The 72,089-nt window shown below is 39.9% G+C and overlaps 2 protein-coding genes across 3 annotated transcripts in view; both read left to right on the top strand.

Moving 5' to 3' along the window:
• Positions 1–4,148: 4,148 nt before the first annotated feature.
• slc1a4 (solute carrier family 1 member 4) lies at positions 4,149–49,268 on the top strand. Of its 2 annotated transcripts, XR_008633393.1 has the most exons (9): positions 4,149–4,759; positions 25,265–25,307; positions 30,831–30,896; positions 36,443–36,609; positions 38,517–38,750; positions 41,433–41,627; positions 45,220–45,354; positions 46,251–47,138; positions 47,620–49,268. XR_008633393.1 is itself a non-coding variant. In XM_020927767.2 (8 exons), exons 1-8 carry the CDS (start codon positions 4,254–4,256, stop codon positions 46,495–46,497), a joined length of 1,593 nt encoding a protein of 530 aa, XP_020783426.2. In that variant the 5' UTR covers positions 4,149–4,253; the 3' UTR covers positions 46,498–47,254. The 2 variants fall into 2 exon arrangements, 1 of the variants encoding a protein (XP_020783426.2); XM_020927767.2 differs by lacking the exon at positions 47,620–49,268 and having other exon boundaries at positions 46,251–47,254.
• An 11,615-nt stretch (positions 49,269–60,883) lies between these two features.
• LOC129411595 (stromal membrane-associated protein 1-like) overlaps positions 60,884–72,089 on the top strand; it is a 287,044-nt gene continuing 275,838 nt past the window's right edge. Inside the window, exon 1 of the mRNA XM_055162925.1 lies at positions 60,884–61,166. Within this exon, the coding sequence (XP_055018900.1) occupies positions 61,049–61,166 (118 nt within the window). The 5' untranslated portion in view covers positions 60,884–61,048. The remainder of the gene's footprint in view (positions 61,167–72,089) is intronic.

Consider the following 72,089-nt stretch of genomic DNA (forward strand, 5'->3'; position numbering starts at 1 on the left):
GGTCTAGTGCCGAAACGTTGCACGGTTTGTCCTAATAAATCTCACAATTTGCAAGTAAGACGGTGTGCAGGATTTTCCTCGATGTTCTTGTTCTGCTCCCGCTCCTCCAACTCAAGTAACTGATGTGCGAAGTTCTCATTCTTTTATACCTTTTGTTCCGTGGAAATTTGTCAATTCCAGAGCTGAAATGATCCAAATGAAGGTGTGTGGAGTTTAAAAACACAGAGGAGCGCTTCCTGTATCACCAAAACCGCATTAAACTTGTGAATGAAACAAAACACAACTCCAAGTCTGTTTGTGAAGAGAAAATGACATTATAAAAGATCAGAAAATAACTTAATACAGACTCTTTAAACAGACTCTTTGTGTTTAATTGTATCTGTAAAACGACATAAACTACCAAATATTTGAGCTTTTTCAAGGACCGCTTTTGAGTTTCTGAGAGTTTGTTCTTTTCTTCCCTGTGAGAAAATTCCTCCTGTTTGACCAAAGTTCTCTAGAGTATTTTAATCCCTCTTCAAACGCCGCTGCAGAGAGCCGACTTCTGTCACAAAGAAGAAGAAGAAAACGACCGACCGAACCCACAAGATCCGGATTTGAAGTTTATTTTTGAGTACGTCCTCCAAAAAAATACCAAAACTAGAGTGAAAAACTAAACACTTTTATAAAATTCACAATTATTGACAGAAATTTGATGAGACTTTGATATAAAAAGGCAACTCTACATTTTGTTGACCTCTTCGTAGTAAAAAGTGATTTTATATGACTTATTTTTGCTTTTAAATCTTCTTCCGTATCATAAAAATAAAGATATTAACATAAAAAATTACAAAAACATCACTTTTTTGTTGGAAACCAGAGAATTTTCCAAAAGCTTTCCTGTTTAAACGTCTCATATTATGTTATTTTCCTCGTCACAAACAGACCTGGAGTTGAGTTTTGTTTCATTCACACATGTTTAATTAACACACAAACACTCCGATCCACCTTGTGATGTCATGTGGTGATACAGGAACAAATTCCACTGTGTTTTTAAGCTCCACACACCTTTACTAGAATCATATTTGATCATGTCATATGGAGTAAGAAGCTTTCAGAAATATTCATGCACATAGAAAACAAATCCGGGCATATTTGTCTGTAGTTGAGCATAAAATAAACATTCGTAAACTCTCAAATTAATCCAGTCGTACATAAAATATATTGTGTGTATTTTATCCATCAGAATACGAACTGAAAACTTACGACGTCAAGAATTACAATCACCAAATGAAACTTTACGATTACACTTTCATCAGTACGAATTCACAGACGGGACTTTACTGTCAAAAATACTTCATCACTTCACAGACGTTATTTATCGAGCAGAAGAAACATCGATCGAGATCAAGACCGATCCGTGTGTCGTTCGTTCATTCGTTTTTCAATATAAAACCAAAATCAGAAAATGACAGATAATTTCACGACTTTTAAGTTATTTTCTGATCGATTTAAGTGTTTCAGTGTTTACGGTGTCGTCTTTACTCTTGTATTAAACTGTTCCGTAGACTTTGACTTCTAAAACAGGTTTGAATTTTCCCCAGGGGCTATTTCAGGATGAGTTCATACTTGAACAATCACCAAATCAAATTTATACTGAGACTGAACTCAGAACTAAACCAAGACTAGACCAGGACTGAACCGGGACTTAAACTGGACTCGAACCAGGACAAGAGAAACAAGTGGTATAAAGACATTTTTAGAGTTTTACCATGGAAAATAGAAAGGTAATGATGATTTCTTTATGGAGTTGTGTCGGTCTCGGCTTGACCACTGGATGATGTCGGTGTCACACAGAGGTCCAGGCTCAGAGTCGTGGCGAGCTGCTGGTCTGTGCGTTTGTCTGTTTGATCAGGTCGGTGTGTCTTGCTTAAATATAGTTTATGTAATATTTATGTAATGAGGAAAACTCAAACATGTGATCAGGACTCTGCTCTTTGTTTTGTGTGTTGTGTTAAAATGCTGAAAACTTAAAAGAAAAAAAAAGGGAAAAAAGACAAACAGTGAAAATGTCAAATGTGTCGCACAAACGAGTTTCCTTCCTCTGAACAAACAACAAAAACTGTAGCTGGAACAATAATGTCCGTGAGCAGTTTGTCAAAGCCTGATCCTGTCAGAGCTCAGAGGCTCTGCACGTCTCGTCTGCTCAGTGTTTGGACGGAGACACTGGGAAATCCAGGAGCCACAGGAGACGCCAGTGGCAAAAAACACCCAAAAAACTGTTGCTGTGTCCTTAGGCAAGACACTTCACCCACATTGCCTAGTATAAAACTGGTGTGTGTGTGTGTGAGTGTTGGTGGTGGATTGATTGGCAGCCTCGCTTCCGTCGGTCTGCCCCAGGGCAGCTGTGGCTACAGTAGTAGTTTACACCACTGAGTGTGGAGCGACTGAATAATGATCTGTAAAGTGCTGTGGGGATCTTGAAATGTGCTATATAAATGCAAACAATCAATCAATCAATTCATTAAAATATACCACAAAATCCTCTTAGTGATATATCGATACATCAGCCCACGATATCGATACTTTATCATCACATTAAACGATACGACAAAATGATATTTTTATATTTTTTCAAACCCCTAATGGAGATGTTATGGCTTCTCCTAGAATGTTCCACGATATAACATTAAACACATCTATAAATGAATCTATAAATCCTAGATTTATCCATTACAAGTGTTTCTTTCTGTTGCTCAAAAATACAGTCGTTCTCTTAGTGAACAGAGCTGCTTCTCCACAGATCTGACCCTAAAATGTGACACTGTTGTCTGTTTTACTCATTGTAGTTTCTCCCAACACCAAAACATTTAATCATCCTAAAAAATAAGGACTGTACTGCAAAATTTAAGATATAAAAACTTAAATGTATCAGAAAATGACTTAAAAGTAGAGAAATTATGTGTCCATGCAGCAAGAACATTTTATTTGACAAGTTCTTTTAAAATAAACGAGTTCTAGACTAGAGCGAAGCAGTGTCTGGTCAAGTAAGTCGACAATAAATCTCAAAACAAGATGAATAACCTGATATATAAGTTTTAAAATCGTGGCCAGATCAGTGAAATTTGCAGTGTGATTGGACAATTAAACGCATCTATCTCGCATTTATCCTTTGCAGGTGTTTCTGTTGCTCAAAATATACAATCATTCTCTCGGGGAATAGGGTTGCCTCTCCACAGATCTGACCCTAAAATGTTAGATATGATCATACTAATCATTTCACATTTAACTTTAAAACCACTGCAGAGATTCATAGATAAAAAACTCATCAAAATCATAATTTTCATGTTCCAAAATGTGTCACATCAAGAGTTTCAGAGGCGGGAAATTCTGGAGCAGTTTTCACGTCTATTTAACGAAGCATCAGAATATTTTTTTAAAAACAGTTTGAGGAAATGTTTGATATTTCATGATAATGTTTGATAATGATTCAATTGTGGATGTTTCATTGTGTTTTATTTAGGGATGTAACGATAACTGAAATATCGTGAAATGTGCTGTATAAATAAACTTGAATTGAATTGAAAAAAATAGTGTGCTTTTTATTGTGAAATTAAATAATTGCAGTTTCACCCAACACCAAAACATGTAATTATGCCCCCCAAAAAAACAAAAAACAAAGGCCTGATTTAATAAAATACATAAAAACAGAAAGAAAGAAAGAAAAAAACCCCTGACATTAAATAAGAAGTGGATCTTAAAGGGAGGGGGACGTGGTTTTGGCGCAGTTCTTGCATCAGTCTCTTCTGTGCACAAAAGGATGCACAAGAAAGGATGAGACAGAGACCCGGATGTTCTATTCAGGCGCATTTATCCACGCGGAATAACGACACAAAACGTAACACTGACGCACAAATAAAAATTATAATTAAAATAATAAAAAAAAACCCCGCTATGCCACGTTGATACGGGACAATTCTCCGGCGTGCCCTCCTCTCTCTTTTTTACTGAAAGTGTGTCACGGTGCCAATAAACCTTGGCAATCTCCCCCTCTCTTGCATCATGTGGGAGTACGGAACCGGCGAGTGGTCTGCGCATGCCCACCTCCGCCGTGTGGTCCCGTCCCCGCGCGTTTATTGGCTCCGCGCAAAACCTCGTCCGCGCACCGAGGCTCTCCGCTCCTCAAACGTGGGTTGAGCGTGAAAGAGAGAGCATCTGCGTCCGCGTGCACCTCCCCCGAAGAACAGACAACACACACAAAAAAATAAATAAAAATGGAGAAGAAAATGGAGTTAAACGGCCACGCGCTGCCGGAGTCCAAATCCACGGAACCGATTTTGGAGAAGATTACGCGCGGGAAAAAAGTGGGGGATTTTTTACGCAAGAACATGCTGGTGATCCTGACCGTTTCTGGGGTGCTCGTGGGCGTGGGACTGGGCATGGCGGTGCGCACGATGTCCCTCACCAAGGCGCAGATGACATACTTCGCGTTCCCCGGCGAGATGTTGCTGCGCATGCTGAAGATGATCATCCTGCCGCTGGTGGTGTGCAGCCTGGTGTCCGGAGCCGCGAGCCTGGACACGCGCTCGCTGGGGAAGCTGGGGGGCATCGCCGTGGGGTACTTCCTCGTGACCACGCTGATCGCCTCGGGGATCGGGGTGACGCTCGCCTTCATCATCAAACCCGGGGTGGGCGCCGGGGCTCTGAACACCAACCACCTGAGTCTGGAGAGCGTCAGCAGCGACAAGGAGACGGCGGACTCCTTCTTGGATTTGGCCAGGTGAGTACGCGCGAGCCTCTGCACTTTTTTATTCCCACACACGCGCCTGTGCATGTTTAGAAAATATAACTCACTCCACAGAAGCGTTTCAATCACAAAAGCTCCAGTATTACGCAAAATTGAGCTTTAAAGGTTGTATGGAGGATTTTTTTCAAATTGTCAATGAAAGTTCAAAATACCATCAGGGACGCAGCAGCTTTGTAATTATGATGACCAAAAAAAGAAAAAAAAGAATGAAAATGTATCAACTGTGGACACGTTGAGGCCAGATAAACATCAGCCAATAGAAAATGAGGCTGCCTCATTTTCTATTGGCTGTTAGGTCGTCAATCAAACTCCCTACGTTTCTAGTGTAACTAATGTTTCCAGGGTTCTTAGAGGCTTTTTCTAATTGTAGCTTTCTCGCAGTTTGCACAAAGTTTGTTGCGATGGCGAACGAGAATCCACGACCAGTTCGCCACAAAAGAAAGTCAGTTTTTGAGGTCGCTGAAAGAAGAAGAGAAGGAGAAAAGGAACGAAGATAAACCGAGGTGGTTCTTGGAGATTCCTTTCAGTGATTGTGCGACTGATTCAGACGAAGGGTCTAAAAAACTGAGGTGTTGGTCTGTAAATTATTTCTGGAGGAACGATGGTGTCGCGGACATTTGAAAAAGGACTGTTGCTGTATTTCTCTTTCCTTTAAAAAATCCTCTATACAACCTTTAATCCATGTTCTAATGTTGTTACCTCCTCAAAAACTGACCTGGAGTTGAGTTTTGTCTAGTGTGACCTAGTGGTGTGCAAAAATATTGAAATATCGATATATCGTATCACTTACTTTGATGATACAGTATCGATATCGTGGACTGCTGTATCGAGATATTACTGAGAGTACTTCTAGGTATATTTTACTAAATTATTTTGTGTAAGAGCTACGATTGTGTTGAGATTTTCGCTGTTTTGAGTAAAATGGGTGTTTTTCATATTAACTTTGCACAAATTTAGTTGACTTATTGGACTTTTAGTTTCACAGACATGATTTAGCCTTTGTTTTTCATTGAACCGTATCGAATCGATTTGAAATATATCCCATCGAATCGTATTGAATCAAAAGTGCACTGTATCGAAAAGCGTATCGTATTATGGCCTATGTATCAAGATATGTATCGTATCGACAACTTCTTAACGATACCCAGCCCTAGTGTGACCAGATTTTCAGAATAAAAAACTGGGAGATCTCCGGTTTGTGGTGGTTGGTAATAATAAAATAGTGAAAAGAGTGCGGAATTAAGGAAACATTTTCTACATTTGGCACCAACATGAGTCAGTATAGTTACATTTTCTTTGTGTTTTGGTCGTTTTTAAGCAGCTTTTTTGTATTTTATTGAAGGAAATGACAGTTTGTGTCTCTTTACTGTTGGCAGGGATCGAATTTGTCAAAAATAGAGACACTTGGGACATTTCTTGGGACAAATCAGTGGTTTTGGGTAAATCTACTGGGACTGAGGATCAGTGGTGGGACTTGCCAGTCGTGACCTGGACTCGAGTCAGACTTGAAACTATTTTTAGGACTTGGAGACTTGACTTGATAAAATGGGCTAAGACTTGGGACTCGACTTGGATTTAAAGCTCAATGACTTGAGAAGACTTGATGCTTCTCCTAAAAAATATATATATGTTTTTTTAGTAAATACTTTTCTCTTTACAGCTGATAAATGTGGAGCTGAATTTTACACGAACAAACTGGAACACGATGCTCACACTTCTGTTTGGTACTTTGGATGAAACTGAAGTACTGTGATGTTTATCCTCAAATGTACTACATGTATATATATCATCATATATAAATATACCATGACTTTTTAATACAATTTAGTTAAAAAATCATAAAAATGATGAATGATAAGCTGTATTTGATACTTTTTTGGTTTAAAGACTTGAAATGACTTGAGGCTCAAATCAGACGACTTGGACTTGACTTGGACTTATGGACCAGTGACTTGAGACTCGACTTGGACTTGCCTGTGTTTGACTTGGGACTTGACTCGGACTTTAGGTCAAAGACTTGCAAAACATCGACTCATCGACATTTGACTGTCCAGGTGAAACAGGGACGTCTGCTCATCCTAGTTTTGTTTCATTCACATGTTTGAGTAACACTTTGTTATTAGTCTGTTTACATCTCCAAAGCTCCAAATGCTCTGTTCCACCTTGTGATGTCATGTAGTGGTAGTTTTCAAGTGAACAGCTCCTTTTACCTTTAGTTCAGTAGTAGTAGTAGTAGTAGTAGTAGTAGTAGTAGTAGTAGTAGTAGTAGTAGTAGTAGTAGTAGTAGTAGTAGTAGTAGTAGTAGTAGTAGTAGTAGTAGTAGTGACAGTAGTAGTGACAGTAGTAGTAGTAGTAGTGACAGTAGTAGTAGTAGTAGTAGTAGTAGTAGTAGTAGTGACAGTAGTAGTAGTAGTAGTAGTAGTAGTAGTAGTGACAGTAGTAGTAGTAGTAGTAGTAGTAGTAGTGACAGTAGTAGTAGTAGTAGTAGTAGTGACAGTAGTGACAGTAGTAGTAGTAGTAGTAGTAGTAGTAGTGACAGTAGTAGTAGTAGTAGTAGTAGTAGTAGTAGTGACAGTAGTAGTAGTAGTAGTAGTAGTAGTAGTAGTAGTAGTAGTAGTAGTAGTAGTAGTGACAGTGACAGTAGTAGTAGTAGTAGTAGTAGTGACAGTAGTAGTAGTAGTAGTAGTAGTAGTAGTAGTGACAGTAGTAGTAGTAGTAGTGACAGTAGTAGTAGTAGTAGTGACGTAGTAGTAGTAGTGACAGTAGTAGTAGTAGTAGTAGTGACAGTAGTAGTAGTAGTAGTAGTAGTGACAGTAGTAGTAGTAGTAGTAGTAGTGACAGTAGTAGTAGTAGTAGTAGTAGTGACAGTAGTAGTAGTAGTAGTAGTGACAGTAGTAGTAGTAGTAGTAGTAGTAGTAGTAGTAGTAGTAGTAGTAGTAGTAGTAGTAGTGACAGTAGTAGTAGTAGTAGTAGTAGTGACAGTAGTAGTAGTAGTAGTAGTAGTAGTAGTAGTGACAGTAGTAGTAGTAGTAGTAGTAGTGACAGTAGTAGTAGTGACAGTAGTAGTAGTAGTAGTAGTAGTAGTAGTAGTAGTAGTAGTAGTAGTAGTAGTAGTGACAGTAGTAGTGACAGTAGTAGTGACAGTAGTAGTGACAGTAGTAGTGACTAGTAGTAGTAGTAGTAGTAGTAGTGACAGTAGTAGTAGTAGTAGTAGTAGTAGTAGTAGTAGTAGTAAGACAAAAGCTTTAACAGTAAAACTAACACTTACATCTTACACTTGTAATGAGCTTTACAGACTCGTCAAAGCCTCTTAAAGAACTTCACTCTGTCACAATTCATTCACTCCACACTCTGCTGGTAAAGTACTACAGTAGTACTACTGTAATACTACTGTAGTACTACTGTAGCCACAGCTGAGGGACTGAAAGGGACAGACTGACAGGAGCGAGTCTGTCAATCTGCACCTCTGGCCCCTTCACGGTTTTTCCTTTATGACATAATTCTACATATCTCACTTCATATATCTGATGTCTTCTGTTTGTGTATAAAATGTACAAAATTGTAAATGTAAAGAAAAAAAAACACTGAATGAGACGTTGTGTCCAAACTTTTGACTGGTCTTGTACATTTATGCTGACAAGAGTAAAACTGTGTGTGTATTTATGAAGACAGGAGTGTTAACTACAGCAGATACAGTACACAGATACACAGATACAGTACACAGATACACAGAGATACACAGATACACAGATACACAGATACAGTACACAGATACACAGATACAGTACACAGATACACAGATACACAGATACACAGATACACAGATACAGTACACAGACTGAGTATATTTTAAGAATGTGACAGTGAGAGACACGTGTCCAGGAGGATCCTCACACTCTGGAGTAACTGGAGAATCACAGCTCAGTTACATCAGTTTAACTTAAATACACAGACAGACAGACAGTTAGTTAGTTAGTGTGGCTTTTAGCCTAAGGAGAGAAGAACATTTCAGCTTCAAGACGGGTTTATAAACTCAAGTCTTGGTCTGTTATTATGTCTGCATTACAAATACTGTATTTTCCAGGCCTATTAGACGCACTCTTAAGCCTCCAACCACATCAAAAAACGACCGTGCGCCACAATCCAGAGCGCCCCATACACGAATCCACTCGAGTGTCCCTGTACGACTTCAGTAAACTATAAAGCCACAAACACACACGGAGCAGACAGCGACCGCACAGCGAAACACACCCACAGACACACTCATCACTCCACGCCGACGAGGAACGGAACGGAGGAACGAACCGAAAAAGCGACGAGCGCGACGTGCCGCTTCTAGACACGACTGAACAACTGAGTCACTGCGAACACGCCGACAATCCGCTGGTCCCAGACACACCCTCCCTACACGCCACAACTGAACAAAGCCCAGAGTCACCGTGAACGAACAAACAAACAAAACCACTCACCCATCACACTGTTGGGTTTCCTTTAAAGTCCCACGCCGTTTATTTGTGAAAAAAGCTCGAAAATAGACCATTTATAATCCAGAGCGACTAACAGCCCAAAAAATACGGTAACTAACACACATGAACATTCACACAGACAGTGGCTCACTCTTTTCTGCATCACTCGAGGAAAAACTAAAACTATAACCACATTAGAAACAGAAAATATGGTGGAGGGCTAAATTGCTTAAGTCAATTCTGCATAATATTAATTGTATTTCTTTATAAAAATCTGTAAATATCATTGTTTTGTCGAGCTGCTCAGACTGGGAAGAGTTTATGTCGTGACTAAGCAATGAAAAAGTGAGGCTGACGAACAAAAAATGTCATTAAAAAACACCTGTAAAATAAAATCAGTGCAGCTTTAGTCCGTGCATGAGGTCAAATTATAAAATATGTTTATTTTGTAATTCCAAATGAGCTTAAATGGGCCGGTCAAAGTTGATCAAAGGGTCATATTTGTCCCGGGAGCTGCACAATACCCAAGACAACACTGCCCACGTCAGTCAGTCTCTCCCACACAGTGTTGGGGAGTAACAGATTACATGTACCAGAGTTTAAGTAATCAGAGTACAAATGATGAGTAACTGTATTCAGTTACAGTTACTGTTTCAGTGAGTGGTAATTGGATTACAGTTACTTTGTTGAAATAAATGGATTACACTGTGGTATTTTCCTGTTTTCACATTTTGGGCTATATCCCTTTTTATTTTTTTATTTTTTATTTTTTTTATTTCGGTCATTCATAAACCAGGTCTGAACTAGATCTAAACCAGGACTAATACCAGGACTAAACCAGGACTAAACCAGGACTAACTAATACCAGGACTAAACCAGGACTAAACCAGGACTAAACCCAGGACTAAACCTGGACTAAACCAGGACTAAATCTGGATTTTTATTTTCTTTTATCAGACAAAACATCTTATGTTACGATTTCCTCGTCTTTGTTTCTCTACAGAAAATCAAGTAATCCAAAAGTATTCAGATTACATTACTCACTTTAAGTAATTTAATGGATTACATTACAAACTACATTTTGGTGTATGTAATCTGTAATCTGTAGGGGATTACATTTTAAAAGTCACCTTCCCAACACTGCTCCCACACGCCACAGAACATAACATGTGTGACTCCACAGAAATAAAAAGTTACTACAAAGTAAGGACGCATGTTTTTAGTCCAACACAACCAAAATGAAAAAAAAAAAAAATATTGTTTGAGTTCATTCTTTACTATTCTTTGCAGTGTTACTTTAAAGCAGCGGTGTCCAAACTTTTTTCATCAAGGGCCACATATCTAAACACAGATGAAGCAGGGGGACGATCGAGGGCCTCAGACTGATGATCAGTACAGTGAATAATTGAAATATGTGCATGTTTAACATGTTAAAATGACCCATCAGTTTTTAAATCATGCTACAATCCTTAAAACCACACACTCAATGCTAAATATTATCTTATCAAGGTAGATTTTCAAAAAACTTGCAGTAAAAAAGGTAATTTGGGCCAATTCACCTGGAAGTCTGAGGGCCAAGAAAAATTTGTCTCAGGGCCGCATTTGGCCCCCGGGCCATAGTTTGGACATGCCTGCTGTAAAGGAAAATTTCAATATTCAAAGTTAAAGTGGAAATATTATAGAAAATCAACTTGAAATAACATGAATTGAAAGTGAGTCGGGGCTGGAGTTTTCAGTTCTGCAGTTTGAAGAGGAAGTGAAAAAACCTGTTTCTAATATTAAACTCGTACAAGTGCGAAAAATGAGTATCTAATGTCAGTACTAGATTTATTATCGATTAGTGTTTGAATTTAGCAGGTATTGATACTAAAAAAGTCCCATCGACAGGATCTGGAGCTGGATCAGAACAAGTTTTTTTTTATTTTTAGTATCAGTTTTTGTGAAATAAATGGCTTATTCTAAAGTGAATTCACTGCAAGTTACAGACTGTGTAGTTCTAGTTTTATATCTTACTGTGGAACATTTGAGGCTAAGCAGTAACGTCTCCATGGAAACGAGCAGGTGACAGACTTCCCACCAGAAAGAGTTTTGTAAATTTTCTACCGTTCTGTCAATAACGAACAGCTCCAGAGTAACAGACGCTCAGAGAGTTTAGAGACGACACGTGTCAGCTCCAGAGACCCACTCTTGTTTTTAGTGTTGGTTTCTGTGATTAAAGCCCCACTGTGGAACATTTTAGCCCAAAAATGGACAAACGAAGGCATGTTTTGTTCATTTTGGATGTTCTGAATTCCACTGAAAAGCACAGACAAACATGTGTCCCTGTAGGAAAACATGAATCTCATGGAAACTCGCAGGTAATTTTCCATCCGATCTGTAAAGGCTGCAGGACTTAATGCTCAATTCAAATTTTTTTGTGAAATCCGATTTATGTTTTACGAGGTCGTTCAGTCCAGTGTGAACTTTAAACGCCCCAAAAGTGTCTCGCATGAGCACCAGACCGGGACTGAGACCGGGACTGAGACCGGGACTGAGACCGGGACTGAGGACCGGGACTGAGGCCGGACTGAGGCCGGGACTGAGGACCGGGACTGAGGACCGGGACTGAGACTGGAAACAGGACCGGGACTGAGACCGGGACTGAGACCGGGACTGAGACCGGAAACAGGACCGGGACTGAGACCGGGACTGAGACCGGAAACAGGACCGGGACTGAGACCGGACTGAGACCGGAAAGAGGACCAGGACTGAGACCGGAAAGAGGACCAGGACTGAGACCGGGACTGAGACCGGGACTGAGACCGGACTGAGACCGGACTGAGACCGGGACTGGAGACCGGGACTGAGGACCGGAAACAGGACCGGGACTGAGACCGGGACTGAGACCGGGACTGAGACCGGAAACAGGACCGGAAACAGGACCGGGACTGAGACCGGGACTGAGACCGGGGACTGAGACCGGGACTGAGACCGGGACTGAGACCGGGACTGAGACCGGGACTGAGACCGGGACTGAGACCGGGACTGAGACCGGAAACAGGACCGGGACTGAGACCGGGACTAGGACCGGAAAACAGGACCGGAAACAGGACCAGGACTGAGACCGGAAACAGGACCAGACTGAGGACCGGGAACAGAGACCAGGACTGAGACCGAGACCGGGACTGAGACTGGGACCCGACCGGAAGTGAGACCAGGACTGAGACCAGGACTTAAAACAGTGTAGTTCTGGTTCAGTCCTGTTTTAGTCCTGGTTCAGTCCTGGTTCAGTCCAGCGTCTCAGTTTAAGTCACTGAAACGGTCGTTATCTGTTTTTTTCCATTTTTCATTTAAACACAAAATCAAAAACTGAACAAATTAATCATTATATGTTTTTTTCATTTTGTTTTTTTAGTTTTCTTATTTTTGGTTTTATATTGAAAAACAAATGAACAAATGATGGATGAATGTTCAGACTGAAGTCACATGTTAAAGATCAGATATGTATCGGTTTCAGGAGCACAGATCCAAGTGTCCTGGGTCACATTTGAAAAAAACGGATCTGTGTCGTTCAGACTGACATTAAAAGTGAGAAATTCAGTGGCATTTCAAATTCAAAATCTGATGAAACAAATCATCTTCCAGAGTGACTTTTGTTTCACAGACTCACTGAGCCTTTAGTCTCAAGTAGAAATCACTTTCATTTACACAAAAACACACTCAGAGAAATCTTTCCACAGTACACATTTCCATCACACTGCAGCCGTTTATTTTTCTAGTGTCACTCTGGGAGCAGGAGAGTCGAGTTTTAGCTCCGGGCCAAAATGAACCAGGCTTATCTGAACAGCAGGTGGAAGATCAGACACACACACACACACACACACACACACACAGATATAGCAGGTTATTTGTGTTTGGAGGTGTGACCCAGTGGAGTTTAGACCATGTGAGGAGAGGAGCCAACGTTGTACTCAAATAAGATATCGTTACTTCAATGTGATATTACTCCAGTGGAAGTACAAAGTAGTGGTTGGAGTAAGAGTAAAAACGTATTTGTGAAAACTGTGTCTCAAGTAAGAGTAACGTAAAGAGTAAATGTCAGGATTTATGAAAACTGAAGGACAAAACGATGAATAATTCTCTAAATCTGTGTGTGTTTTCAAAGTCTCATGTCACTTTAGACGTCCTCACAGTGGGAAGAGAAAACACAACTTTTACTCCAGTAACAGCGATGTTTCTTCAATCAAAATATGACTCAAGTAAGACTATGTTCAGTCTGCACCTGAAGTGACCCAAATCTGATTTTTTGGCCCCTATGTTCCTGTATCTGATCTTTTAATGACAGTCTGAACCACACAGATCCGATTTTTTCAAATGCGACCCAGGACACTTGGATATGTGGTAGGACGGGCATTCGATGAAATTTTCTAAATCGATCATCGGAAGAATTAACTATCGATTAATCATTAACGTTTTTATATTAAAATGATCATCATTATTATTACTATCTGCACTAATCTGCATAAATAAATTCAACTTTACGACATATAAACATAACGACTCTAGATCCACATCAGCTGTTTGACATTATAATGTGTTTAATTCAGTTTTGTTCAAATCTCACAGAAACAAAACTTAAAACCACATCACTAATTTACATAAACTAAGTGAAGATAAAACTCCAGCTCTTGTGTCGCTGATGTGGTTCAACTTGTGTTGGATTAAAAGACATGACTCAGGTGAATACAGGTCAGTGTGACCAGATTTGTGTTTGTCAAAACCAGGACAGCGTACGGGGGGAGGGGGGCGGGGCCTCGTCATCCACATTGAGCGACTCTCACCTGGAAAAACTTTTTCCCACTGGACACAGAAACATATGTGCTGCTTTATCCACTGTGCACATGGACTCACACTTGTCCCAACGCAACGGAAAGTGTGGAATTTCTTCTACAAATCCTGGTTAAATCCACATTTGTGCTTCGGTTCGTTACAGACTGACCCACTGTTTGTGTCTCGCTCCTTCTGATGCAGAGACACATGTACACACCTGTTTGGTCACGATACACACAAACATACATTCAGTTTGTCGATTAAAGTTAACGTAATCGATGAAATTCTTAATGATCAATTATCGATTAATTGATTAGTCATGCCCATCCCTAATATGTGCTCCTGAAACCGATACATATCTGATCTTTTGACATGTGACTTCAGTCTGAACGGCCAAAGTGCATTCATCCACCTACACGTTATCAACAAGACACAAACGTACACAAACGTTCTTCTCATCACACGAAAATTGTTAATGAACTCTGTGTGACTGAAGTGAAGCACATCTCCACTCACCACTCTTGGCTCCGTCTCCACATCCACACGTTCCTTTCAACGGACTGAACCACAAAACACCACGACCAAAAACCTCGTCCTTCTCCTTCTCAATCTCCTCCTTAAAACAAGTAAGTTGTTCATGTTCTGGCTCCGGTACGAGAGGAACTTTAAAATCTCCAGGTGCTCGATGCTGCGTCCATGTTTGGACAACTTCTGTAAACACAGAGACGCTCGCTGCGGTTGACGTCGTCGTGTCTCCAGTGTCACATGTGGGACACTTTTCGGGCTGTTTAATGTTCACACTGGAGACACATACAAGTCACATTTAATTGGAAATGTGAACGACCTCGAAAAAACATCAGATTTCACAAAAAAATTCAAATTGAGCGTTAAGCCCTGCAGTCTGAACGTAGACTTGGAGTAACAGCTGATGGAAAAATACAATTTCTTTACAAAGTTGCTCAAGTAAAAATAAGTGAGTAAATGTGAGTGAGATGAACACAGCGGGTTGTGTTTGTGTTGGAGGAGCAGAGGAGCAGTGTGAGAAAAGTGAGCGGGTCAATCTCCACCGGGTCACACTGACCTGAAACAGAAGGAGCTGCTCCATCACTAAACAGAGACGTGTTGGTTTCATTTGTTAGTTTATGTTGGTTGCTGAAGGTCCATTGCAAATCCAAATGTTCCACAGTGTGTGTGTGGTGTGTTCGATTATCCTTCCGCCGCGCTTCTGTCAGTCTGCCCCAGGGCAGCTGTGGCTACAATAGTAGCTTACATCACCAGGGTATAGAGTGAATGAATAATGCTGAATAATGCTCTGTAAAGTGTCTTTGGGGACAGAAAATGTCTGTGAAATCCCTAAATAAATAAATAACACACACACACACAGACACACACACACACACACACACACACACACAGACACACAGACACACACACACACACACACACAGACACACACATCACACACAGACACACACACACAGACACACACACACACACACACACACAGACACACACACACACACACACACAGACACACACACACACACACACACACACACACACACACACACACACACACACACAGACACACACACACAGACACACACACACACACACACACACACAGACACACACACACACAGACACACACACACACAGACACACACACACACACAGACACACACACACACACACAGACACACACACACACACACACACACACACACACACACACAGACACACACACACACACACACACACACAGACACACACACACACACACACACACACACACAGACACACACACACACACACACACACACAGACACACACACACACACACAGACACACACACACACACACACACACACAGACACACACACACACACACACACACAGACACACACACACACACACACACAGACACACACACACACACACAGACACACACACACAGACACACACACACACACACACAGCACACACACACACACACACACAGACACACACACACACACACAGACACACACACACACACACAGACACACACACACACAGACACACACACACACACACACACACACACACACACACACACAGACACACACACACACACACACACACAGACACACACACACACACACAGACACACACACACACACACACACACACACACACACACACACACACACACACAGACACACACACACACACACACACACACACAGACACACACACACACACAGACACACACACACACACACACACACACACACACACAGACACACACACACACACACACAGAGCTGTGGTGGGAGTCTGAGGAACATTGTTTATGTTCTTGACTCCCGCTGGTCAACAGGTGCTCGTGTCAAACAAACTGATCAATATTTGGTTCAGCAACAACTGAAGTCGTAAAAGTGACTGTGACAACTTAACTTTAGCAACAACAAATGGTCTGGTGGGGGTTAGGATGGTCCAGAACATTTTTTTTTAGTTTCTCCAGATTAGAACCGTGCATTTGGTTCCACATCTGACCAAAATATTTGGGTCAAAATTTTATGCAAATTAATATTTAAAGGAGCTCGAGACACTTGAAAATGGTCCTGGTCCTACAGGCCCGGACCAGGGTGGGCAAACGTTCTGACCCATGAACCACACAAGGTTCTAGAATTTGACGGAAGGGCCGGACCAGGAGCAGATGGATGGAGTTTTTTGGTAATCCACCTCATAAAAATCATCATTATTAATATGTGCTGTCCTTTATAAACAAATAAATAAATAAGAAAAAAGAAATAAGAGAAAAAAATATCCCATAACTGAAAATCAAGTTTTACAACAAATAATATCTTTCAAGTCCCATGGTATTTACTATTTATAGAAATGACTTTTAAAACATTGAAAATATTATTATTATTCAAGTTCGTCGGGCCAGATTAAAATGTTTAAAGGGCCGCATATGGCCCCCAGGCCTTAGTTTGCCCACCACTGGCCTCGACTATAACACAGAAACAAATAAATAAGGAATCTTCGAATAATTTGTCGTTTTATTCTGCAAACACAAACTGAAACTTGAATAAAAATTATTTAGAAAGTTTATAAAAGTTGCTTATAAAGTCCAGCTCCACTGTGTGTTTGTTTGCGTCATTAAAGATGCTCCTGTGTCTGTGACTCCTGCAGAAGATCCTGTTTCTGATCTTCAGTCTTTATTAGGCTACAGTTAAAATCTTGAATAAGCTTCACCTCCTTTCAGTAACATCACTGAAACTTTCCTGGAATGTACAGTTTATCAGCTTCTGAAAATCTCATCATCAGCCCGAGCTGCTGCTGGAGAACAAATCAAAATGTTTTTGGCAAATCAAGAACTTTGACGAAATGCATCAAAATCCCTGCTCTGCTTCTCTTCATAATCTGCTTGATTTAACGTGTGAACAATTAAAAAACACTTTAAACACACATAAAGTTACAACACGTGTTTAAAGTGAAGCACCTGTTGTTTAAGGTTGTTGTGATGTGAGGAGGAAGCGGCGAAGTGAGAGGAGCAGGTTTGTGAACACAGGATCTGCAAACTCAGAGATGAACCACAACCACAAACACACAAACACACACATGCACGTGTTGTACAGAGAACAGCTGCTCTAAGCATCACAACATCAGGACGAACAAACACAACACACAGTTTTTAGACAGAAAGTGTGTGAGGTGAAGATTAGATTAAACTGAACAGGCTGAGCTGGTGAAACGTGTCTGCAAAATGTGAACAGATCCTGGAAAAGCAGCTGCTCACGTCACAAGAAACTCACTGTACTAAAGACGCACCGATACGATACTGGCAGTGCTGGGGAGTAACAGATTACATGTACCAGAGTTATGTAATCAGAGTACAAATTATGAGTAACTGTATTCAGTTACAGTTACTGTTTCAGTGAGTGGTAATTGGATTACAGTTACTTTGTTGAAGTAAATGGATTACACAGAGGGAGTTTACTGTTTTGGGGCTAAACCAGGACTAAACCAGGACTAAACCAGGTCTAAACCAGGACTAAACCAGGACTAAACCAGGACTAAACCAGGACTAAACCAGGACTAAACCAGGTCTAAACCAGGACTAAACCAGGTCTAAACCAGGTCTAAACCAGGACTAAACCAGGACTAAACCAGGACTAAACCAGGGCTAAACCAGGACTAAACCAGGTCTAAATCCTGCTGTGTGGACGTGTCTCTTCTTCTTCTATCAATAATATTTTTAATTTGGTTCAGTAAAGTCTGGACTTTTTTTATTTTCTTTTATCAGACAAAACATCTTGTTACGATTTCCTCGTCTTTGTTTCTCTACAGCAAATCAAGTAATCCAAAGTATTCAGATTACATTACTCACTTTAAGTAATTTAATGGATTCTGTTACAAACTACATTTTGGTGTATGTAATCTGTAATCTGTAGGGGATTACATTTTGAAAATAAACTTCCCAACATGATACTGGTATCAGGTATCAGGCACCGATACTGAACACTTTGGACAGAATATTTACTAATTGTCAAAGTCTAATGTTTATTTATTTATTTTTATACAAAGTTATGTTGTAATCACTCGGGCCGAGCAAAAATATTGAAATATCGATGTGTCGTATCGTGGGCTGCTGTATCGATATATCACCAAGAGGATTTTTGCCTCTGCCAAGGAGGTTGTGTTTTTGCCGGCGTTTGTTTGTTTGTTTGTTTGTTTGTTTGTTTGTTTGTCTGTTTGTTTGTTTGTTTGTCTGTTTTTGTTTGTTTGTCTGTTTGTTTGTTTGTTTGTTTGTTTGTTTGTTTGTCTGTTAGCAACATAACTCAAAAAGTTATGGACCGATTTTGATAAAATTTTCAGGATTTGTTGGAAATGTGAAAAGGAAGAACTGATTTCATTTTGGGGCTGATCCGGAAGAAATCCTGGATTCTGGATCACTTTGAAATTTTAGTTAACATTGTGGTAAATGGGGCCAAAAATTTTGTTTCTCAATATCTCAGTTAATTATTGACCAAACCCATGAAATTTGACTCAGGGATGGACAATGGGATCCTCTTTCATATTCCAAAGGCTGATCCGGATCTGATCCAGAAGACTGATTTTATCGCAATTTATATAAAAAATGGGGGTAGTCCTTGGCGGAGGTCTGCGCTCTCTGACTGCTTTTCTAGTTTAAATATATTTTGTTCCCGCTGCAGTTTTGTTTTTGTAATTTGCAGTGGGGGTTGAATAATTTTGTTTCCAGCTGTATTGACACAGAGACACGTACATGACACATTTCCAGACTTTATTTAAATTCCGGCTCTTCAAACAGTGATAGTGGTTTGGCTGATCGATCGTGCTCCGTTTGTCCTCGTGTTCTCACTCTTTGCCCCGAGTGTGGAGCAGATGACCTTTTTGTGCTGCAGGACTCTGTAGATCTCTGTGTGTGAACGTGACAGGAGAGAAAACGGACCCAGCGAGGAGCCAGAGAACTGTCAACTTTCATTTAGACGAAGCCGCGCTCTGATTGGCTCTGGTCGTGAACGGTGCGATGCGATTGGACGACAGAGGATTAGGAAAATTGAATTAGTTGGACTCCAGAGCGGGACATGGAGAAGACTAATCTGACTTTTGTGTTGTGTAGTGAAATTTAGCTGTGAAAACCTTCTTGGATAAATAAGAATTGTTTGAATTTATGTTGCTAAATTTAACGGTGGATTGTGCAACTTTTTTCCGTCACCTGCTTATTTCTCTGAATATGCCTGGAATGTTCCACAGTGTGACATTAAACAGCTCTAATTTACATTTATTCAATTACAGGTGGTTTTACAGCTCCAAAGTACAGAATGTCCCAAAAAAATTGTCATAATTTCTCAGGCTAATAACTTTGAGGTTTTTTCAACAAGAATTCCCAAATTTTCACAGAATGTTCAGAAACAGATAAAGATTTTAGTCCAGTGAGGTTCATTTGGTCTTCTGATAATTTATGTTATTAGGGCTTGTTTTCTGGCAGGCTGGTGCCACCTAGTGCCTCGGCTCAATTTCATTTCTCTCCAGTGACTAGATCAGGAATCAGAATACAAAGACGGTTCGCAAAAACTCCGTAAGTGCAAGTTTGGGCACCAGCCAATCAGAGAAGAGACAGACATTCTGTGTTGGCAACGATTCCTGAGATCGAGGATTTAAAGCCGGAACAAAGAGAATGTTCAGTGAATTTTGGGAAAAGCTTAAAGGGCCCATCTGATGTAAAATATCTCTTTTCACATTGTATCTTCTGCACATAAGGGCCCGGACAAGCAGAAGTAAACAACAAGGCCAAAAATTCAAGTTAATGCATCTGATATAAAAATGTATTGAACAGATACATATGTACTCTAGTTTATGAAACTGTTGACCTTTTTTCTGTACCATTTTTTGGTTCTAAAGTTCCATATGTTTTAAACAGACCATGTATGAAACATGGAACAAAAATTATTTCCCAAATTTCAAAGACCCAAAAATCATGTAAATAAATGGATGTATTTCATCATATCTTGTGTTATTCCATCTTTGAACTGTTGATGAAGGTACATGATTTAAAAAAAAAAAAAAGTATTTAAAATGATAAAAAATTTGCTTGGAAGGACTGACATATTTTATAGAAATAGTTTCCTTTCATTTTGAAGTAATATTAAAGTATTCAGAAGAAAAAAGTGACAAATGATGTAAAATCCTGCACCTTCTACTTGTTTGCACAATTTTCCCTCCGTTACTTTTCCCTCCGTTACCATGAACTTTCTTAATAAAAAATCTCATGAGTCAAAAAGTAAGAGGTTTTTCAACCTAATCTTGTACCATATGGTAGAAAACTATATGAAGCAAATATTCAAACCAGTTTGTTAAGGATATGTAAGTGAGAACCAAGAGTTATCACTGTTTGGATTTATTGACCAAAAAGTGCTGCATATTTCATTCCCTCCGTTACCGACATGAGTTTTTAAATTTTTTGTCAACAACTTGAAAGAATCTCACAGGTTTAACTTGACCCTGTTGGAGTGTAACTCTTTCCTACATTCTGATACTTTACTTATTTCAATAGTTCCTCTAGTTTCTGAATAAGAGACATTTGAATGTCAAAAATCTGACCCTGTTTCCCTCCGTTACCACTTGACCGGAGCCATATTCAAGCACAGTTTGGGTTTTGGAACATCCATTACACAATAGTTCTGAAATCTATTGCTCCTCCCCCCGCCCGTCCTGAGAAAGCACAGGCTCCGCCCTCCAAACTTGACGTAGGCTCTGAGTGAGCCGCCCTTCCTCCGCCATCTCAGGGAGGGAGGGGGAGACAGACGTGCGCCCTGATAGCGACAGGAATAAACTTTTTTTGTTTTTTATTTATAATTTGTCAAACTTAAGGGATTGGATAGGAATAAACTTTTATTCATCATAGAGATACAGCGCGTTCAGCCGCATTTTGTACAAGTTGCAGCCGCTTAAACGTAGAGGCATTAAAAGACATAAAAAGAGAATTACAATAATCTAAACGAGATGAAATAAAAGAGAGACCAGTTTTATCAAATGCTGATCTTGAAATGATTGTTCAGAGTTTAGTGTTGTTCCAAAGCTGATAAAAACAGCTTTTAACCACTTGTCTGCAGTGCCCCTCCAAAGACATAGAAATCTAGGAGTGCTGTTGGACAAATCTAACTCTGGATTGGACTGAGGAGCTCAGTGAGACGAGGTGATCCTTGATTTGAGGATTTTTTTCATCTGGTGCCAGATAAAGCCTTTAGAGCTTTATATATTCCAGACCAGTAATGTCGTAATGCCGAACATTCCCAAAATACATGAAAATGGTTCACCTCCGTAGATCCACATTTCCTCCAGCATTCGGCATTTGCATTTTTATATTTACTTTGTTGGGAGGTCTTAAAGAATCTTATGATATTTTTCCAACAGTGTTCTCTCTGTCAGTGAGCTCGTGGAAGTCCCCAGCTTTCTTTCAGATACAATTATTCCTGCTTTGTTTTCCCATTTTTTCTTGATATGTTGAGTAGTATCATTTCTTGCATGAAGGAGAACATTATACAGTTTGGAAATTGCGTTTCTTATAGACGCATCATATGTCGATTTGATGATCTTAAAAAAAATTCTGCTTCAAACCCTGGGTATTTCTCATGACACACTTGTTCCGCCTGACCCTCTGACCCTCTCCACGGCCTCCTCTTTTCTCCTGTTTCTTCTCTCCACATTTTAATTCTGCTGTTCAGATTTACCGTCGTTTTTAGCAGGTCACCGTGACTTTTCTCGTTTCTCACCGTGTTCCTCAGCGTCGCTCTTAACCCCCTGTGAATCTTGGTATTTCTCAGTAACTCTGCTTTATTGTTCTGGGGCTGTCGTCCTAAATCTCACTCTGAACAAAACATGTTTAGAGGTGAAATGGGACTTACAGACGTGGAGCAGAGGCGTTCAGTCTGAGGTTCTGAGGTACGGCAGGTCCATGTAGGTGGAGCCGAGGTCGGCTGGATAAAGATGATGTCCTTAAATGTCGGCTTTGGGCTGGAGCGACCCGCAGATGTTTGTGTGGATCTGAACTTTGGAATGTGAAAAGCATCTGGACTCAAGAAGTTATGGGCTTTAAAATGAAGTACAGTGTGTCCTTTTGTAAAATGTGTTCGTGAAAATTTTAAAAACACTGGATCAGAAGATTAAGTGAGCGAAGTCTCATGATCATCAGAATCGGTATCGGTCGATAATTAACATGACTGCATAATGATTGGTTAAAAAAAAAAAAAAAAAAAAAACTAAAACTTTCAGTGCAAAAATAAAGGTTCCAGCTCAGTAAAAATCAGTAATATTTGATGTTTTTTTACTCAAAATTATGTTTAATTATGTTATTAACATTAACACCATTTATAATCAACTACAGAATATAAATCATAAACTACAACACATGAACCAGGTCTAAACCAGGACTGAACCAGGACTACCAGGACTGAACCAGGACTGAACCAGGACTAAACAGGACTGAACAGGACTGAAACTAAAACAGGACTAAACCAGGACTAAACCAGGACTGAAAACAGGACTGAACCAGGACTGAACCAGGACTAAACCAGGACTAAACCAGGACTAAACCAGGACTGAACCAGGACTGAACCAGGACTGAACCAGGACTAAACCAGGACAGCAGTGACCCTCCTGACCCCTGCAAACTCTGCCTATGGACTGCAGTTATTCTCGTGGTAATCCAAGGTCTTATACTGTATGTAGAAATAAACTATACGACTGGAATAGAACTACACAGATGATATACTCACTCTAAACAAGGACTGACCAGAGGAGGGCAAAAATGTGGTTTAAACTGTATCGAAATTCTATAATAATAATTAGGGATGTCCCGATGACATTTAAAAAAAATTTGAGTATCTGCCGATACCGAGTCCCGATCCGATACTTCTATAAAACTTTATGAAATGAACTAAGGATGTGTGCGGGATCAGATTGTGTTGATTTCATGTGTAATATTTGGGCTGAACTTGTGAAAAATCAAAAGTCAAATTTTTTTTATTAACTTTTCTAAGCATGAAGCATCATTGTTGAAACTTGACTTTTCACAGTCTGGTCTTGGAATGTGTAACTTAGGCTGCGTTCAGACTGCAGCCTGAAGTGACGCAAATCAGATTTTTTGGCCCCTATGTTCCTGTATCTGATCTTTTAATGTCAGTCTGAACGACACAGATCCGATTTTTTTATTCAAATGTGACCCAGGACACTTGGATATGTGCTCCTGAAACTGATACATATCTGATCTTTTGACATGTGACTTCAGTGTGAACGGCCAAAGCGCATTCATCCATCTACACGTTATCAACAAGACACAAACGTCACTATTCTGCGCTGAAGTAGATGAAAATTGTTACTGAACTCTGTGTGACTGAAGTGAAGCACATCTCCACTCACCACTCTTGGCTCCGTCTCCACATCCACATGTTCCTTTCAACGGACTGAACCACAAAACACCACGACCACAAACCTCGTCCTTCTCCTTCTCAATCTCCTCCTTAAAACAAGTAAGTTGTTCATGTTCTGGCTCCGGTACGAGAGGAACTTTAAAATCTCCAGGTGCTCGATGCTGCGTCCATGTTTGGACAACTTCTGTAAACACAGAGACGCTCGCTGCGGTTGACGTCGTTGTGTCTCCAGTGTCACATGTGGGACACTTTTGGGCCGTTTAATGTTCACACAGGAGTCACATACAAGTCACATTTAATTGGAAATGTGAACGACCTCGAAAAAATAACAGATTTCACAAAAAAATCGGAATTGAGCGTTAAGCCCTGCAGTCTGAATGTTGCCTTAGTAAACTTAATGAACTGAACAAAACAGGAACCAGACCAGAACCAGATCAGACCTGAGACTCGACTCTGCACAATCTACACTTTTTATATTTGATATTATATGTTTGCATGTGCATTATATTTGAAACATTTAGACTCGTCTATGATCCAAATAAAACAAAATCTTACCAAAAAAATACGAGATGACAGAAGCTCCACAGCCTCTCTCCCCGCACCGCCACCACATTCATAAACCCACAGAGTGCACCACAACATCAGTCCCACCGCTCAATAGACACTTCTCGCCACTGGACGGACCCTCACCGCCAAAAGCGCCAACTCCCCTGTGTAGCAGCACTGTTTTTTGCAACACCATCGGTTGCGCAGGTGTGAACACGGGCCACAGAATCACAGGTAACAGCGCCCGAACACGGCACGGCCCAAAAGTCCCAGCGTAAGTGCACCTCTAGTACAACAGACGCTGGGACAGACAGACGCGCTGACGGGACGTCCCTGAACAAATCCCACGCCTCAGAAAAACTGTTGTGTCCTGTGTGTTATATATGTATATTATTTATCCGATACCTGATCGGAACATAACGGCCGAGTCCAAATCGAGTCCACAGTCAAGTGATCGGTACAGATTTCCGATCACGTGATCAGCTCGGGACAACCCTAATAATAATAGCTGTTTATTAATTGTTTACTTTTAAAGGTCTTATATTACACAAAATTGACTCTTTGGAGCTTTAAGACATGTTTATAATGTTGTTACCTCGTCAAAATGTCTGTTTGTGTTGAGGAAGCCACATTAGAACATCAGAAAATAGCGTTTCATACAATCCCTTTCACACAATCCTAATCTGTGTTCATGCTGATTTGTTTCTGTCTTCTAGAAACCTCTTCCCGTCCAACTTGGTGGCCGCTGCTTTCCGCTCGGTGAGTTTTTTTAATGTTTAATTCTTCTCGTCTTTGTATCCGGTCACTCGCACACACACTCCAGCTCCACTCGGTCACTTCAGATCCACTCTCTCTCCTCTAATGAACTCACTTTTACAACGCTCCGCCGAACGCCTCTTGTCCGGGTTCCCTGGATACGCCGCGTTGTCCTGGAGAAGCGATTCCATTCTGTCCGACCTGGCAACGCGGCCGTGTCCGACCTGGCAACGTGCTCGGCTGGTTTGGCTTCAGTCCGATCCGGAGCACTTCTGCTGCCTCGAAGGAGTCGCGAGAGAAAGAACGATATTTGAGATGATAAAACAGAGCGGTGTATGTCTGATCGATGTTATGTTTCCTCATCAAAAACAGACCTGGAGTTGTGTTTTGTTTCATTCACACACGTTTAACACTAGGGCTGTGCAAAAATATCTAAATATTGATATATCATATCGCTTAATGTGATGATACAGTATCGATATCGTGGGCTGTTGTATCGATATATCACCAAGAGTATTAGTTATTTTGTTACAGCTACAGTTTTGTTGTTTGTTTAGAGGAAGGAAACTCGTTTATGCGACACATTTGACATTTTCACTGTTTTGATGATTAAAATGTTTGTGTTTCATATGAACTTTGCACAAGAAGAAGTGGTTTAACAAAGACTTTTACTGTCAAAGCCTTGATTTAGCCTTTATTTTTTTCTTGTACCGTATCAAATTGATTTGAAATATATCGTATCGAATCGAAATTGCACTGTATCGAGATATATATCGTATCGTGGCCTATGTATTGAGGTGTGTATCGTATCGGCAACTTCCTAATGATACCAGCCCTATTTAACACACAAACCCTGTTGATTTAGGCTGAGTTCTTCTCTCTGCTTCATGACATCACAAGGTGGAACAGAGCATTTTGTGCTTTGGAGATGTAGACAGACTCATAATGCAGGATTTGTTAAACATGCATGAATGAAACAAAACACAACTCCAGGTCTCTAACTGCAATGAAGAAAACAAACAAGTTAATCGCGAGCTAAATGCTAGATTTAGCAAGAGTTGCCGGAGTTGCTCAGAAGTGACACTGAGGATGAATTCAGTGGATTCAGTGATTTGGAGTGAGTTGGTGAACTTGTTCTGTTCTGTTGTTTATGCTGTAGTTATCTGAAGAACTGTTGGTGTTATGTTAACAGTCTGTTGTTCTCTCTTCTATTATTTTTACTAGAACTTGACTTTCAAGATGAAATGTAGGTTCCTGGTCTCTGATTTTATAAAATAAATTTCCCCTCAAAAATGCGACTTACAGCTCAGTGCGATTTATAGATGATTTTTTTCTTCTTCATTATGCATTTTATGCCTGATACAACTTATAGTCGTGAAAATACGGTAGTTATCGACTCTGAGCTTGTGATAAAACCGTGGATTCAGCAGCAGAGTCTTCATAACCTGGCAAAGCTTTTCCATGGAGAACAGGACTCGCGTCTTCGATGTCACTTACAGACAACTGGTCGTAACTGTTGATCTGCCCGACATAACAGAACGCTACAATGACCTTTTGATGATTTTCTCAGTTTTCTCAGATTTTGTCAGGGTTACAATCGCCAACAGAGCCCAAAGAAAGTCGTCATCCACATGTTTCCAGACTTCTTCCGGTTTTGTGATGTCAGCATGAATAGATTTGCAGTGACAATACAAGTTCAGCTTAGCTCTGCAGTGACATCTGCCGAGTCTCAAGACAATCAGCTCTAATAAAGGCCTAAAATTTTAAATTCTTCTCTTACATAAAAACTATCTTTACAGAGTGATGAGTAAAGGTGTATTCATTTGGTGTCTTAAATACAGAAACATCCATTTCTTCTTACTCCAGATTTGACATAGAACAATAAATGTCCATGTTTGTCTCCCTGAAAATTGACAAGTTTAATGCCGTACTGTGGGAAAACACTTATCAAGACCTCAACATATGTGAGCAGCGTCTCTCCACCACAGAAGTTACTGCATCTTTACAAAGAATTCAGAATCTTCTAGGTAATTCATTGGGACTGAGAGGCCCTCCTGCTCGTGTTTTGGTGAATCACAAACTAAAGAACAGAGTCTCGGTTGTTTCAATGCAAACATGTCGGGGGCCGCTTTTGACGCTGTCTTTACAGTTTCAGACCTCGTCTTGATGCGAGGGGCTCCGCTCTTTGGGCCAAGTCTAAAAATACCGTCAAATGAGTCGAGCGCGGTGTCCAGGCTCAGGGCTGTGACAGAGGCCCATGTGGAGGCTCCGGGGCTGGGACACACTGAGACTCACTGCAGCCTGGAGAAAGTCTGTTACACCCAATAGACACAGACTCTGTAAAACACTTCTTGGCCTGGTTGCGTCAATTGCTTGTTTTATTATAATTTAATTTTATGTATGTATTTATTTTGGGCAAGTTAGAGATTCATATTATTTTACAGAGGAGCATATAACATTAGTGAAATCATAATAGAATTAGATAAGATTAATGCTGCATTGTTGTTCATTCCAGACAAAGTAATAACATGACTGTGTAGAAAAGCTGCTGATTCATGCTTGGTGCAGGTGCAGAGGTTGAGGCACGTTCACACAACAACGCTTCTGGATGTTTTTGGGTTTTTTTGGCATTGAGATTGAAAAAAAAATTGGCGTCCATACACGTGCCGGCTCAATAAATATTCACGTCCACTCGACAACAGAGCACTGAGTGAAATAGATGTAATACATAGGCCACACCTGTATGTGGCGCTGTTAACAGGATACAGAAAGATACAAAAAGCGCATGCACATGAAGTCCTTCCTCTTCCGCAACAAGCAAACACAAGCAGAATGACAGTTTCCCAAAAGCTGTGGTTTGCTTGTCCACGCAACAACGCAACGCCAGCATTTTCAGATTTCTCCACTCTGGAACCCGTTCTCAAAAAACACCATTTTCGCTCACCCAAAACGCCGGCTCCGTGTGGACGAAAGGCCAAAACGAATACAAACTTCACTGTTTTGACCAAAAAACGTTGTCGTGTGGTTATCACCTTAGGTTTAAACCAAGTTCTGTTTTTTGATTTTACAACACGTAGTTACAAAATTTAGGAGGTGCACGTCGGCCAATGCAGGTTCAAGGTGACACAGACGCTGCATCAGGACGCAAACAATTTGACACACGACCATAACTTGGGCTTTAGCTGTATATTCACAGTCTAAATGCCTCTAAATTACTCTGTGGCGGTGTTGTTTGGGCGGTCACAAATCAGGAAGACGTTTGGAAACATGCGATGACGACTTCCAGCAGGTTCTGTTCGCGGTATAAGTCTGACAAAATCTAGGAAAAATTAGAAAATGTCCCAGTTTTCTTCATGTTATTGTAGTTTTCTGTTATGTTTGTCTAATCAACAGTTCCAACCGTACCTCAGTTTTCATCATATCCCCACTGACGCACAACTCCAAGTGCACTGGGTACATGTGATTAGAAGAGACGAGGCGCCAAATTCCGCATGATTCCAAACAGCACATACGTCTGCAGTCTTCATTTTACCGCTGATCACATTTATTGTATGTCATTAAATGGTCTGTTTTCGAACGTTTTTCACAAATAAACCGCTTGGGACTTTAAAGGAAACCCAACAGTGTGATGGGTGAGTGGTTTTGTTTGTTTGTTCGTTCACGGTGACTCTGGGCTTTGTTCAGTTGTGGCGTGTAGGGAGGGTGTGTCTGGGACCAATGGATTGTCGGCGTGTTCGCAGTGACTCAGTTGTTCAGTCGTGTCTAGAAGCGGCACGTCGCGCTCGCTTTTTTCGGTTCGTTCCTCCGTTCCGTTCCTCGTCGGCGTGGAGTGATGAGTGTGTCTGTGGGTGTGTTTCTCTGTGCGGTCGCTGTCTGCTCCGTGTGTGTTTGCGGTTTTGTAGTTTACTGAAGTCGTGCTGGGACACTCGAGTGGATTCGTGTATGGGGGGCTCTGGATTGTGGCGCGTGGTCGTTTTTTGATGGGGTTGGAGGCTTAAGATCGCGACCTAGAACCTGGAAAATACGGTACTTCAGTGGATTTGGTCAAAGTCGGTCAGCGAGTCCAGAGTCGGGAACTACACCGGAAGTCGTCATCGTATCTTTCCGAACGTTTTCTTGGTTTGTGACGTAACCGTGAACAGAGCCTCTTGGATAAAGATCTTAAGAACCAAAAAAACATTTCTAACTTTAATAAATTGGCCGTCATGTGCAGTGTTTTTGTAATGAAGTATACATCAGCATTATAATTGTTATCAGTAAAAGCTGCGTTTGTTTGTCTTCATGTTTATCTTGTATCTTAGGGCACAGATACAGTAGATCCTGAACTTTCACATCATCATCTATGACATGGTTCCTTTAAAACCAGTTCTTAGTAAGTCTAATCTGACAAACACAATATCGTGGGAAGGTCCAGGTCTGTACTGGACCCAGTGACCCTCTGGCTCCTCGGGTCCTGCTGCTCACACTGGGGTTTGGTTTATCATTCACCTGGTTTTACCTCAGAGTTTCCCAGGGACATTCACATCAGCACTTTTCAAGATTTAAAGATACACTGGCCACGTTTACATGATGTTTTTTTAATTCCGAATGAATAGTTCTGAATTAAATAGTTAATTCTGCTCAACGTCTGGGGGTGAGAAGGTTCTGATTGGACAGAGGCACGAACGTATTTACATCGACCAGAAGAAAAGACACACTTCAGCTGCTCCCGGCTTTTCTGTTGTCTCGGTTTGTCGTTACTCCACGGACACAAACGCGATCCAAACTTTTCCCGCAGTGGTTCCGATGATAATTGAGCAGCAGCTGGAGAATTGTCTCATCACGCTTTACGTCTGTGAGTTGAGGAGGAGAAGGGAAGAGTGTCGGAGAAGGAGGAAGAATACAAACTGAGTGTGAGGCTACTCTACCTCCGCCCACTCCCGCATCCCGCTCGCAAATCCAAAGAGACGTGGAGGAAAGTCTGAAACCAGGACTGGTGGAGCCAGATCGTCCACAACGAGCATGAGCCGAACCACCGACATTATTTTTAAGAGGAATAAACGTTTACATGATCGAGAAATAAATTAATTCGGCTTTAAAATCTGAATAAACCACACACTTACTCTGGAATAAAGTTTAATTCCGAATAATCATTTTCATTACAAATTAAGTGTTTACATGGTCTTTTAAAATGAATTCTCATGTAAACGTGTGAAACTTTTGTCATGAAGAACCCACCACCTGCTTGTCTAAGTCTCCATGGAGATGTTTTTAGCCTTGGTTTGAGGGACTGATATTGTTATAATCATTCTTTTTAATACCATTCATAATAATTCGATTTTAAGATGTCCTTTTCTGTCCATCAGTGACATACAGTTACAGATGTTTTGCCCAATGACACAACAACATTCAGACCTCAGGCAAGATTTGAACCACCAACCCTTCTGTTAGTTCCACATCCACATTTGAATACTCTTTATACCCCCAGCGAGAAGCAGAGATGTAAAGTTTGAGAGCAAATAATAAATCAAATGTTTTTGTTTGCAGTATGCCACGGATTACAAGATGGTGGCCGTCGGGAACATGACCAACGGAACCAAGATCTACCAGAAGGTACTGTTACCATTACTCTTTTTTGGGCTCATAAGAATAAGTGAGTGCGACATCACCCGCAGCGTTCGGCTCCAGTCAAGTGAAGCTCATGAGGTCGGCAGTTATAGGGGCGACTTTGGAGCAGAGTTCTGTCATCAAACCTGTTGCGAACACTGGTAAGAGCAAAGTCGAGGAAAGAAGGTGCCTGATTTGTCTCTTACTACACATGTAGAACGGGTTAATACGAACATTCGATGGTTGATGGAGCTGGAAGTGCGCCCATGCTCACTTCCTGTTTGGAACACGGTGGCTGGTGGCTTAAGACTGAATTGTAGGGGGTCAGACTTATCATCAGAAGAGCCTCTAGTCAGAAAATCCATGTTCAGGTAGTGTTACAAATTGTTACAAATGAAATTGTATTTCAAGTTTTAAATATTTTTAAAAGTAAATATTAAAAGTAATAAATATATTAAACCCTTAAAATACAGAAAAAAATTTTGAGGAAATAATGATTTGGGTGGAAATGTCTGTCTTAAGTGGAACAGGGTTAATAATTGTCTGACTTTCAGGCAACAACTTGTAAAATGTTCAGTAATTCGAGCTCTGCAACCTTCATTTCAATTTTATTTTAAATCTTTTTCTTTTAATATAGCATTGGTTGGTTTGTAAACTAACAAATTAAGTAATGTTGGCCTTAGCTAATGCTGTTTGCATGATTATGTGTTTTCCTGTCAATATCTCTAAAATTGTTGATGTTGCAGCCATTTTTCATTGGTATAAATCCAAAAGTTTACTAATTATTCCCTGATCTCCAGGGATTATTCCCTGTTGCTTTCATCAAATATACATTCAATTGTTCAAGAGAAATGTTGCTGACAAACCAATGGAAGAGGGAATAATTTTCTGACTAGTGGGCCTTCTGACTAGTGGGTCTTCTGACTAGTGGGCTTTCTGACTACAGGGCCTTCTGACTAGTGGGCTTTCTGACTAGGGGGGCTTTTGATGATAAGGGTGTAACCAATTGTAGTTCTGCGTTGGCTCAACACACTCTGCCACCGTCGCCTTGTCCGCGCCGTTTTTGATTTATGGATCTCAAGGTCTGTGCGCCGTGAGGTAAATCACGGACACAACACTAGGGGGCGAGGATTGCATTCGTTGTGTTTGTGTTTACAAAATGAAGCGGGAAAGCAGAGTGCCAGAAATGTTTGCAGAGCGGCTGTGGAGGGGACCAGTCACAGTCCTCGCTGTCTTGCTTTGACGTACGACCATAATTGTACTTTAGCTTTACATTCACAGTCTATAATTGGGCTCCATGTAAACGTCTCTTACTCTGTGGGTTTGTTGTTTGGGTTGATGGTTTTCACGGTCAGGTCTTTCAGGTCAGTGTGACTCGGTATAGAGGAAGAGATTTATAAAATGCAATAACTGTATAGAAAAGTAAATAAAAATAACAATAAAACTAAATAAACTAACTAAATAAAATAAATAATTTTGTAACAGGGCTTTACTTCTCTTTATGAAGTTAGTCTACGTTCAAACTGCAGCCTGAAGTGACCCAAATCTGAATTTTTTTGCTCCTATGTGACCTGTATCTGATCTTTTAATGACAATCTGAACGATACAGATCAGATTTTTTCAAATGTGACCCAGGACACTTGGATTTGTGCTCCTAAAACCGATGTATATCTGATCTTTTGACATGTGACTTCAGTCTGAACGGTCAGGTCACATTCATCCCACCTACACATCAGACTCTGAGTCTCGTCATTGGAGGGAAAGTGAGGTTAGTGAGTTTATTCATATTTTTGGGGATCGGAGTCTTATCAGAACCGGACGTTTTTTGAAATGATTGTCAAAGAAATGTCCAAGCACGGTTACAGACGGTCCTGGCTCCATTGTCAACGAAAAATAAAGAACCTGCGACACAAATACAAGGAGGACAAAGACTCAAACAAACGAAGCGGCTGTGGACGTGTAAGCTGAACATTTTACCAACAACTGGACCGGATTTTGAGAGACAAGCCCAGAGTTTAGACGACTTCCATAAACACAGAGCACGATCGTTGTGTGTGACGTCGTCGTGTCCTCCAATGCACATGCGGGACACTTTTGGGGCGTTTAAAGTTCACACTGGAGATCACACACAAGTCATTTTTAATTAGAAATGTGAGCGATCTCGCAAAAAAATTGGATTTCACCAAAAAATCCGAATTGAGCATTGAGCCCTGCAGTCAAATCCCAACACAACTTTGAATATTTTAATTTAAATTTGCTACAAACTCACCCACAACATTTCTTTTTCTTTTCTTTTTTTTACCACAAACCCAAGAGACATCTGTGGTCACGTTTGGGCTCTTATCTCTTCACACTAAAGTGTTCAAATAAAGCTGTACTGTGTGCACTCTTCAGGCAACACGTTGGCAAATACCTGTATATCTCGACTATACAGTGGCCTGACGTGGGTAGTACTCGGCTACATTTACTTTTACTCCTTCTTGAGTAATATTTTTATTGAAGTAACAGTACTACACATGAGAGAAGCTTTACGTTGAAAATATGAAATGATTTGAACATTCTCCTTCAGGTAGAGCTTGACAGTTACTCTTGAGTACTTTTCCCAAATACTTTTTTACTCCTACAATGTACTTCTGCTTGAGTAACATTATTTTGAAGTAACGTTGTTCTTACTTGAGTATATTTTTGGCCACTCTGCCCAGCTCTGATAGTGAGAGTTTTGTGCTGTCCCTGCAGTCTCTCTCTGGGACAGTGTTCGCTCTCGTGGACCCGCTCGTCTGGTTCGGGCTTCGGTCCAGATCCGGGTTGTTGGGTCAGTCTGTCTCCTGCGCTCGGGTCAAACAGCGGCAGACGGAGATATGAGGAGCTCTGCAGTTCAAACTCTGGACTGTACCGAACAATGGACCAGTGACACGTCCTGTTTACGTTAGAAGAGTTCACTGAATCTGAAGAGACTATAGAGACCTACACGTACAAAGAGCGAACAGAGAGGCCACTGGAACTCTGCCAGTGTAACGGCCACCGTCGGTCATGTTTGATCAGATATTAGGTTAAGAACACAAGAAAAAGTAGTTCATGAAAAGACTGCACAAAAATCAGATACACATTTTAACCTGACCTCATTGAAAAGAACTATTTCATAACAGCTGGCAGTTTCTTGCTGTAGGTTTGTGGAACTTCAGGTAAAAGGTTTTCTGTGGCAAAATGTGTGTGTAAATGTGTGTCGTATTCTCCAGCAGCTTCATAAATCTGCTCCATCACCAAATCTTCAACCAACAAGGTCCACAAAGGATAAACATTCTAACATGAACAATTTATCCACAACTATCAAGAGAAGAAAGACCAAAACTTAAAGGAAACATCGACCACACATTAGTGACACACTGAACAAAACTAATGTTATGGTCATGAATAAAACTGAAGGAACTTGTTCACTCTGATTCTGCAATTAAAATTAAAAATTGATGTCATGATGTCGATATTTGCATAGATAGATTTGTGCAGTTCGAATGGTTGAGCTCTAGTGTAAAGTTAGTTTTGCTCAGAACATAAAAGTAAATAAATGTGTGTCGTATTTTTCCAGCAGCTTCATAATTCTGCTCCATCACCAAATCTTCAACCAACAAACTCCACAAAGGATAAACATTCTAACATGAACAATTTATCCACAACTGTCAAGAGACGAAAGAGGAGAACTTAAAGGAGAACCACCACGATGCATTAGTGAACTACTACTGAGCCATGGATCTATAATAAAACATTAATAAGCCCCTCCCCCTCTATCCCTGCTCCAGACTGACTAGTGGTCGCTCCAGGTACTGCAGGTCCTGGGAGCTTGGGCCCAGAAAGAATTTTTCCTTAGATCGCAATGCATTTTTTGGGAATTCAAACTGTGTTCTGACAGGAGATCCAGCTTTCACAAAGTTCAGATTTTGTAGGATTTTTTACAATTTTCACAACATAAACTTCTTAAAAGTTTTAAATCTTCAAATTTCGTAAAAGTGATCTTTGTCAGACTTGGTCTCACTCTAGCAGCTCTCACTCTGATTTGTCCAAACATTCCAGACCGAGCACATCACACGTTACAGACGTCACACGGGTGGGAGGAGCTCGTCTGTATCCAGGAAGTAAATGTGGAAGAGAAAATCATTTTTGGGCTCATGAGGCAACGAGCACAGACCACTGAAAAGAACACGACGCCATCTTGGGTTCATTTTCAGATTCTAGTATCATTCTATGTTCTGAGCAAAATGTTAAGCTAGAGCTCTACCATTCGAACTGCACACATTTATCTATCTATGCTCATATTGAAATCATTAAATCAATTTTTTATTTTAACCCTCTCAGGCTCAAATTAATTTTTAGTATCAGGAAAAATCTGATATTTGGGGAAAATTATAATATGGGGTAGTAATATACAATCCTGACTTTTTTTATCCTTTGTAAACAAAAAAAGTATTTTGCACTTCTGGCAGGTCGTTTGCGTGTAGTCATTCTTGCACAGTCTGCATCGCCCATGTTTATCAGCACGGATGGGAGAAAAGGCTCCTGAGTAAAAAAAAGCTCATAAAATATGGATGTGGAGTAAGTAGGTAATTGGAATTTAGCTGTTGCAAATCTGCAACGCCTGCCTGGAGAGGGTTAATTGTAGAATCAGTCTGAGTGAACAAGTTCCTTCAGTTTTATTCTTGACGTTAGTTTGGCTCAGTTCACTAATGCGTTGTTGTTGTTCTCCTTTAAGTTTTCGTCTTTCTTACCTAAATTCTTCGTGTCAGAATGTTTATCCTTTGTGGACCTTGTTGGTTGAAGATTTGGTGATGGAGCAGATTTATGAAGCTGCTGGAGAATACGACACACATTTACACACACATTTTGCCACAGAAAACCATTAACCAGAAGTTCCTCAAACCTAAAGTGGAACACTTCCGGCTGTTGTGACAAAGGTCTACACTGCCAGATATTTGATTTATTGTTTTATCGCTTTATTGTTTATAGTCAATCATAAAACCTTTGGTTCAATAAGAAACCATCAATGAACTGACAAAACAACTAAAACCTTACAACCCGTCTACATACCACTAGAGAACTGGATCTTGACGTAGTTGATCCAGAACCAGAAGATTACTGTTCATTTTTGGTAATTGGTAATAAAATAAAGCGAGAGATACTTTATTTGAGTAAAATTCACATTTACATTTAGGGAAACAAAAGGGTCACTAGGGTCAGCTGCTTATTCCACATGTGGTATTAAAAGTACCTCGCATTTATTTAATTATTGGTGCATGTATTAGTTAAAAAAAACACCCTGAAAATATGCATTCTTACTGTGAGTTGGGGGTTGAAGGGCTGCCTCTCCACTGATCTGACATGTAACTCAAGATTAGATTAGTTTAATGTCATACCATGAAACACTAAGTTCAAAATTCACATGTCATGCATAAAACCAGGGGTTAAAAGAATGAAAAGTAAAAGTTTGTGGTCAAACCTTCACCAGAAAAGTTGCAGCTTTAGTTCAAACTGTCCTCGTCTAAATCGTCCGTCGTGTCCCTCAGGTCCCGTTCGGCACAGAGACCGACGGCATGAACATCCTGGGCCTGGTGCTGTTCGCCATGGTGTTCGGCGTCGCTCTGAGGAAACTGGGCGAGGAGGGGGAGGAGCTCATCCGCTTCTTCAACGCCTTCAACGAGGCCACCATGGTCCTGGTCTCCTGGATCATGTGGTCAGTGTCTGGTCTCCATCTACCACCACGATGAGACGGTTTATTTACTGTAATGTCCAGATGATAAGCCACTATTTTTTTTCTCAGACTTTAAACCCTGCGAATTATACAACGATGTGGCGAATATATGGACGCATTATTTGTTTATGAAGATTGCAGATGCTCGCAGTCTGAGTGCAGAAAGTGCCGCTGTCTCTAAAACAGTTTATCGCTGTGTGATAAAAACAGTTTTAATGCTAAATGAACATTAGTGAGTGGGATACGTCTTAATGACCCGTATGTGTTAAATGCAGGTGAGTGCGTAAATGACAAGAAGAAACGTATCAAACTTCAGTAGCTGGACATCCACTCACACCTGATCGTCACACCTATAATCCCGTCGTAATCCTGTCGTTTTACTGCCGTGTTACAGACACCGTTTGGAAAAAGCATGTACCAGTATTTAATTAGAATAAAATAAAAAATCTTTCTGTGTAAAAATCTCAAGTTACAACGTGGACACCTGTGGCTTATAGTCAAGTGCGGCTTATATATGTACACTTTTTTTTCACTAACCAGGACCACACCAACGACAACATAGCGCAAACAAGTTTATTGATAATGTACGAAGCGAGGCAGAGATGGCTGGGTTGAGACTATGGGTGGAGGCTCCGTCTAAATCTTCAGTTGGCCCAGCCGGAACGGGACCCCCCTCGTAGGCGTCTTATGACTGAAAGATGAACGAAATAGCCGAGTCAAACTGGGATGATGGGAAAGGCTGCTACAAATAGGCTTCTGGGACATTAGAGGCGTGGTCGAGGTGAGAGGAGAGGGCGGCTGAGGCGTGGTCCTGCTCCTGAATCTCACTTAATCATATTAACTACATTTCTTTTAAGATGTAGTTGATGCGTCTTATATTCAGGTATGCTCAATAGTCTGGAATTACAGTATTTATTGTTTATGGGGTTTTTTTTGTTTTTTTTTTTTTCATTTTTAAACATTTTCAGAAGAATTGACCAAAAGACTGAAATCTGAACGGACAAACTAATACAAGAATCACATTTCAGAACACACAGCACAAAACACGTACAGATCTAAACATCCACAGGGTTAGCAGTTTTCTACAGATTAAGACAGGAGATTTATTTGTTTTATTATATTTATATTAATACTTTGCAGCTGATGTCGTCATATTCTCTTCTGTGTCTGAGGCTTTATTAGACTTTTACACAGTCTAACCACAAAGAGCTGATTTGTGCTGTTAAAGAAACCCCTCGCACATAAAATTACAAGGTCATTTCACGCCAAATCTACATTTTTTTCAGTCAAATCTGAGATCGTCGGGCGGGGACATTCGGAGATTTGGGCCAACAGCTTTTTAGTTAGTCACTCTCACCTTTTTGTAGATATTGGAGTATCCAGACGTCCCTATTTACCCAGGATAGTCCAAGTTTTGAGCTCTGTGTCCCCTGTCCCAGCAGATTTATCCAAAAGCAGTGATTTGTCCCAGTTTTATACAAGAAATGTCCCAATTTTTGACCAATCTGATCCCTGACAACAGTAAAAAGAGGAATACACTGTCATTTGTTTAGGTAAAATACATAAAACCTACTTAAAAATTACTAAAACATTTAAAAAAGTGACTATACCGACTCTCATGTTCGTCATGAATGAGCCAAGTGCAACAATTTTCCTTCATTACGCACTCGAGTCACAGTTTTATTATCATCAACCACCAAAAAACAGGGATGTTCCAGTTTTTTATTTAGCAAATTTGGTCACCCGACTTTTCGTTGAAATCTAAAACAGCACCATGAACGCTCAGACTAAACAGAAGCTCCTAAAATGTGCCGTTTAAATCCATTTTGTATTTTTTTTCTTGAGTTTTCAGACATTTAAAAAACCTTTTGTGTGTGTGTGTGTGTCAGGTACATCCCGTTCGGCATCATGTTCCTCGTGGGCAGTAAGATCGTGGAGATGGAGGACGTGGTTTTGTTGGTGACCAGTTTGGGGAAGTACATCTTCGCCTCGATCCTGGGGCACATCATCCACGGCGGAATCGTGCTCCCGCTCATCTACTTCGGATTCACTCGGAAAAACCCCTACAGCTTCCTGTCCGGCCTCATCACGCCCTTCACCACCGCCTTCGCCACCTGCTCCAGGTCTGAGACGGCTCCCAAACACTTCACCTGCAGAAGGAACAGTGATAAACATTACACTAGGAGACATTTCAAAAGATACCGTATTTTTCGGACTATAAGGCGCACTTACAATTCTTTAATTTTCTCAAAAATCAACAATGCGCCTTATGTATTAATTCTGGTTGTGTTTACTGACCTCAAACTGATTTTCTGTGGTCCACGGCGCTCAAAAATCTGTCAGAATGTTTTAGTTTGAAGGATTGTCGGAGAATTACGGCTGCTGTAGTCAGGAGCCTCGCGTGTTCTTTAGTCTGACAGAAGCTGAACCTCATCAGTGCACAAGGAGTGAGCTGTTTTTTTTCAGCGCTTATAGTTTATGCAAATTAGTCATGTGGTTTTAAGTTTAGTTTCTGTAAAACGTAAACAAATGTGTCAAAGCTGCATTAAACACATTATTACTCAGTGTATATTTGAGTCATCCTCGTAGGAAATAAAAAAAAAACAAACTTAAATGATCCACCCACATGCACCAAGACAGGGAGGTAACGCCGGGCAAATTACACCACGATTCTTTACTTTCTGTAACTAAAAACGGTGAAATCTTTCCGGATTTGCACCCATAAATGTACAGAAGTTATGACAGCGAGCAGGGGTCTCCAAGCTTTTTCCTCCGGAGAGCTAACTTTACAAAACAAACATGTCAGAGAGCTACTCGTTTTAATGACAGTAAGAAATTGAGATGATTAAAAGAAAGAAGGTGAGTGTTGGGGTACAGTTAATGTCCATAAAACATAAACCATTGTCCATTTATTAGTGCACAAAGTTGGGCCTCAAAATGACACAGTAGTAATAGTCTTGTAGTTAACCACATTTTTGTTATTCAGCCCAATGGTATAATTCAGAAATCTCTTGGTGAGCTGCTTGGAAGAGGGTGGAGCTACAGGTTGGAGACCCCTGATATAGAGCATTTACCTCCAAACCCAAAGTTTGGTGGTTGGATCCCAGCTCAGTCCAGAGTTTACTTCCAATATGTCCCTTTTGTGGTGGTTTTGTTTGTGGTTTTGATTCCAGTCCACACAATCTGATATCTGTTTTCTTATAAGGTTTTACGGCGCACTCTTAAACCAAAGGAAGACCTCATGAACTTTGTCCCAGACTGACTGTTTGTGCTGTTTGTTTTTATGACACTCGCTGCAGACTTTAAAGCGGCTTATCTTAAATCAGGGGTCATCAAACAAAGGCCCGCGGGTCGACTCCGGCCGTCACGCCCCTTTGACCGGGGCAATCCTCAAAAGTGTCAATGGCCTATTTATTTATTTTTTTTTATTACTTTTTGGCAAATAATAACACGTGTGCATCTTGTATTTTGTAGATTTTTTTTTTTTATTATTTAAAAATGATATTTATATGAAGTATTTATATTTAACTAATTATATCATTTATTTACATTTGCCGCCGAATTTTCGTCACCTGACAAACTCGAGATCAAACACACATGCAGAGTTCTGTAGTGCAGTTAAGGACAGAAAAATGGCTCATGTTAAAGTACAAAAACTTGACAGAGAGTGGCAAGTTTTTAAAGAACAGTGGACGACCGATAATTTTTTTCTTCAGTGTAAGGACTGTTGTTGGAGCCAGTTTATATTTATCTAAGAAATTATGAATTTGACGAATTTAAACAATATTAAAATGCATTTTTCTTATTATAGAATTTAGTATTTTAGGTCATCCTGGTCTCCTCCCCCCTCCTCCTGCAGTCAGGTTTATCTGCCCCTGGAGAAGAGGACAGACACTGTTTTGTGACCAGTGTTGTGGAGTAACAGATTACATGTACCGGAGTTATGTAATCAGAGTACAAATTATGAGTAACTGTATTCAGTTACAGTTACTGTTTCAGTGAGTGGTAATTGGATTACAGTTACTTGGTTGAAATAAATGGATTACACAGAGGGATTTAACTGTTTTCACATTTTGGGCTGTATCCTTTTTTTTTTTTTTTTTCGGTAATTCCACTCATTGCCGGGCACTAAAACCAGGACTAAAACCAGGTCTAAACCAGGATTAAACCAGGATTTAACAGGATTTGAACAGGACTAAATCCTGCTGTGTGGACGTGTCTCCTCTTCTTCTATCAATAATATTTTTAATTTGGTTCAGTAAAGTCTGGACTTTTTTATTTTCTTTTAGCAAACAAAACTTCTTATGTGAAGATTTCCTCGTCTTTGCTTCTCTACAGCAAATCAAGTAATCCAAAGTATTCAGATTACATTACTCACTTTAAGTAATTTAATGGATTCTGTTACAAACTACATTTTGGGATATGTAATCTGTAATCTGTAGGGGAATACAGTTTAAAAGTGACCTTCCCAACACTGTGACCACACTAAATTGCTAAAAGTCAACCACAGAGAATATTGTATTTTTGTTCTTTAAAATAAATGGACAAAGGCAATTTCTGGATCTCCGTGAGTTACAAACCTCCTCAAGCAAAAAGGCCACAACAACTGTGCCATTTATCCGATGTGTAAAGAAAGTGTGGAGGTTTTTAAAGAATATAATCTGCGTCGTCAGGGTCATACAATTCTGTTAAACGGCCGCGACCATCACAGTCAGGAGCGATAGATAATGTGGCCCCCAGAGAAAAAAAGTTTGATGACCTCTGTCTTAAACTGTCCTTTTGTCTTTTTGTCCTTTTGGTCTCAGCTCGGCGACCCTGCCCTCCATGATCAAGTGCGTGGAGGAGAATAACGGGGTGGACAAACGCATCAGTCGCTTCATTCTGCCCATCGGAGCCACGGTCAACATGGACGGAGCGGCCATCTTCCAGTGCATCGCCGCCGTGTTCATCGCCCAACTCAACAACCACCAGCTCAACGCCGGAGAGATCTTCACCATTCTGTGAGTCGGGAAATCACTAATGAACGTATCTATCATTCATTCAATGGTTTTTCAAAATAAAACCAAAAATAAGAAATAAAAACAACTGCTATTTTCTTCATTATTTGTCTCCAAAACAAAAATGAAAAAAAGATATTGATTTGTTTTTTCAGTTTTCGATTTTATGTTTAAATGAAAAATGGAAAAAAAAAAAAAAAGTTTCCCGTTTACCTAACTTAAACTGCCACGCTGGACTGAACCAGGACTAAACCAGGTCCGGGACCAGAACGGAACTAGACCAGGATTGAGACCAGGACTTAGACCGGGACCAGACCAGGACTGAGTCTGGGACCAGACCTGGAACAAGACCCAGACAGGGACCAGACCAGAACTGAGAGACTGAGAGCGGGACTGAGAGCGGGACTGGGACCAGACCAGGACTGAAAATGATTTAGTCCTATTTTAGTCCTGGTTCAGTCCGTATTTGGCGCAAAAGTCCAGCATCCGTTTTTTCCATTCTTCATTTAAACACAAAATCGAAAAAAACGAATCATCTGTTTTTTGTTGTTTTGGTTTTTTTTGGTTTTGGAGACAAAAAATTAGGAAAACAGTTGTTTTTTTTTTCATTTTAAACTTTTCAGAACTTACCGAGAACTTGTACTTGATATTTTCTCATGTATTTGAGCAAAATGTGTCTTGCGTCAGTACTTGGATTGTTCCAATACCGGCTCTGATACTGCACATTTTTCAGGTATCTGCAGACACTTAAGCCCTATTTACACGGGATAAGTACAACCTATGGACGTCTGGTAATTTGCAAATTACCGCCTCACCTTTGTGTTACTTCAGCACATTTGCATGGGATTGGCAAAGTCCGTAAATGACTATTTTACTGACACTGACTGAGACTGAAAAAGAAAAGAACCTGGAAAGAAAAAAGATAGAAAAGCTGCAATTACAACAACAAACACAGAGATGCAGATTCGCATGGGACTAGTTTTATCATCGGACGTCTGTGTTTGGCGAAATATAATAGGTAATTTGAGGTTGAATTTTTACTTCACAATTTACAGACATGACACATTTGCACGGGGTTAAGATCTCAGACATCCTCCGCAATTATTACAAATCACCAAAGGTCCCCAGGTAAAACTAATCCAGTGCGAACAGGGTCATAATAACACAAAGTACATGTGTGTTTCCTCTTTGACTCCTTCATTTAGCCTTTAATGTGGACACTGAAAAATACCTGGGAGACTGCAGCAGCAACAGCGGCAAAAGCTCTAACTCCGTCTTTGTTTCCTCTGCAGAATGATCCATGTGCTCTGAGGATGAGCGTCTTTTTACAGGTCTCACTGTTGGTTTTGTCTGCACCATGGCTGAAAGTGAAAGTGCTTAAATCAGCACTGCTTATGTCAAGATCATTAAGATTTTGAGAACTAAAATATTAGTGAAATGTGTGTTTATTTTTGCGTTTCTTTAAAAATAGCCTTGCAGAAGATAATTTTTTTGCACTTGTATGTTACAAAATAAAGTAACCTAAAGGCCTGTTCAAACTGGGGCATCATGTCTATGTGGACACGCGACTAGGGCGTCTTGCGTTTTTGCGGTGCGTCTTTGGGCATCAGTGCAGTGCAAATCCGCGGCGCGTCTTGAGCATTCTAGCGTCAACGCTTTAGACGCGCAATCCAGGGTGTCAGTGTCAGAAGTTGAAAATTCTGAACTTTTTACGTCAGATGCGCCACGTCAACCAATCACAGACAAGTATCCAGTGACATAGCGACATTATTATCAGGAAGAAAGAGAAAGACCCAAAAACCAGAGTGCGAGTCACAAACATTAATGGAGCATAAATATATACACGCTGCAAGCACCAAGCCGATCGCCAGGACTGGACCAGGACTAGACCAGGACTACTCCAGGACTACTCCAGGACTACTCCAGGACTACACCAGGACTACTCCAGGACTACACCAGGACTGATCCAATGTCATTAGTAGAGTATTCATATATATACTAGGGGTGTCAAATTATCGCGTTAATTGCGATTAATTAATACAGCATATTTAGCGCGTTATGTTTTTAATCGCGTTAATCTAATTTTTAAATCTCTAACTTTACTGTTTCTGTATGCGAGTTGCTTTATTATAAAACCTGTTTTTATGTGTTGTTGGGACAACAGCACACACACACACAAAAAAAACACACGCAGTAAGAGCGATGTAAATGTCACATTGGCGGCGTCAGTCGCACAATGGACGAGGTCGAACAGCCAGTAGAACAGAGTCAGCAGTGCACAGGTAAAAACACATTCGTGTTTTGGAAATTATTCTCCCGACGTGAAATATAAAAGAAAATAACAAATATACGCCTACAACTTAAATGTCACTGGTGAAAACAACCTGCATAGACTCATGATGTCTGCACTACTGTCCTATAGTGACCTGCCACATGAGGGGACACGCACACAGGACACACACAAACACAAACACAAACACAAACACACACCTTCATCATCGTCATTAACCTGAGAACGCGCGGACCACGTTTCCTTCCGTAGTTACTGCGCGGACACCGACCTGCTCCCGTGAGCCGCGTGTGGATCGTGTTTTCTCGTGTACGCTGCGTAAACCGCGCTTCCTCCTGTGCGCCTCTAAACCAGAACTAACACCAAGACTAAAACCAGGACTAATCCAGTCCAGGACTAAACCAGGTCTAAAAGTTTATTATGTTCAGATTTCCTCGTCTTTGCTACTTTACAGCAAACAGTTTCTTATTCCATGGCGACTTGGGCTCAACAGCCAAATTGAAGAGATTTGTTGAACAATAAATGACTTTATAAAGTCACTTTTTTAAATCTATATCAGTCTTTTGATCTGCCACAATAATGTAATAATGAATTTAAATGAAAAATACCTCAAATTGAAGGCTTTTCTCAGCAATTTTTAGGTGAGATTAAAATGAGATTAATTAGATTAATTAATTACAGATCATATTAATTAGTCCTCAATTTTTTTAATCGCATGACAGCACTAATATATACGCCGCAGTCATCGAGTCGATCTCCTCTGCTGATGGTTTTATGTAATAAAAACACTAAAGTCTCTCAGTCTGGTCTGACATTGTTCCAGAAAAGGACTGGACAGGGCACTTGTTTCCATGGCAACGGACAGGCATCAAGTATTTTTCTCCTGTTCATCCACTGTGTCCAAAACGCACGTCGGGAACGTCTGAACTCCAATGCAAAGGCGTCCAAATAGAGGCATCATGGGCGTTTTTTGATGCCGCTGTCTGAACAACAAGAATAAGTGTACTTCTTCACACTGTGGTATCGGGCTGTTATCGGTATCGGCGAGTACACAAAAGCCAAGTATCGGTATCGGATTGGTTCCCCCCCCAAAAAATGGTATCAGAACAACACTGCTCAGTAAAGAAATATTTTAAAAGCAGCTCTTAGGGTCAAAACATGAACGTAATTATTATTTTTTGTTTAATTGAAGAAGTAGTGATGTTATAGTGCTGTTATAACAAACATTCCACTCTGACCTCTGAAAATATGAAACATGCTCTTAAAATCACCGGTCGCCTCTCCCTGTCCTCCGTCTCTCCTCAGAGTGACGGCCACAGCGTCGAGTGTTGGAGCGGCCGGGATCCCCGCTGGAGGAATCATCACCATCGCCATCATCCTGGAGGCCATCGGGCTGCCCACCAACGACCTCTCCCTCATGCTCGCCGTCGACTGGATCGTGTGAGTGCAACACGCTCATTTTCACTGCATCGTCACCTGTCACCTTTTATACCAGATGCCCTTCCCGTCACAAACATCTACGTCACTGTTCAGATCATTACAGTCAGAGTTTTACCAGCATGAACAGACTTTCAACTTTTATGTTTTACTTCATTTTAAAAGACGAATATTAACATTATAATGTCACCAGCTGAAACCACAGACTGTGATATAAACACACATAGGTAACTCTCTAGTTTTCATGTTTTCAAAATGAAGTGAACATGGACGTTTCAGTCCAGGTTTAGTCCTGTTTTAGTCCAGTTTTAGTCCAGGTTTAGTCCAGGTTTAGTCCAGTTTTAGTCCAGGTTTAGTCCAGTTTTAGTCCAGGTTTAGTCCTGTTTTAATCCTGGTGTAGTCCTGTTTCAGTCCAGGTTTAGTCCTGTTTTAATCCAGTTTTAGTCCAGGTTTAGTCCAGTTTTAATCCAGTTTTAGTCCAGGTTTAGTCCTGTTATAGTCCAGGTGTAGTCCTGTTTCAGTCCAGGTTTAGTCCTGTTTTAGTCCAGGTTTAGTCCTGTTTTAGTCCAGGTTTAGTCCTGTTTTAGTCCAGGTTTAGTTCTGTTTTAGTCCGTCGTTTTTAATCAGTTTTTTTCCCCGCTGTAGCACCAGTGAGTGTCACTACGTCAACTGGAGGCAGATACAAGCAGCAACAACCTCCACTTATTTTAATAGATCCATGTTATATATTTGTACTGATAAAATGGAAATGATACATTTTCTGGACCCAGGCAAAGGAGTTGATGGCACAGCCCATATCGAGCCATGGAAAGAAAACATAAAACACACATAATATCGGACATTTCTGAAGTATGGACTATATGTAATTTACTTTTTATTTTTTTATTTTTCTTTTCTAGTGACCGCACCACTACAGTCGTGAACGTAGAGGGCGACGCGCTGGGAGCCGGGATCCTGCACCACATCAACGAGCAGGAGCAAAAGAAGCTGCAGCACCCGGAGGACCAGAGGCACCCGGAGGAGCTGCAGGAGGTGCGGGTGGAGGCCGTGGCGAACACTCAGGCCCAAGAGGAAACGTCTCCCCTCGTCACCCACCAAAACCTGAGCCAGGAGGGGGCGCCGGAGGCCATCGAGTCTGTGCTCTGAACACTGTTTACACAAATAAGTCCCAGTCCAGTCTCTGTGTTCTCGGGTTTGTGCGACGTGAAGGTTTGACCAGTTTTACTCCGGTGTTCTGTCAGCTCACACGTCACCAACAAAACAACCCAACAGTTTAAGGAAATCTAAACTTTTTTTAGGCACCTTAATCCGTGTGTCATTTGTTTATGTTTTTCAAAATAAAACCAAAAATAAGAAAACAAACAAAACAAAAAAAAAAACTATTTTCTTCATTATTTGTCTCCAAATCCAAAATAAAAAAACAGATAATGATTTTGTTTTTGATTTTGTGTTTAAATGAAAAATGGAAAAATCGGATAAAGGCCGTTTCCCGTTTCTGTGACTTAAACTGTGATGCCGGACAGAACCAGGACTGAACCAGGACTGAACCAGGACTGAACTAAGACTAAACCAGGACTGATCCAGGACGGGCTAGAGGTGTGGCTGCGTCGGGTGATCAGGACAGAGAGCGGGACCAGACCGCGGCTGAGACCAGGACTCAGAGTGGTTTAGTTTTAGTTTTAGTCCTGTTTTAGCCCAGGTTTAATCCTGTTTTAGTCCTGTTTTAGTCCTGGTTTAGTCCAGGTTTAGTCCTGTTTTAGTCCAGGTTTAGTCCTGGTTTAGTCCAGGTTTAGTCCAGGTTTAGTCCTGTTTTAGTCCTGTTTTAGTCCTGTTTTAGTCCAGGTTTAGTCCTGTTTTAGTCTAGGTTTAGTCCTGTTTATTCCAGGTTTAGTCCAGGTTTAGTCTTGTTTTAGTCCTGGTTTAGTCCAGGTTTAGTCTTGTTTTAGTCCAGGTTTAGTCCTGGTTTAGTCCTGGTTTAGTCCTGGTTTAGTCCTGTTTTAGTCCTGGTTTAGTCCAGGTTTAGTCCTGTTTAGTCCTGTTTTAGTCCAGGTTTAGTCCAGGTTTAGTCCTGTTTTAGTCCAGGTTTAGTCCTGTTTTAGTCCTGTTTTAGTCCAGGTTTAGTCCTGTTTTAGTCCTGTTTTAGTCCTGTTTAGTCCAGGTTTAGTCCTGTTTAGTCCAGTTTTAGTCCTGTTTAGTCCCAGGTTTTAGTCCAGTTTAGTCCAGGTTTAGTCCTGTTTTAGTCCTGTTTTAGTCCAGGTTTTAGTCCAGGTTTAGTCCAGGTTTAATCCGCCGTTATCCGTTTTTTCCATTACTCATTTAAACACAAAATTGAAAACTGAAAAAACAAATCCTAAGTTTTTCATTTTGATTTTGGAAACAAACCATGAAGAAAACTGTTTTTTCATTTTCTTATTTTTGTTTTAATATTGAAAATGAATAAACAAACGATACACAGATTCATCTCGTCCAGGGTTGGGACTTAATGTTCTGTTGAGATCATGACATGTTTTTATATTCACCTGCTTTCATTGCCTGGTCTAAAAATCAGATTTTTGAGAAAACAACTTGAATTTAGACCTAAAACTAAACCAAAAACACATCCAGCTTTTCTTTGACTTTCCTTTGATGCATCAGAGGCTGTGATCACACTAAGCCCCGCCCCTGGACGATTTGCGAATTAAGGAAGATGCTTTTTTTAATTTAAACTTTTATTTAGTGTAGATATAAACGGTCCAATGAAGTTTACCTTAACCACGAGATCAAATACGTGAATGAAACCACTAAACGTTTTTATTTTAAACAATCTTAAATCTTGGCTTGTTCTCGTGGAGCCAATCTCATCTGGTTTTGTGAGAATTTGTCCCAATATTATGTTTTAAAGTGTTTATTTTGAGCTGCTTTTATGATAAATCTGTATTTGGGGCGAGACACATTTTGCTCAAAAACATAAAAAATCAGGTTCAGACCCTTTAAGTGAAACTATTCGACTGTTCCCCCTCTGACCTTCGAGAAAATCGCTCTTTTATTGGAGCCGTGAATGAGATTTCGGACACTTCCGGGGCCCGGTGCCAGACTGGACTTGAGATCAGACTGTGCCAAATCTCTCTCTGGTCGTTCTGCTGTTCCCCAAAAATCACATGAATCTAAACCGTGGATCCACCGACGAGCTGCGAGTCTCAGTGACATTATGTAGTGTTCCCCTGGTGGTCGCTTTCTGTACTGCGTTATTGAGGTCGGTAATTCCTGGGTTTCGTCCAACATTTTGAAGACTTTGACCCAATCAGAAGATCTAATATTTAGTTTTAAATAGTTTATCACGATGAAAACAGTCCCAATTTTTCATCATTCTGAAACCCAGGGATACGAGCCTTGACGAGGACGAATGGTGCGTTTGATTATCCATGCGTCTCCCACTCGGATCTCGGATATGACGTCATGTCCACCCTGCAAGCGTTTTGTTATGTTTCGTGTGTTAACCGTCTAAATGAATCGACATTTAACATCTAATGCGCTAGCTGCTCCGTTCTGATTTTGCGTGTCAGAGTTGAAGAAAACGTGGACGCCAACCAGAAATATTGTTGTTGTTTATCTTCTTTTACGAACTCTAGGGATGTTTAGCAACACCTGTTTAAAACAAGTTTTTGTGCAATATTTGCCTCTCCGCAAAACCGACCGCCGCAAAACCGACTACCCCAACGCCGACCGTTTCGACGCCGACCACCGCAACACAGACCGCCATAACGCCGACCTCCTTGACACGACCACCACACCACGGACCGCCGGAACACTGATCGCTTCAACACGGACCTCCACAACACCGACCGCTGCAACACTGACCATTTCAACACGGACGGCCACAACACCGACCACCGCAACACCGACCACCGCAACAACGACTGTTTCAACACCGACCACCGCAACACGACCACTGCACGACCACCACCGCAACACCAACCGCCAACACGACCACCGCAACACCGACCGTTTCAAACACCGACCACACACCACCGACCACCGCAACACAACGACTGTTTCAACACACCGACCACCGACACCGACCACCACAAACACCGACCACTCAACACGACGCACAACACGACCACAACACCGCACCACCGCAACAACACAACCACCAACACACCCAACCACCAACACCGACCACCACAACGACCCATTTCAACACGACGCCACAACACCGACCACCGCAACAACGACTGTTTCAAACACCACCACACCACCACACCACCACCACCACAACACCGACCACCAAAATGACCTTCAACACGACCGCCACAACACCGACCACCGCAACACCGACCGTTTCAACACCGACCGTTTCAACACCGACCACCGCAACACCGACCGTTTCAACACCGACCACCAAACCCACAGACAGTGATATGGACGCAGTAAGATATTGCAATAATACAGATGACTGAAAATGACATTTAAACCGAAGTGTCCAAACACCAACAACAGAACAGTTCATACTAAAAGTGACACTGGGCGGATTCTGTCTCTGAATCCTTACTCGGTCTCGTCTGAGTTCTTCTGAGTTCAGCCGGAAAAGGAAAGGCCCTGGGACCTCCGATAATCGGATGATGGATAATCGAACGCACCATAAACCTTCGTCTTAGTGAGGACCTTAAACTGCTGATCTAAATGGACAGAGCTCACCCGCCTGCTGCTGCGTTCCATGTAGGAAGAGAGCATGGCTTCTGGCTCCATCGACTCTAGCTCTAATTTACTTTCTACTGTAAGAGCGTCGTCCCTCTCTCTATAACTGCTGCTGTCAGGCTCCTCATTTTGGTCATAAAATGTTCATATTAACTCGCTCTACGTGACCCTGGGGTTTTTATTTTGATATTTTGGTCTGTAAACTGGGGCGGCAGAAGTTCAGCTGGTAGAGTTTGTCCACAGATCCAGAGGTTGGCCGTTCGAATAAATCGCTCGACATAAAAAACATCACAGGTTGGCGATGCGATTCTAGCTCCCAAGGATGAATGCTGTCGTTGTGTCCTTGGGCAAGACACTTAACCCACCTCGCCCCTCGTGTCTGCGTACACTGGTGTATGAGTTTGTGTGAATGTGTGACTGGTTCCTTGTTGTAAAAGCGCTTTCAGTGCCTTAAAGGTGGAAAAGTGCTGCATGAAGTGACCATTTACCATAAATTAAATCCTATTTTAATACAGAACTCGGCTCCAAATTCACCGTCAGACTGCCTGCCCGTCTGTGGTCACACTGTGCATCTTTAACTTGGCCTAATTTAAGACTAAACTCTGGGTCTAATATAAAGTCTAAAAGTCTACGTTCAGACTGCAGGGCTTAACGCTCAATTCGGATTTTTTGTGAAATCCGATGTTTTTGTGAGGTCGTTCACATTTTCAAGTTAAATGTGACTTGTATGTGTCTCCAGTGTGAACATTAAACGGCCCAAATGTGTCCTGCATGTGACACTGGAGACACGACGACGTCAACCGCAGCGAGCGTCTCTGTGTTTACAGAAGTTGTCCAAACATGGACGCAGCATCGAGCACCTGGAGATTTTAAAGTTCCTCTCGAACCGGAGCCAGAACATGAACAACTTACTTGTTTTAAGGAGGAGATTGAGAAGGAGAAGGACGAGGTTTTTGGTCGTGGTGTTTTGTGGTTCAGTCCGTTGAAAGGAACGTGTGGATGTGGAGACGGAGCCAAGAGTGGTGAGTGGAGATGTGCTTCACTTCAGTCACACAGAGTTCATTAACAATTTTCTCCTACTTCAGCGCAGAATAGTGACGTTTGTGTCTTGTTGATAACGTGTAGGTGGATGAATGCACTTTGGCCGTTCAGACTGAAGTCACATGTCAAAAGATCAGATATGTATCAGTTTCAGGAGCACATATCCAAGTGTCCTGGGTCATATTTGAAAAAATCGGATCTGTGTGGTTCAGACTGACATTAAAAGATCAGATACAGGAACATAGGAAGCCAAAAAATCTGATTTGGGTCACTTCAGGTGCAGACTGAACTCCTAAAACTGATACATATCTGATCTTTTGACATGTGACTTCAGTCTGAACGGCCAAAGTCCATTCATCCACCTACACGTTATCAACAAGACACAAACGTCACTATTCTATTATAATTCACGAAAATTGTTAATGAACTCTGTGTGACTGAAGTGAAGCACATCTCCACTCACCACTCTTGGCTCCGTCTCCACATCCACACGTTCCTTTCAACGGACTGAACCACAAAACACCACGACCAAAAACCTCGTCCTTCTCCTTCTCAATCTCCTCCTTAAAACAAGTAAGTTGTTCATGTTCTGGCTCCGGTACGAGAGGAACTTTAAAATCTCCAGGTGCTCGATGCTGCGTCCATGTTTGGACAACTTCAGTGTCACATGTGGGACACTTTTGGGCCGTTTAATGTTCACACTGGAGTCACATACAAGTCACATTTAACTGGAAATGTGAACGACCTCGCAAAAACATCGGATTTCACAAAAAAATCCGAATTGAGCGTTAAACCCTGCAGTCTGAACGTAGTGTAAGATTAAATGATCCGCGGTCGTTATTTCCTCAGCAGGTTCTTCTGTGATTATAATGTGTGACAATTTAAATGTGATTTCTTACATTCCCAAAAATATCCTACTCGTACTGTTCTTTAGATTTTATTTAGACATAGTTTTTATCAGACAGCAAACAATGTCGCCAGTGTTGTAGGCCGACTTTTTAACATAGTGTAATTTTTGTATTTCGGATTTTAGATCTTTTCAGATTTTAAGATTTAATCAGAGTTTTAAACCCAGGACCCAGTGGCCCTGTGTGTCCTTCAGTGTTTACAGACGCACTATCTGCTCCTCCCAGATCACGTCAAAGATTAACTTTCCAGACGTCACACTCGGAATCTGGCCCATTTTTCTCTTTGGACGACGCTCCAAAATCCCACTCACGCAGACGACCTTTGAACTCGTCTCAAATGGAGCTTTTACCTGTGTCCTTATGTAAATAAAACATCTACACCCACTTAACTTTCAAACTGAAAATCCCCCAAAATATAGATTCTTTCAATTTACCAGAAATGTAGAAATGTGTATTCATGTTTTTTACGCTGAATAGGCTGCGATCATGTGACGTCTTTACATTCTAATCTGCTGACAGTGTTGGGAAGGTGACTTTTAAAATGTAATCCCCTACAGATTACAGATTACATTCCCCAAAATGTAGTTTGTAATGTAATCCATTAAATTACTTAAAGTGAGTAATGTAATCTGAATACTTTGGATTACTTGATTTTCTGTAGAGAAACAAAGACTCGGACATCGTAACGTAAGATGTTTTGTCTGATAAAAGAAAATAAAAAGTCCAGACTTTCCTGAACCAAATAAAAAATATTATTGATAGAAAAGAAGGAGACACGTCCACGCGGCAGGATTTAGTCCTGTTAAATCCTGGTTTAGTCCTGGTTTAGTCCTGGTTTAGTCCTGGTTTAATCCTGGTTTAGACCTGGTTTTAAATCCTGGTTTAGACCTGGTTTTAATCCTGGTTTAGACCTGGTTTTAGTCCTGGTTTAGTCCTGGTTTAGTCCTGGTTTTAGTCCTGGTTTAGACCTGGTTTTAATCCTGGTTTAGACCTGGTTTTAATCCTGGTTTAGACCTGGTTTAGACCTGGTTTTAATCCTGGTTTAGACCTGGTTTAGACCTGGTTTAGACCTGGTTTAGTCCTGGTTTAGACCTGGTTTATCCTGGTTTAGTCCTTGGTTTAAATCCTGGTTTAGTCCTGACCTGTTTTAGACCTGGTTTTAATCCTGGTTTAGACCTCCTGGGTGGTTTAGACCTGGTTTAGACCTGGTTTAGACCTGGTTTTAATCCTGGTTTAGACCTGGTTTAGACCTGGTTTAGACCTGGTTTAGACCTGGTTTAGCGTCCGGCAATGAGTGGAATTACCGAGAAAAAAAAAAAAGGGATTTAGCCCAAAATGTAAAAACAGTTAAATCCCTCTGTGTAATCCATTTATTTCAACAAAGTAACTGTAATCCAATTACCACTCACTGAAACAGTAACTGTAACTGATTACTTAACTCTGGTACATGTAATCTGTTACCCCCAACACTGTCTGCTGTTTTTTTACAATGAACAAAAACTGACACAAAGTTGAATGTCTCTGTCAGTGTCGATTCTTTTAGAGGTAAAATTATACAATGATCATAGAATTAAAAAATGGGGACATTGTTGGACCAATCGAACAAACAATTATAAGGTTCAACATTTGTGGATTTGTTTATTTCTTTGATATTTCTTTGACTCTCGTCGCCTCCATGTGAAATCTTGAAGTTCTCGGACGTCGTGGCACATTTTAAAGTATTTGTTTTCTCCACAGCCTCTGGTTGAACTTGAAAACGGCCGTTTGCTTTAGCTCCTGTTGATAAGAATTTAAAGACTGTTTTAAATGTGACTCTGATGTTGAGAGGAGAGAACCACTGCTTCAAATGAGTCTTTCTTTGTTTTATACAGTGAGGGAAACTTGTATTTCACCTGTGATGTTCTCTGTTGGGATGCACCGAGTCTCTGCTGGTGTTGGATTTCAACGCCGATGCTGAAGCTTCCATATATCGGTTCATTCGATATCCTTTTTGGACAGATACTTTAGTGTAATAAGATTATTTCAGATTATCGTCAGCCCAGAAAGTCTGAGAATGTTTGAATTTAGTTTAGTTTAGAAATTTTGATCACTGAGGGGCAATTCAGTTTACAGTGACAGACTCCAGCATAAAACACACACACATTTCAGGTCAGATATTTGTACAAGAATGAACATCAATCAATTCAAACAATCAAACTTTTTTTATAGAGCACGTTTCATACAAAAATACAACACAAAGCGCAACAGAGCTGAGCATTTGTGCCGCCAAGTGCAAAGGCCAAATACAAAACACAACAACAACATTAGAACAGTAAAGGATAAAAAAAAAAAAACTTTCTTTGCCTGTTTCTTCTGTGTTGATCTGAACGACAGAGAGAAAAAAGGAATAATCAAATGTATTTGTTTTCCTGCTGAGAGCATCAGCGCCTCCCAGAGGACGTCAGGGAGAACTTCTCTTTTAGAACATGATCTGATCTGTCAGTTTGACTTTCTGGAGCATCTCCTGCTCCATAAAGACTCGAGGCTGGACGTCGCCTCACTGATTTTCACTGAGCTCGTTTTTACCGTGTTGTTCAGACTGACAAACCATAAAACCAACAGATAAACAAAAAGGTTAAAGGTTCTCAGTAAAAGAATGATAAAAATCACACAGGATTAGTTTAGAGACGATAAAAGAGTCGAGTTTGCAGCTGGTGGATTCTCTGTTCAACTCTTTTTGCAAAAGAATCTGTGTTTTTGGTCAAAACTTTCAGACGTTTATGACACTGACCTCATCATCTAAATGTGTTTTCCTGAGGTCAAATATCATTTGTGTTCAAACAAAGTTGTTCTGTAGTTTCATCACAAATGAAAAACGGCTCCACGACACGTTTGGATCAGTTTAATTATTTTATTTTTGTTTTAAGGAAATAAATGTTTTCAGTCTCTGCTCTGGCATCAACAGATTCTTACAGCTTCAGTGTCTGAATCTGTATCAAAACTGAAGAAGCTGGATCGGTGCATCCCTGGTTCACTTTTTAAATTGTGTTTTGTTGATTTGTAATTCACCACTAAACGTGATTTTTAATTTTTTTGTCAAGTGGAAACATGTTTTGGTTCCAGGTCTGTGGTCCTGCGTAAACCTCAGAACAGGGGATAAGTTTTACAGCGAAAGCAACACTCCACAACACTTTTGTTTTTATAATTTCATGTTTTCAGAAATCAAATCTTCACACACGGTTTTACTCAAATCAGACCAAAACCACTTGAGCTGTTTTTTTTGTAATCGTGAACACTAACACTTTTCTTTTTTTTTTTTTCAATTTCACGCTGAAACTTTAAACTGTGACTAAATATAAAGTGTAAAATGTAAAACCAGGATTCTTTTTTTGGTTTTTTTTCTCAGCTGTGCCAAAGTCTGAATGGATTTTCTGCGATTGTGAAACGAATGGAAGTGAATTTGTATTTATTTGAAGTATTTTTGACGCCTGATTTTGTCTCGTTCAAGCTGGTTAAATTGTTAAAATGCTGGTAATACTTTTGTTTATTTCGTTCTTTCTCTGTTTTGGTAACGGATAGAATCAATCTGTGTCATTTGATCATTTATTTTTCTAAATGTAAAACCAAAAATAAGACAAAAGATGAAAAAACAACGATTTTCTTCATTATTTGTCTCCAAAACCAAAATGAAGAAACAGATTAATTTGTTTCATTTTCAGATTTTGTGTTTAAATGAAAAACTTTTCCCGTTTTCGTGACTTAAACTGCGATGCCGAATTAAACCAGGACTAAACCAGGACTAAAACCAGGACTAAAACCAGGACTAAACCAGGACTAAACCAGGACTAAAACCAGGACTAAACCAAGGACTAAACCAGGACTAAACCAGGACTAAACCAGGACTAAACCAGGACTAAACCAGGACTAAACCAGGACTAAACCAGGACTAAACCAGGACTAAAACCAGGACTAAAACCAGGACTAAAACAAAGAACTAAAACCAGGACTAAAACCAGGACTAAAACAAAGGACTAAACCAAGACTAAACCAGGACTAAACCAGGTCTCAGTTCTGGTCTCAGTTCTGGACCTGGTCTGGTCCCGGGCTCAGTCCTAAACCAGGAGTGTTGGGACTGGCCCGGACATGTGCCCGTGACCAGACCCGGACCAGACCGGGACTGAGACCTGGTTTAGTCCTGGTTCAATTCTGGTTTAAATCTGGTTTAGTCCTGTTTTAGTCCTCGTTTAGACCTGTTTTAGTCCTAGTTTTAGTCCTGGTTTAGTCCTGGTTTTAGTCCTGGTTTTAGTCCTGGTTTTAGTCCTGGTTTTAGTCCTGGTTTAGTCCTGGTTTAGTCCTGGTTTTAGTCCTGGTTTAGTCCTGGTTTTAGTCCTTTGTTTTAGTCCTGGTTTTAGTCCTCGTTTAGACCTGTTTTAGTCCATTATCCGTTTTTTCCATTTTTCATTTAAACACAAAATCGAAAACTGAAAAAAACGAATAATTTTCTGTTTTTTCATTTCGGTTTCGGAGACAAATAACGAAGAAAACAGTTGTTATTTTTCATTTTCTTATTTTTGTTTTTATTTTGAATAACGAACGAACGAACGAACGACACACAGATTAGAATCACTCACACACTTTTTTATAAGCTAACGTCCGGTAGGTTTGTTTTCTGTGGTCGACATTTGATGATTTATTGTGATTATTTTGTAACTAATCACGTGTCTGTGACTTGTACGTTATTTTCCGTGTCGTCAAACTGTCTGAAGTCGATCCTGCTGCCCCAAATAAACATGAGACAATAGACTTGGTGTGCTTCATCTGACCTTCTGACTGTGTCCTCTGAATCTTCTTCTGGACAGGTTCCTCATCGACCCAAACACGAAGCACGGGTTCAGTTCTACAGAGAAGTTAGTCCTGACCGAGATGAGAACAAGATCGTGGAGTTGGGTGAAGAGAAAAGAGATAAATTTACCTACAAGGACGATAAAAGGACCTTCTATCTTTCTTTCTTTTCATCTGACCTTCTCTTCTGGTTCATCTGACCTTCTCCTGGAACCGTCTGACTCTTCTCTGCTCCTTCTGACTTCGCTTTGCTTCATCTGACCTCCTCTAGTCCATCTGACCTCCTCTACTTCATCTAACCTTCTCCTCTCCTCCATCTAACCTTCTCTGCTCCATCTGACCTTCTCCTTCTCCTGGAACCATCTCACGCTCCTCTGGTCCATCTGACTTTCTCCTCTGCTCCATTTGACCTTCTCCTCTGGTCCATTCTGACCTTCTCCTCTGGTCCATCTGACCTTCTCCTCCTCCTGGAATCATCTCACGCTCCTCTGGTCCATCTCTCCTCTGTTCCATCTGACCTTCTCCTCTGTTCCATCTGACCTTCTCGTCTTCTCCATCTGTCCTTCTCTGCTTCATCTGACCATCTGACCTTATCCATTGCTCCATCAGACTCTCCTCTGCCCCATTTGACCCATCTGACCTTCTCATCTGCTCCATCTGACCTTCTCCTCCTCCTGAAATCATCTCATGCTCCTCTGGTCCATCTCTCCTCTGCTTCATCTGACCTTATCCTCTGGTCCATCTGACCTTCTCCTTCTCCTGGAACCATCTCACACTCCTCTGACCCATCTGGCTCTTCTCTGCTTCATCTGACCATAACACCTTCTCCTCTAGTCCATCTGACCTTCTCCTTTACTCCATCTGACCTTCTCCTCTAGTCCATCTGACCTTCTCCTTTACTCCATCTGACCTTCCTCATCTGGTCCATTTGATCTTCTTCTTTGTTCCATTTGACCTTCTCCTCTGCCTCTCACATCCATAAATCTGATCTCTGGTCCTCCTCCTGTTTTCTGGCGCCTCAAACCTCAAAAACCAAAAGTCAAAGTGAATTTTATTGTCAGTCACACAAACTTTACACAGGAGATCGAAATAGCGTTTACCCAAACTCCGAGTGTTAAAATTAAAAACTACAACACACACACACACACACACACACAAACACACACACACACACAGAACATGAACACACACACACACACACACAGAACATGAAACACACACAGACATTGGTAAAAAAAAAAAAAACACAAACAAAGGTACATTTACATTTCCAATAAGAAAAGAAATGAAATGACGGAGCTTTTTCATGTCTTTTCTAAACCTCAACACAGATCCAGAGAGTTTCCCAAACTTTTTTTTTTCTGGGAACCATATTTTAAAAGTCACAAACCTTCACGATCCAATTCAATCGACATTATTCATAAATCACAAAATAAAGGTGGATTTTTGAATATAAACTGAGTGATCGTTTCTCTGAACAATTAGTTTTACTCAAGTTTTAAACAATGAAAAAGAGTCATTGAAGCAGCAATAAAAGGATCCAGAAGTCGCTTGTTTGGACATTAAATATAGAACATTTCTTTTTCTTTTCAGTATTGAATTGAATCAGCAACACTGGAACAAAATTGTCAATAAAATAATTACAAAAAGATTAGAAATAATACAAAACATGTCTCAACATTTGAACATTTCTAGTGAGATCGTTGGACCTGTCTGTGTTTTTGTAGCGTGTTCAGTCTGGGTGCAGGAGGAGACGTAGCGGCAGATCAGACAAACCCAAAAAATCAGTCGCAAGAGATTTTTTTGGGAAACAATGCAGATCCAGTGTCGTTCCTCTGCATCACACAGGCCTGTTCACCATTTTTATTTATAATCCCTCTGTTCCTGTGTTCTGTGTTTAAATGTTTGTATATTAAAGGTTGTATGGAGGATTTTTTTTTTTAAGTTTCAAATTGTCAATGAAAGTTCAAAATACCATCAGAGACGCAGCAGCTTTGTAATTATGATGACCAAAAAAAAAAAAAAAGAATGAAAATGTATCAACTGTGGACACGTTGAGGCCAGATAAATAACAGCCAATAGAAAATGAGGCTGCCTCATTTTCTATTGGCTGTTAGGTCGTCAATCAAACTCCCTACGTTTCTAGTGTAACTAATGTTTCCAGGGTTCTTAGAGGCTTTTTCTAATTGTAGCTTTCTCGCAGTTTGCACAAAGTTTGTTGCGATGGCGAACGAGAATCCACGACCAGTTCGCCGCAAAAGAAAGTCAGTTTTTGAGGTCGCTGAAAGAAGAAGAGAAGGAGAAAAGGAACGAAGATAAACCAAGGTGGTTCTTGGAAATTCCTCAGTGATTGTGCGACTGAAGCAGACGAAGGGTCTAAAACTGAGGTGTTGGTCTGTTCTGGAGGAAGATGGTGTCACGATGCACAACATTGAAAAAGGATTGTTGCTGTATTTCTCTTTCCTTTAAAAAATCCTCTATACAACCTTTAAATCAAACTTTCTCTTCTGTAAAAGTATCACAAACCTCATGCACCGTGTACTAACTGATAACATCCAGTAGAGGGCGCTGTTGTTTCTCTGTAACCAAAGATAATCCACGTCACTGATGAAAACAAATGAGCTCTTCACTTTAAGGACATTATATAAAATACGATGTATGTATTAGCCTGAATCTTTAGTTTTTATTACAATATATAAAAAATAAAATAAATAATAATAAAATAAAAAATAAAATAAAATACAATTAAATTAAATAAATGGCTGAGACGATGCAGGAGTGAACACTGCAAGCTGCACTAAGAACTTTAATGTACAGTTTTATTTGCAAACTGAACAAATCAGACAAGACAAGTTTATCTGTAAAACACAATTTGTTCTCGAAGTAATTCAAAGTGCTTTACAGAATAAGAAATACATAAAAATCACAATAAAAACAAGTCAGAACATAAATAATCATCATAAAATTAAAAAGAGAAGAGACATTGAATTAGAGAGAAAAGTGCGGAATGAAAATAATGAAATAATAATGTGATTCACAAATTTGTGTGTTAAGTCCAGAATAAAGACAAACACACTTGTTCAACAGAGTGAATCATTTGCCCAACTTTTTAAAACATTTTTGAACCTTTTTTTTTACACTTGCCAAAGTAAAATTCCATGAGAAATTTCATGAAATTCAACTGGGTCCATCAAGCCTCTGAAGTTTAGTGCAGAAGCCTGAAATCTGAGCTGAAAAATCAGTTTTTCTTTAATAACATCAAAAATAATTAATTTATCCCAACAGAATCAATGGAAGTTGAATATAAATATGAACATTGTGGATCATTTGGTACCAGTTTTATGTCTCGATCATCGTTAGTTTCAGAAATATGGCAAAAGTGTCATTTCATTGGGATTTCAAGGACCTTGAATAATAATAAACAATAATAAATAAAATAATAATAAAAAAATATAATAATAATAAATAATATATAATATATATATATATATAATATATATATATATAATATTTTTTTTATTATAATTATTTTTATAAAGTTATTTGAGAAAAACAGATTTTTCTGCAAGAGCTTTATGGACACTGTTAGGATGGAATTTAAGAGACTTAGTGGACCCAGTAGATTTTATTCAATTGAGCAAATATTCCACAGATTTTCTTTTAATTGGTTTTGTCACATTTTAAAATTAGGTACAAGTTGAATTTCTGACATTGAGACAAATGATGCATCCTCCTGTTGAAGTTGAATCGACTCAAAATAGTCAAATATTCTTAATTTAAAACATATTACTTTACCTAGAAATTGTTTTTTGCAGTAAAGAGAGGCATAAACTGTCATTTGTTTTCGTAAAGTACAAAAAAACTGTTTAAAAATGACCAAAACACAAAGAAAATGTGACTGTACTTGTTCACGTGCGTAACATTTTTCATTTCACTATTTTATTATTACAAACTACAAAAAACCGAGATGTCCCACTGTCCCACTTTTTGTTTTAAATGTCTGCTCACCCTGTCTCATGCCCATGAGTGTTGAGAATCCCCACGCTCGTGAACGCGCCTCGCTGATGCTCCTGTCTCCAGGTCTCCGGCCGCAGGTTGTTCAGCAGGACGCGGCTGAAGCGCACGGCTCCGCGGCGGCACAGCGCTCCTCCGGGGGATGCCCTGCGCTCTCTGACCGACACCGGGGACTGACACGGACCTGCCGGCTTCAGCTCGACCGCGGACCGCACTTTTACACCTCGAACGGCGCGATGACGACGCGATCGGAGCGAGAGAAAGCGCAAAAACTTAACGAACAGCACCAGGCGATTCTATCCAAACTGCTCCGGGAAGAGGAGAACAAGTACTGCGCGGACTGCGAGGCCAAAGGTGAGACCGACTCTTTATATTCTGACATTTAAGAACGTGGTTTTGTGCTTTTAAACGTGCAGGGTGTGCAGGGGAGCTAGCAGGAGCACGCGCTGGTGACTGGACACGAGAAAACCGCGTCCTCGTGCTGGACAGAGATTATTTTTATTTATTTATTTTATTAAATTAAAACCGAGTAAATGCACGCAGCTGAAGAGCAGATGTGTAACTGAACAGGAGAATTAAGGCTGAATAAATAATTCTGAGAGGCACCTGTCATTGTAAACACACGGGCAGGCACTTCCGGGAGAGGCTTTCAAAATAAAACGCGTAACTTTAACGTTGTGGATCTCAAAGCGTAATCTCCTTCAGCTGGCACATGATTAGACCACAAGAAAGGCAGTTGTCGTTTTTAAAGGTGTGCAATGTTGTTTTCGGCTTCTTTCCATTAAGATTTTATTTATTTATTGAATAGGGACAGTGCATAATAATGAACATCTACTACACTACAGAGTAAATGTGACAGATTAAACCAGGAGTGTCAGACTCATTTTGGTCCGGGGGTCGTGTCCAACCGACTTTGATCCCAAAGTGTCCGGATCAGAAAACTCATGTCATATAAACCCCAAAAATAACAATAAGTTCAAATATTTGTGCAGAGAAACACAAATCTATTACAGAAATCTGTTTTAATTGATGAACTCTTTCTTTTACAAAATATTATAATATTATGAACAACCTGAAACTTTAAGAAAAATACAATTTCAACACAAAGTTTTAACATGAACTTGTCTGTAAACAGGAATAAGTCCAATTTTTGTTGTAAAAATCCTGCACTCGGCTCCACTTTTCTCATGTTGGACATTTTTCTGATGAGGGTGTCACGGTCAACAGTCAAAACGATCGTCCTTTAAGAGCGTTTGGAAAGAGACAAGTCTTCATTTGTGCTGCTCTGGTGGGAGGGGCCACGTACAGAGACGCTGGAGACGCTGCTGTGATAAACACCACAGAAAATTAACAAGATTTTAATAGAAAATATCATTAAAATATTTTAGTAGAAAATCAGCTGAGGGCCAGATTAAAGGTCTTGGAGGGCCAGATCTGGCCCCCGGGCCGTATGTTTGACACCTGTGGATTATAGCAAGAACGCTCATCCTTTAGTCGCTGTTTCAAGTGGGATTTGAAAGTGTCCAGTGTTGGAGTTTGTTTTATTGATAAGGGGAGAATGTTTCAAAATGTTGTGCCTCTGACTGAGACACACATTGTCTGAATGTGGAGCGTCTGTGTGGAGCTCAGTTTCCCCGGGACGTGGCCCTGGTTCCCTCTGACAGTCTTAAATTACCGTATTTTCTGCACTATTAGTCGCTCTGGATTATAAGACACACTGTCATTAAATGGTTTATTTTTAAACTTTTGGGACTTTAAATGAAACCCAACAGTGTGATGGGTGAGTGGTTTTGTTTGTTTGTTCGTTCACGGTGACTCTGGGCTTTGTTCAGTTGTGGCGTGTAGACAGTGTTGGTGGAGTAACAGATTACATGTACCAGAGTTATGTAATCAGAGTACAAATTATGAGTAACTGTATTCAGTTACAGTTACTGTTTCAGTGAGTGGTAATTGGATTACAGTTACTTTGTTGAAATAAATGGATTACACGGCGGTATTTTCCTGTTTTCACATTTTGGGCTAAAACCAGGACTAAACTAGATCTAAACCAGGACTAAAACCAGGACTAAACCAGGACTAAAACCAGGACTAAACCAGGACTAAACCAGGTCCAAAACCAGGAAAAACCAGGACTAAAACCAGGACTAAACCAGGACTAAACCAGGACTAAACCAGGACTAAACCAGGTCTAAAACAGGATTTAACAGGACTAAATCCTGCTGTGTGGACGTGTCTCTTCTTCTTCTATCAATAATATTTTTAATTTGGTTCAATAAAGTCTGGACTTTTTATTTTCTTTTATCAGACAAAACTTCTTATGTTACGATGTCCTGGTCTTTGCTTCTCTACAGAAAATCAAGTAATCCAAAGTATTCAGATTACATTACTCATCTTAAGTAATTTAATGGATTCTGTTAAAAACTACATTTTGGTGTGTGTAATCTGTAATCTGTAGGGGATTACATTTTAAAAGTAAAGTTCACAACACTGACCATGTGGTTCTCTATATGAGACACAATCATGGAGTGTAAAAACATTTGTGCCGCATACAGAGTCATAAAAGATCTTACTTGTCTAAAATTCACTCAATCCTTAAGTTTACCTTGAATTTACCACAGTATGGCATTAAATTATCTCCATGGAGATGAGAGAAGCGCCTGATCACAGTAAGAATACGATGCTTTTACTTGAAGAAATGTGAGCATGAGGCACACACCCGATCAGATATGGGGTGTCTTTAAAGCACCACTGTGGAACTTTTTACTAAAAAAATTAAAACCCCAAAAACAACTCCATCTTCACATCTCCACAAACCTGACTCGTATTTGATCTCTGCCTGTCAGAGTTATGTTTTAAAGACGTGTAATGTGGTTTTCAGTTCAGTTCTGTGGAGATTTACCTTGAATTTACCACAGTATGGCATTAAATTATCTCCATGGAGACGAGTAAGCGACGCCATCAAGGCAAATTACAGGTCAGATCTGTGGAGAGGCGAGCCTGATCACAGTAAGAACATGATGCTTTTACTCGAAGAAATGTGATGATTAGACGACAAGAAATGCAGTTTTTAAAGGTTTACATTGTGTTTTTTGTTTTTTTTCCATGGAAATTTGGTTTGCCTTGAATTTACCACAGTATAGCATTAAATAATTATCTCCATGGAGACGAGTAAGTAAGATATGTGGAGAGGCGAGCCCAATAACACTAAGAATACGATGCTTTTACTCAAAGAAATGTGATGATTAGACGACAAGAAATGCAGTTTTATAAAGGTGTGTAATGTTGTTTTTGGCTTGTTTCCATGGAGATTTGTTTTGCCTTGAATTTACCACAGTATGGCATTAAACAATTATCTCCATGGAGACCAGAGACGTCTAGAAGCGCCCGATCACAGCAAGAATATGATGCTTTTACTTGAATAAACGTGAGGTAGATCTGTTTTGAAGTTCTTCTGAGGAGTTTTCAAGGCAAAGAAAAGGTCACTGCGGAGACGAGCTTGTGTCGGACTCAGAATCAGATATGGCGTGTTTTTAAAGCATCAGTGTGGAACTTTTTATTGTCTCCATCTCCATAAACCTGACTACAGTAAAGTACAGTCAAGTGTTTTTACTTTGTTGACATGTTTTGGCGGCTGCTGAACTTCAGATTTGTCCCTGGTGCTGGTGGTGACGTAAAATCGTACAAAAATAAAAATACAGGAACATAAATACAAGAAATTATATTATACAAAATTAAACAAACTCCGGGGAAACAGCTGACTTTTTTTTTTTTTTTAAACTTTGGTTTAAGTCATTCAGTTTAATGCAGGGTATTGTGAGTCTTTAAGCAGCTATATTATACAATTTCTCAGCTTTTTTATTAGTTACCGTCTTAACAGCTGTGAAATATTACTGTATTTCATTTTGGAAGTGGTTCTGATTTGGTTTACTGCCCATTTTGTTTTGTGAATATGAAATTTGCCCAACATGATGAGAGTCTGCATTAGGGATGGGCATGATTAGTCGATTAATCGATAATTGATCATTAAGAATTTCATCGATTACGTTAATTTTAATCGACAAATCGAATGTAGGTTGTTGTGTGTGTCGTGACCAAACAGGTGTGTACATGTGTCTCTGCATCAGAAGGAGCGAGACACAAACAGTGGGTCAGTCTGTAACGAACCGAAGCACAAATGTGGATTTAACCAGGATTTGTAGAAGAAATTCCACACTTTCCGTTGCGTTGGGACAAGTGTGAGTCCATGTGCACAGTGGATAAAGCAGCACATATGTTTCTGTGTCCAGTGGGAAAAAGTTTTTCCAGGTGAGAGTCGCTCAATGTGGATGACGAGGCCCCGCCCCCCTCCCCCCGTACGCTGTCCTGGTTTTGACAAACACAAATCTGGTCACACTGACCTGTATTCACCTGAGTCATGTCTTTTAATCCAACACAAGTTGAACCACATCAGCGACACAAGAGCTGGAGTTTTATCTTCACTTAGTTTATGTAAATTAGTGATGTGGTTTTAAGTTTTGTTTCTGTGAGATTTGAACAAAACTGAATTAAACACATTATAATGTCAAACAGCTGATGTGGATCTCGAGCACAGGTGTCAAGGCCCTCCAAGACCTTTAATGTGGCCCTCGGATTTTATTGCTGACTCATTTGATCGTGTCTCTGAACAATTAGTTTTACTCAAGTTTTAACCCAGGGGTGTCAAACATACGGCCCGGGGGCCAGATCCGGCCAGGTCTAAACCAGGTCTAAACTAGGACTAAAACTAACACTCAAAACTAAAGACTAAACCAGGTCTGAAACCAGGTCTAAAACCAGGTCTAAACCAGGTCTAAACTAGGACTAAACTAAACTAAACTAAACTAAGACTAAACCAGGTCTAAATTCTAAACCAGGTCTAAACCAGGTCTAAAACCAAGGTCTAAACTAGGACTAAACCAGGTCTAAACTAGGACTAAAACCAGGACTAAAGCAGGTCTAAACCAGGTCTAAAACTAGGAAAAACCGAGGTCTAAAACCAGGTCTAAACCTAGGTCTAAACCAGGTCTAAACTAGGACTAAACCAGGTCTAAACTAGGACTAAACTAGGATTAAACCAGGATTAAACCAGGTCTAAACTAGGACTAAAACCAGGTCTAAACTAGGACTAGGACTAAACTAAAAGACTAAACCAGGTCTAAACCAGGTCTAAAACTAAGACTAAACCAGGTCTAAACCAGGTCTAAACCAGGTCTAAACCAGGACTAAACCAGGACTAAAACCAGGACTCTAAAACCAGGTCTAAACTAGGACTAAACCAGGTCTAAAACTAGGACTAAACCAGGTCTAAACAGGACTAAACCAGGTCTAAACCAGGTCTAAACCAGGTCTAAACTAGGACTAAACCAGGTCTAAACCAGGTCTAAAACTAGGACTAAACCAGGTCTAAACCAGGTCTAGGACTAAACCAGGTCTAAAACCAGGTCTAAACCAGGTCTAAACCAGGTCTAAACAGGTCTAAACCAGGTCTAAACCAGGTCTAAACCAGGTCTAAACCAGGTCTAAACCAGGTCTAAACCAGGACTAAACCAGGTCTAAACAATATGACCCTAACAGTAGTGTGGACATAGTTTAAAGCAGCATTGATCTCATATAAAAATAATTTTTCTATCAATAATTTTTTTAAATCTGTTTAAGGAAAGACTGGACTTTTTATTTTCTTTTATCAGACAAAACAAAACTTCTCATGTTCAGATCCTCGTCTTTTCTTCTCTACAGTAAAACTAAAGTCTGTTCATTTAGACTTGGGCTCAACAGACAATTTGAAGACAACAAACATGAATTTTCAGGATGTGGTTGGTTCGTTCATGTAGTTTTAAAAAACACGACGATATCAAGTAATCCAAAGTATTCAGATTACATTACTCACTTTAAGTAATTTAATGGATTCTGTTACAAACTACATTTTGGGGTGTGTAATCTGTAATCTGTAGGGGATTACATTTTAAAAGTCACCTTCCCAACACTGGTGTGTGAATGTGTGAAAGGGTCCATGTTGTAAAGCACTTTGAGCCTTGAAGTTGGAAAAGCCTTGTATAAAAATGTGACCTTGACTATTTAACGCTGTTTGTGCCTCTTTTCCTGATTTCTCTGTTCTTCCTGATCCAGCGTTTGGATTTGTTTTTCTCTGATCTGATGACCCGAGCCCCGTCCCAATCCAGAATGTGATTATTTCTTTTACTGTGGTTCTGATGTGGTGGATTTGAGGTTTTCCTGCTCTTTTTTGTCGTTTTTTGTTCTTGTGAATCTCCCTGATGTTTCCTTTTCACATTTATTTGACTCGGATTTCCTCGGAAAATCTTGTTCCTTTGGCTTTAATCTCCAGAAAGTCTCACTGCGCTTGTGTTAAATCGAGTTTCGTCCCCGGTTCCCACGGTTACGCTGAACACGTCTTTTATTGTGAAAGTCCCGAGCCTGTTTCCTGTGCGTTCCTGTGCGAGCGCGGCGGGTTTGTGCGGAGGATCAGGTTGTGTCCTTGACTGATTACTTTATTTATGAGCGGAAAACACACACTCGCCTTCACACCGACTCGAGGCGTCTGTGTGTGTGTGTGTGTGTGTGTGTGTGTGTGTGTGTGTGTGTGTGTGTGTGTGTGTGTGCGCACGAGGAGAGAAGAAGATTTATATTTTACACCACAAACCTCAAAACACAAAACTACATCATCGTTTTTTTCAACATCAGCACGTTCTCCTGTTGTGTGTGTTTTAGATCTGTGTGGATTTCAAATAAGAATAGAATTTATCTAGATAAAAATTATTTTCTATTTTCAGAGTTTAGTTTTTGGCCTCTGCATTTGTGGCTTTATTTTGTGATAATAATTTAATTTATATGGAATATTGTAACTATAGTATATAGATTTTGATAGAATAAATACATAATAAAATAAATAAATAGACATATAAAAATATCTGCCAATATAATAATAATAATAATAATAATAATAATACAATTATATTAAAATAATACTTTTTTTTTGCAATTTATTTAGTGTTTTTTTTTGTCCACACATAAAATGAATATAAATGTAAAAGATAAATAAAATAAATTAATGAATAAATTAATGAATGAATAAATAAATTAATAAATAAAATAAATAACACTAAATTAATTGCCCCCCAAAAAAGATTAGTTATTTATTTATTGTCCACACATAAAATGAATATAAATGTAAAAGGTAAATAAAATAAATAAATAAATAAATAAACCCTTTTTTTTTATTTAGGGTTGTTGTTTTTTTGTTGTTGTTGTTTTTTTTTCCCCACACATAAAAAGAATATAAATGTAAAAGGTACAAAAAATAAATGAATAAATAAATAAATAAATAGTCTTTTTTTTTTTTTCAGTGCTTTTTTTCTCCACACATAAAATTAATATAAATGTAAAAGGTACAGAAAATAAATAAATAATAAAAAATAAATAACCTGATAATAGCAATAATAATAATGATGATACTAAATATTTTTTATTATATATTTATAAAAACAAAGTTTACAAAGTGGTTTATGAGCCACAAAGAACAATAAAAAAAAGCATAAAAATATCACACAGAAAGCACTAAAACAGACAATGATGCAAACAATCCAATAAATTATAATAAATAAATAAAAAGCAATAAAATAAAAATAAATAAGGAGTAAAATCAAGCCAAACCAGTTAAAGGAAGGAAAAACTTGATACTAAAAGCTGATTTTGATGCCTTAATGATAATTTTTAAAAGCTCTTTTTAGACAATACTGTAATTTTCAACACAAATTCATAGTACTTTTTTATTACACCGCGTGATCTTAAACGAATTCTAAAAAAATCAAGATGAAACTGTGGAGGAAAGGTCAGATTTTATTCAGTTGATGTGATTTTATGTGATTTTTCAGTATCAATAGTTGCTTAAACGAGTATTTGCTTAAACTAGTATCAATTTAAGCAGGTCTAAATAAACTCCTGTAGTGTTTTCAGAGTTACTTTTCATCCAGATAGAGGTGCAGTAAAATTCCGAGCTCTGTGCGCGGCCCCTGAACGCCTCTCGTGTCCTGGACCAATCAGGCGCTGTGTTGTTTGTGCGTCACTCTGCTGCCGCTGCCTGTACATCTGAGCCGGAGCGTGAGCCGTCTGTGCTCCCGAGGAAAACACCGCTCCTGTCGTTAACGTGTCACAACAGACCAGATAAATACTGCTCCTTCTCTTCCTCCTCCTCCTCCTCTTCCTCTCTCCATCCCTCTATTTTACTCTGTCGTTCTCTCCTCTTCCCCCTCTCTCGTTCCTTCTATCTTTAGAGATCCAGCTTTTTCATTTCCGATATATTTTGATACGATTTGAGAAGACTGAGGACTGTAGATTAATGCAACAAACACACACGGCAAAAACTGGAGCGTTAAAATGTCAGGGTTAAATATTTCAGAGTTGTTTTTAACCCCAAAAGTGTTTTTTTTAACTATTTGAAAGTTAAATGAAGGTTCGAGTTGGGGTTATTTTCCTAAGTTGATATGGTTGAAGATAAATTAACACTAGTGGAAGTTGAATTAACTTCCACTAGTGTTAATTTAACTTTCCCTAGTGTTAATTCAGCATCTGTTAGTGTTAATTCAACTTCGTGTAGTGTTAATTCAATGTCCGTTAGTGTTAATTCAACATTTATTAGTGTTAATTCAACTTCCACTAGTGTTAATTCAATTTCTCGTAGTGTTAATTCAACTTCTTGTAGTGTTAATTCAATTTCCCTTAATGTTAATTCAATTTCCTCTAGTTTTAATTCAACTTCTAGTGTTAATTCAACTTCCTCTAGTGTTAATTCAGTGTCCTTTAGTGTTAAACTTTCTCTAGTGTTAATTCAACTTCTCTTAGTGTTAATTCAACTTCCCTTAGTGTTAATTCAACTTCCCTTAGTGTTAATTCAACTTTCGCTTTTCACTAGTGTTATTTCAACTTCACTTTGTGTTAATTTAACTTCATCTAGTGTTAATTCAACTTCTGTTAGCATTAATTTAACTTCCTCTAGTGTTAATTTAACTTCCTCTAGTGTTAATTCAACTTCCTCTGGTGTTAATTCAACTTTCGCTTAGTGTTAATTCACATTCTCATAGTGTTGATTCAACTTCTGTTAGTGTTAATTAAATTTCTCGTAGTCTTAATTCAATGTCCGTTAGTGTTAATTCAGTGTCCTTTAGTGTTAAACTTTCTCTAGTGTTAATTCAACTTCACTTTGTGTTAATTTAACTTCCTCTAGTGTTAATTTAACTTCCTCTAGTGTTAATTCAACTTTTAATTCAACTTCTCTAGTGTTAATTCACTTTTTGTTAGTGTTAATTTAACTTATCTTAGTGTTAATTCATCTTTCAGGTCAGTGCACTCTTCCTCCCCTTCTTCCTGTCGTCTCTTTCTCTTCCTTCTTTCTCTTCACTCTCTCATCTCTCCTCTTCCATTTTCTATTCTGTTTTTTTCTCTCTCTCTTTTGCATTTCACATTTGCATTTTGTACCACTCCCTCTGTCTCCTCTCCCTCTCTGCACCTCACTGATAGTCAAAAAAAAAAAAATTAAATGGTAGGAGTTTCTTTGTGAAAAATGAAGATTTAAAATGTCAAAATATGATATAATATTGAATATGTTTAAGATTAGGGCAGTGTTACGCGTGGACACATTGATTCGGATCATTAGTTGTTTTTGTTTCCTTTTGTAGTAAGTTGTAATTAGTTCTTTTTGCATAATTTTTGTTTATGGTTTATTTTTGTCTGGCTGTGCGGACTGCTTTACTTTTCATTATTTTTTTTGGGCACGGGAGGGTTTTTAAAATTTCTTAAAAAACGTTTAAAAAAAAAGAGAAATAAAGAAAGAAAGAACCAACGATAAATAAAAGAAATTAAAGAGCTATATTTTGACTAGAGCCCGACCCATATGGATTTAGTTGTGGCCGATATGATACCGATATAATGGGAGCTGGAGCTGCCGATATAATCACCGATATATTTAGTGATGTAAAAATTCACTGTAAATCTTGAATTATTAAAAAAAAAACTTAGGTTTGGCTCTTGTGGATTTTAAACTGGGTTTATTCAGGCAACATTTATTGTTATTCTGCCTCTTTACATGACATGTCATAGGACTAAAGCAGGACTAAGACAGAACTGAACCAGGACTGAGTGTCTGGACTCGGTCTCTATCTCTCTCCGTCTCTCGACCCCAAGATTAGTCCTGGTTTATTTATTTTATGCTGAATATATTTATGCACACGCAGATTTTTGAAAGTTTCATTTTTAGCCGCTGCTGCTGTCAAACTCCCAAGAGTCTGAACGCGACGTGAAGAGAAAAAAGTGAGAGAAAGAGAAAACACGACTCCCAATCCCAATAAGGATCAGGCTCCCGTCGCCGGATCTAAGAGCCGCTTCGTTCGTGACCGACGCATCACTACAAGCGAGTAAATAAACAATCGCTATTAGCCTTTAGCCGTAAACGCTGCGCGCCGCGGTAATTAATTATATGTGTAAATTTCATCATTCACACGTCTGTTCACAGCTCATTTACAGATCAATGCAGCTCCAGTAAAAAATATACGACCAATATAATCACTTTACAATAGACCAATAGAAAACAGACTGTAGCTACAGCAGATCATCACTAACAAAAACTATCTTCAAAGTCGACATATTTCCAACACTCAGACTCACACAGGCTCCTCCCACATCACAAGTCTGAACTAATAAATGTCCTTTTAATCCAGACTCAAACCGATTGTCCGTAAAAAGAAAATAATCTCAGTGTTTGGATCTGTGTCTGCGGGTGTAAACAAACACATGTGACTCTGTGGTGTGTTCAGGGACAGTACGACACACACACCCACAATGACTCCACAGATAAATACTGATGCAGAGACACATATTTGAACATTTATCTGTCTGTAAATTGGATTAAATGAACATAATGTAGAGAGTCTAAGCTTTATAACGACGTATAACATGTCCACGTGAAATATCGGCCCCTATCAGCAAGTATATCGGCCGATAGCCGATATGCTTCCAGGTGCTTGTATCGGCCGATAATATCATCCAGCCGATATATCGGTCGGGACTCTAATTTTGACTCTTGTGTCCTTTTTAAATATGTTGGGACTCACCTTTTGGCGTCGTAACAGGCAGAAGTAAATGAAGACACTGATATAAAAAAGTCGGACAAAAATCCTGTACTGCATAAAAATATTGTGGTTCTTTTTTGCTGTACATTTTTGTCACAAAGGAGCACAGGTGTAACTATTT

The sequence above is a fragment of the Boleophthalmus pectinirostris genome, unplaced genomic scaffold, assembly GCF_026225935.1.
Source record: "Boleophthalmus pectinirostris isolate CB_2022bp ecotype Guang Dong unplaced genomic scaffold, ASM2622593v1 HiC_scaffold_5, whole genome shotgun sequence".
Classification (NCBI taxonomy): Eukaryota; Metazoa; Chordata; class Actinopteri; order Gobiiformes; family Gobiidae; genus Boleophthalmus; species Boleophthalmus pectinirostris.

What these genes read in the sequence shown, in the direction of transcription:
- slc1a4 (XM_020927767.2), top strand. Translation starts at nt 4,254, where the DNA reads ATGGAGAAGAAAATGGAGTTAAACGGCCACGCGCTGCCGGAGTCCAAA. An exon ending in TCCTTCTTGGATTTGGCCAG is followed by an intron (nt 4,760 to 25,264) that starts GTGAGTACGCGC and finishes TCTGTCTTCTAG; the next exon opens with AAACCTCTTCCCGTCCAACT. An exon ending in GGAGAGATCTTCACCATTCT is followed by an intron (nt 41,628 to 45,219) that starts GTGAGTCGGGAA and finishes GTCTCTCCTCAG; the next exon opens with AGTGACGGCCACAGCGTCGA.